Genomic DNA, 72,089 nt, shown 5'->3' on the forward strand with positions numbered 1-72,089 from the left:
AAAATATTCTCAAGGTTAAGGAGATCTATATGGCTAGTAGAAAAGTGATTTTGAATAGTGGGCATCTGACTAGATTTTGGCATGACCCCTGGTACAATGATATGTCCCTTGCTCTCCAGTTCCCTCCATTGTTTGATCTATGTCAGAATCAAAAATGTACTATTGTTGAGTTCTTTCGGAATGATTGTGTTATCCCCTTTCGTAGAAGATTGGTAACCGAGCTACTTACTCAATGGAATGGTGTTGTGAGTGAGGCGAAAAAACTTCAGTTAAAAGATACTCCGAATAGTGTTGCTTGGTCTCTTAATAAGAAAGGTTTCTTTACTACTAAATCTGATTACAATTGGCTAGAAAGGAATATTGTTGGAGCCGATAAAAGTGGATCTGGGAAGCTTATATTCCTTTGAAGATAAAAAAATTTATGTGGCGGAATTTCAGAAAAGCTCTCCTTACTAGAGATAATTTGAAAAAGCATAAATGGCTGGGAAATCCCAGATGCTCCTTTTGCTCTGCACAAGAGACCTCTAGACATTTATTCTTTGATTGTCACTTTGCTCAAACAGTGTGGGGGACTGTGGATAAAGTCATTGGCGCAGAGCGCATGCCTACTAACCTTTGGCAATCCTTGTCGTGGCTCTATGCTTTTCTTCCTGGTGGTCATACATTTTACATGATCGGGATTGCTGCGATATGCTGGGGGATTTGGACTGTTAGAAACAAAGTAACTTTTGGTGCTCATGTGGTGCGATCCCCTATTGGTGCTATCTTTACGATCTGCTCTTTTTTGATGTATTGGTCAGGTTTGCTCAAACACGCCGACAAGGAGACTCTAATCAGTGGGGTGCAGGTGCTGATGAAAGAAACATCTCGACTGGCGCCGCTTGTGGTACCGGCTGGTGAAGGAGGTTACAACACCTAGAAGCGTGAGGAGAAACTGAGAAGACATTGCTTTGTGTGATCGCTGGGTATTTGGGTGTGCTGCGTGATGGAGCGACCTCCTAGGCTTCAGTCTTTTGTTTCATTTATCTACCAGTAGTTTGCTTGTTTTTCTTTTTGTTGTTATGAGGACTTGTCCCCTGTGAAGTGAGTTTGGTGTACTATTTGGTAGTATTGGTGTTAGCTAGTTTTTTCCCTGTAACTGGAGTATCGATTCTGAGCTCCGGGTAGCAGGTTTCCAGCTAGTGCCCCACCTCGCTTTCTCCCCTTTCTCAGTTATTCTCAGTTCATGGTATCGTAGCTACTTTGGTCTCTGGTTATCAGACTATGTATTTCCATTAAGAAATTAATGGAAAGGGGGTGATGAAGGAAATATGCCCTAGAGGCACTAATAAAGTTATTATTTATTTCCTCATATCATGATAAATGTTTATTATTCATGCTAGAATTGTATTAACCGGAAACATGATACATGTGCGAATACATAGACAAACATTACGTCACTAGTATGCCTCTACTTGACTAGCTCATTAATCAAAGATGGTTATGTTTCCTAACCATAGACATGTGTTGTCATTTGATTAACAAGATCACATCATTAGGAGAATGATGTGATTGACTTGACCCATTCCGTTAGCTTAGCACTTGATCATTTAGTATGTTGCTATTGCTTTCTTCATGACTTATACATGTTCCTATGACTATGAGATTATGCAACTCCCGTTTACCGGAGGAACACTTTGTGTGCTACCAAACGTCACAACGTAACTGGGTGATTATAAAGGAGCTCTACAGGTGTCTCCAAAGGTACATGTTGGGTTGGCGTATTTTGAGATTAGGATTTGTCACTCCGATTGTCGGAGAGGTATCTCTGGGCCCTCTCGGTAATGCACATCACTATAAGCCTTGCAAGCAATGTGACTAATGAGTTAGTTGCGAGATGATGTATTACGTAACGAGTAAAGAGACTTGCCAATAACGGGATTGAACTAGGTATTAGATACCAACGATCGAATCTCGGGCAAGTAACATGCCGATGACAAAGGGAACAACGTATGTTGTTATGCTGTTTGACCGATAAAGATCTTCGTAGATTATGTGGGAGCCAATATGAGCATCCGGGTTCCTCTATTGGTTATTGACCGAGAATAGTTCTAGGTCATGTCTACATAGTTCTCGAACCCGTAGGGTCCGCACGCTTAACGTTACGATGACAGTTTTATTATGAGTTTATATGTTTTGATGTACCGAAGGTTGTTCGGAGTCCCGGATGTGATCCCGGACATGACGAGGAGTTTCAGAATTGTCGAGACATAAAGATTGATATATTGGAAGCCTATATTTGGATATCGGAATCATTCCGGCAGAAACCGGGATTTTTCTGGAGTACCGGGGGGTTACCAAAACCCTCACGGGGGTCATTGGGCCTACATGGGCCATGAGAGAGAAGAGGAGGGCCGGCCAGGTCAGGCCACCCGCCCCCTCCCCCCTAGTCCGAATAGGACAAGGAAGGGGGGGGCGGCGCCCCCCTTTCCTCTTTCCCCTCCCCCCTTTCCTTCTCCACCAAGGCAAGAGGGGAGAGTCCTACTCCTGGTGGGAGTGGGACTCCTCCAGGCCACCCCTAGGGGGCCGGCCGCACCTCCCCCCTCCCTCCTTTATATACGGGGGCAGGGGGCACCTCTAGACACACAAGTTGATCTTCGTGATCGTTCCTTAGCCGTGTGCGGTGCCCCCCTCCACCATATTCCACCTCGATCATATCGTTGCGGTGCTTAGGCGAAGCCCTGCATCGGTAGAACATCATCATCATCACCACGCCGTCGTGCTGACGGAACTCATCCCTGACACCCTGCTGGATCGGAGTCCGGGGATCGTCATCGAGCTGAACGTGTGCTGAACTCGGAGGTGTCGTACGTTTGGTGCTTGGATCGGTCGGATCGTGAAGACGTACGACTACATCAACCGCGTTGTCATAACGCTTCCGCTTACGGTCTACGAGGGTACGTGGACAACACTCTCCCCTCTCGTTACTATACATCACCATGATCTTGCGTGTGCGTAGGAAATTTTTTGAAATTACTACGTTCCCCAACAGTGGTATCAGAGCCTAGGTTTTATGCGTAGATGTTATATGCACGAGTAGAACACAAGTGAGTTGTGGGTGATACAAGTCATACTGCTTACCAGCATGTCATACTTTGGTTCGGCGGTATTGTTGGATGAAGCGGCCCGGACCGACATTACGCGTACGCTTACGCGAGACTGGTTTTACCGCCGTGCTTTGCACACAGGTGACTAGCGGGTGTATGTTTCTCCAACTTTAGTTGAACTGAGTGTGGCTACGCCCGGTCCTTGCAAAGGTTAAAACAGCACTAACTTGACGAACTATCGTTGTGGTTTTGATGCGTAGGTAAGAACGGTTCTTACTCAGCCCGTAGCAGCCACGTAAAATTTGCAACAACCAAGTAGAGGACGTCTAACTTGTTTTTGCAGGGCATGTTGTGATGTGATATGGTCAAGACGTGATGCTATATTTTATTGTATGAGATGATCATGTTTTGTAGCCGAAGTTATCGGCAACTGGCAGGAGCCACATGGTTGTCGCGTTATTATATGAAATGCAAACGCCCTGTAATTGCTTTACTTTATCACTAAGCGGTAGCGATAGTCGTAGAAGCAATAGATGGCGTAACGACAACGATGCTACGATGGAGATCAAGGTGTCGCGCCAGTGACGATGGTGATCATGACGGTGCTTCGGAGATGGAGATCACAAGCACAAGATGATGATGGCCATATCATATCACTTATATTGATTGCATGTGATGTTTATCCTTTATGCATCTTATCTTGCTTTGATTGACGGTAGCATTTTAAGATGATCTCTCACTAAAAATTATCAAGAAGTGTTCTCCCTGAGTATGCACCGTTGCGAAAGTTCTTCGTGCTGAGACACCACGTGATGATCGGGTGTGATAGGCTCTACGTTCAAATACAATGGGTGCAAAACAGTTGCACACGCGGAATACTCAGGTTAAACTTGACGAGCCTAGCATATAACAGATATGGCCTCGGAACACGGAGACCGAAAGGTCGAACGTGAATCATATAGTAGATATGATCAACATAGTGATGTTCACCATTGAAACTACTCCATCTCACGTGATGATCGGACATGGTTTAGTTGATTTGGATCATGTGATCACTTAGATGACTAGAGAGATGTCTGTCTAAGTGGGAGTTCTTAAGTAATATGATTAATTGAACTTAAATTTATCATGAACTTTGTACCTGGTAGTATTTTGTAAATTATGGTGTAGATCAATTGCTTGCGTTGTTGCTTTCATATGTTTATTTTGATATGTTCCTAGAGAAAATTGTGTTGAAAGATGTTAGTAGCAATGATGCGGATTGGATCCGTGATCTGAGGTTTATCCTCATTGCTGCACAGAAGAATTATGTCCTTAATGCACCGCTAGGTGACAGACCTATTGCAGGAGCAGATGCAGACGTTATGAACGTTTGGCTAGCTCAATATGATGACTACTTGATAGTTTAGTGCACCATGCTTAACGGCTTAGAATCGGGACTTCAAAGATGTTTTGAACGTCACGGACCATATGATATGTTCCAGGAGTTGAAGTTAATATTTCAAGCAAATACCCGACTTGAGAGATATGAAGTATCCAACAAGTTCTATGGCTAAAAGATGGAGGAGAATCGCTCAACTAGTGAGCATGTGCTCAGATTGTCTGGGTACTACAATCGCTTGAATCAAGTGGGAGTTAATCTTCCAGATAAGATAGTGATTGACAGAGTTCTCTAGTCACCATCACCAAGTTAGTAGAACTTTGTGATGAACTATAGTATGCAAGAGATGACGAAAACGATTCCTGAGCTCTTCGTGATGTTGAAATCGACGAAGGTAGAAATCAAGAAAGAGCATCAAGTGTTGATGGTTGACAAGATCACTAGTTTCAAGTAAAGGGCAAAGGGAAAGAAAGGGAACTTCAACTAGAATGACAAGCAAGTTGTCACTCCCACGGAGAAGCCCAAAGTTGAACCAAAGCCTGAAACTGAGTGCTAACACTGCAAAGGAAATGGTCATTGGAAACAGAAATACCCTGAATATTTGGTGGATAAGAAGGATGGCAAACTGAACAAGGGTATATTTGATATACAGGTTATTGATGTGTACCTTACTACTGTTTATAGTAACCCCTAAGTATTTGATACTTGTTCGGTTGCTAAGATTAGTAACTCGAAACAAGAGTTACAGAATAAACAGAAACTAGTTGAGGGTGAAGTGACGATGTGTGTTGAAAGTGGTTCCAAGATTGATATGATCATCATCGCACACTCCCTATACTTTCGGTATTAGTGTTAAACCTAAATAAATGTTATTTGGCATTTGCAATGAACATGAATATGATTTGATCATGTTTATTGTGATACGGTTATTCATTTAAAGTCAAAGAATAATTGTTGTTCTGTTTACATGAATAAAACCTTCGATGGTCATACACCCAATGAAAATAGTTTGTTGGATCTCGATCGTTGTGATACACATATTCATAATATTGATGCCAAAAGATGCAAAGTTAATAATGATGGTGCAACTTATTTGTGGCACTGCCGTTTGGGTCATATCGGTGTAAAGCACATGAAGAAACTCCATAAAGATGGATTTTCGGAATCACTTGGTTATGAATCATTTGATGCTTGCGAACCGTGCCTTTTGGGCAAGATGACTAAAACTCCGTTCTCCGGAACAATGGAACGAGCTACTAACTTATTGGAAATAATACATACCGATGTATGCGATCCGATGAGTGTTAAGGCTCGTGGCAAGTATCGTTATTTTCTAACCATCACAGATGATTTGAGCAGATATGGGTATATCTACTTAATGAAACATAAGTCTGAAATAGTTGAAAAGTTCAAAGAATTTTAGAGTGAAGTGGAAAAATCATCGTAACAAGAAAAATAAAATTCCTACGATCTGATCGTGGAGACGAATATTTGAGTTATGAGTTTGGTCTTCATTTGAAACAATGTGATATAGTTTCGCAACTCACACCATCTGGAACACCACAATGTAATGGTGTGTCCAAACGTCGTAATCGTACTTTACTAGATATTGTGCGACCTATGATGTCTGTTATCGGTTTACCACTATCGTTTTGGGGTTATGCATTAGAGACAGTTGCATTCACTTTAAAAAAGGGCACCATCAAAATCCGTTGAGACGACGCCTTATGAACTGTGGTTTGGCAAGAAACCAAAGTTGTCGTTTCTTAAAGTTTGGGTTGCGATGCTTATGTGAAAAAGTATCAACCTAATAAGCTCGAACCCAAATCGGAGAAGTGCGTCTTCATAGAATACCCAAAGGAAAATGTTGGGTACACCTTCTATCACAGATCCGAAGGCAAAATCATTGTTGCTAAAAGTGGATTCTTTCTAGAGAAGGAATTTCTCTCGAAAGAAGTGAGTGGGAGGAAAGTAGAACTTGATGAGGTAATTGTACCTTCTCCCTTATTGGAAAGTAGTTCATCACAGAAATCAGTTCAAGTGATTCCTACACCAATTAGTGAGGAAGTTAATGATGATGATCATGAAACATCAGATCAAGTTGCTACCAAACCTCGTAGGTCTTCCAGAGTAAGATCCGCACCAGAGTGGTACGGTAATCATGTTCTGGAAGTCATGTTACTAGACCATGATGAACCTACGAACTATGAGGAAGCGATGATGAGCCCAGATTCCACGAAATGGCTTGAGGCCATAAAATCTGAGATATGATCCATGTATGAGAACAAAGTATGGACTTTGATTGACTTGCTCGATGATCAGCAAGCCATGTTAAATAAATGGATCTTCAAGAGGAAGACGGACACTGATAGTAGTGTTACTATCTACTAAGCTCGACTTGTTGCGAAATGTTTTCAACAAGTTCAAGGTGTTGAATACGATGAGATTTTCTCACTCATATCGAAGCTTAAGTCTGTTTGAATCATGTTAGCAATTGCCACATTTTATGAAATCTGGCAAATGGATGTCAAAATTGCATTCCTTAATGGATTTATTAAAGAAGAGTTGTATATGATGCAACCAGAAAGTTTTTGTCAATCCTAAAGATGCTAACAAAGTGTGCAAGCTCCAGCAATCCATCAATGGACTGGTGCAAGCATCTCGGAGTTGGAATATACGCTTTGATGAGTTGATCAAAGCATATGGTTTTATACAGACTTTTGGAAAGACCTATATTTACAAGAAAGTGAGTGGGAGCTCTGTAGCATTTCTGATATTATATGTAGATGACATATTATTAATTGGAAATGATATAGAATTTCTGGATAGCATAAAGGGATACTTGAATAAAAGTTTTTCTATGAAAGACCTCGGTGAAGCTGCTTACATATTGGGCATCAAGATTTATAGAGATAGATCAAGACGCTTAATTGGACTTCCACAAAGCACATACCTTGATAAAGTTTTTAAGTAGTTCAAAATGGAACAGTCAAAGAAAGAGTTCTTGCCTGTGTTGCAAGGTGTGAATTTGAGTAAGACTCAAAACCTGACTATAGCAGAAAATAGAAAGAGAATGAAAAGTCATTCCCTATGCTTCAGCCATAGGCTCTATCATGTATGCAATGCTGTGTACCAGACCTGACATATGCTTAGCAATAAGCTTGGCAGGAAGGTACCAAAGTAATCCAGGAGTGGATCACTGGACAGCAGTCAAGAACATCCTGAAATACCTGAAAAGGACTAAGGAAATACTTCTCGATTATGGAGGTGATAAAAGAGCCCGTCATAAAAAGTTACATTGGTGCAAGCTTTTACACCGATCCAGATGATTCTAAGTCTCAATCTGGATACATATTGAAAGTGGGAGCAATTAGCTAGAGTAGCTCCATGCAGAGCATTGTAGACATAGAATATTTGCAAAATACATACGGCTCTGAAAGTGACAGACCCGTTGACTAAACTTCTCTCAGGAGCAAAACATGATCATACCTTAGTACTCTTTGGGTGTTAATCACATAGCGATGTGAACTAGATTATTGACTCTAGTAAACCCTTTGGGTGTTGATCACATGACGATGTGAACTATGGGTATTAATCACATACAGATGTGAATATTGGTGTTAAATCACATGGTGATGTGAACTAGATTATTGACTCTAGTGCAAGTGGGAGACTGAAGGAAATATGCCCTAGAGGCAATAATAAAGTTATTATTTATTTCCTCATATCATGATAAATTTTTATTATTCATGCTAGAATTGTATTAACCGGAAACATGATACATGTGTGAATACATAGACAAACATTACGTCACTAGTATGCCTCTACTTGACTAGCTCATTAATCAAAGATGGTTATGTTTCCTAACCATAGACATGTGTTGTCATTTGATTAACGAGATCACATCATTAGGAGAATGATGTGATTGACTTGACCCATTCCGTTAGCTTAGCACTTGATCATTTAGTATGTTGATATTGCTTTCTTCATGACTTATACATGTTCCTATGACTATGAGATTATGCAACTCCCGTTTACCGAGGAACACTTTGTGTGCTACCAAACGTCACAATGTAACTGGGTGATTATAAAGGATCTCTACAGGTGTCTCCGAAGGTACATGTTGGGTTGGCGTATTTTGAGATTAGGATTTGTCACTCCGATTATCGGAGAGGTATCTCTAGGCCCTCTCGGTAATGCACATCACTATAAGCCTTGCAAGCAATGTGACTAATGAGTTAGTTGCGAGATGATGTATTACGTAACGAGTAAAGAGACTTGCCGATAACGAGATTGAACTAGGTATTAGATACCGACGATCGAATCTCGGGCAAGTAACATGCCGATGACAAAGGGAACAACGTATGTTGTTATGCGGTTTGACCGATAAAGATCTTCGTAGAATATGTGGGAGCCAATATGAGCATCCAGGTTCCGCTATTGGTTATTGACCGAGAATAGTTCTAGGTCATGTCTACATAGTTCTCGAACCCGTAGGGTCCGCACGCTTAACGTTACGATGACAGTTTTATTATGAGTTTATTTGTTTTGATGTACTAAAGGTTGTTTGGAGTCCCGGATGTGATCTCGGACATGACTAGGAGTCTCGAAATGGTCGAGACATAAAGATTGATATATTGAAAGCCTATATTTGGATATCGGAATCGTTCCAGGAGAAACCGGGATTTTTCCGGAGTACTGGGGGGTTACCGGAACCCCCCCCCCCCCCGGGGGGGGGGTATTGGGCCTACATGGGCCATGAGGGAGAAGAGGAGGGCCGGCCAGGGCAGGCCGCGTGCCCCCTCCCCCCCTAGTTCGAATAGGACAAGGAAGGGGGGCGCCCCCCTTTCCTCTTTCCCCTCCCCCCTTTCCTTCTCCACCAAGGCAAGAGGGGGGAGTCCTACTCCCGGTGGGAGTAAGACTCCTCCAGGCGCATTCCTAGGGGGCCGGCCGCACCTCCCCCCTCCCTCCTTTATATACGGGGTAGGGGGGCACCTCTAGACACACAAGTTGATCTTCGTGATCGTTCCTTAGCCGTGTGCGGTGCCCCCCTCCACCATATTCCACCTCGGTCATATCGTTGCGGTGCTTAGGCGAAGCCCTGCGTCGGTAGAACATCATCATCGTCACCACGCCGTCGTGCTAACGGAACTCATCCCCGACACCCTGCTAGATCGGAGTCCGGGGATCGTCATCGAGCTGAACGTGTGCTAAACTCGGAGGTGCCGTACGTTCGATGCTTGGATCGGTCGGATCGTGAAGACGTACGACTACATCAACCGCGTTGTCATAACGCTTCCGCTTACGGTCTACGAGGATACGTGGACAACACTCTCCCCTCTCGTTGCTATACATCACCATGATCTTGCGTGTGCGTAGGAAATTTTTTGAAATTACTACGTTCCCCAACAGGTGAGGCCCGGTTGGAAAAAGGTTGTCGTGCAGCTAGCCGTTGTGATTGAGGTGTGATCAACATGGGTCTCATTCCGGCCTGGTGCAGCTAGCCATTTGCACTGACGTGCAATCAATTCTCATCAACGCGCCTAATGTTTCAATCCGTGAGGCTGCCATGTTGGCCATTTACTGGGGGCACAGAGGTGATACGAGCAATATACCAGCGTAAATGTTATACGGGGCGAGTGGTGCTGATAACAACCTCGCGTGGCTGCATGTACACACACGATTTATCAAGCATAAAATGAAGCTTCCTTTTGCTTTTTAAGAATTGACGGCAAAGGCCTCCCGGCTATATAACGTGTCCTCGAGTAAGAGGACATACACAGTATCACAAAATAGACTTTCTTCACGCTTAATATATAAAGCACAAATGGTCGAATTGTACAAACTGATGAGGAAATTCTCGTACAAATAGGTCAAATGAAAAATAAAATAGTATCCGAGCAAGAGGCACAAGTACAACTAACCCAACACCAAACATGAGAACAAAAGAAGCCACAACTACCTCTTATACATTTTGGCAGTTCAGTTTGAACTGCCAAAACATCTTATATTCAGGAATGGAAGGGGTATTACCCTGTGTCAGAACAGTTCGCTCGACAAATTACACCAACAACTTGAATGGCACGCCCAAAAATATACCAGGATTCAATTAGCCAAGAAACCTGTAATGCACAGATATGCTTAGAACAGACATGATGTTGACAACCATTCAAATGACTCTTGTACGAGTTCAACAAGGAATTCAAGATACAATATATTAAAGGTTCCAGAACCCAAACATTATCTAGGGCAAAACATCATTACAGGTTTGATGGCCAGGATTAAGTCCACACGAGCCGCCGTCCACCATAAGAATCTTAAAAAAAAAAAGATTCTTATGGTGGACGGCGGCTCGTGTGGACTTAATCCTGGCCATCAAACAATTCCTCGGGATGCTCAGACGTCAGTTCATTGTCCCTCATGCTGGTTTTTCTAGGAATAGGGACTAGGTGTGCTAGGCGTATGAGTTTGGAACGACTGTTTTCATCGCTTGGAGATGGACACGCCAACTGCAAGCTGGTACAGACCCCGCGTGCTCCCGAGCAGCTGTTTGTTGACCTAGCCGGCCCACATGTCAGGTTGTTGAGGGTGGTTCTGCTCCAGATCCAGACGGGCGTCTTCCTCCTCCAGATCCAGGGTTGGGGTCCTACCCCATGGACTTTCATGGAAGCCCAGTCCGATGCAGAAGACAGGTACTCCTTCTGTTCCAAAATAGATGACTCAACTTTGTACTACTTTAGTATAAAGTTAAGTCATCTATTTTTGAACGAAGGGAGTAATTAAAATCCCACCTGAGTAAGCTCCCACTAATCTCCTCCGCAAGCTAAAAGCGAGGATTAGATCTTCATGTGTCCCAGCCCAGTTCAAGTCAACGGTGGTTCCTAAACCCCCTCGGTGGCAATTTTTTGCAGGATTAGCCGTGAGAAGTTGGGGCTTACTGCGGCGGCGCGACCTATTGAGTCCTAGGCTTCTATTAGCAACGCCGAGGGGGATATTCGCCGTGTCGGAGACTGCAGCGCCGGCAGCAATGTGGGATTTGTTGTTGAATATTCCCTCCGTCCGGAAATACTTATCATCAAAATGAATAAAAAGAAATGTATTTAGATGTATTTTAGTTCTGGATACATCTTTTTTTATTTATTTTGATGACAAGTATTTTCAGACGGAGGGAGTATGTACCAACGGATTTTTTTTATAGGTTGAGAAAATCATGGTGTCACTGCAACTGTGGCTTTCGACATGGTCCCATTTGATTTGTGTTTTATTTTGGACTTTGATTCAAAATGTATTGTCGTTATGCAAACTGATATTGTTTCCCTGCTTGTCCCCGAATTTTGTGCCACTTTTGAAACATTTGCTAATTATTTAAGCTATTTTCCCTTCCTGCTAAAACACTTTTGATTATATTGTGATTTTACAAAACACATGCAAGTCCGACGTAAGGAAAAAATTAGGTAGGCTAAGATGATTTGTGGCCGTAAAAATACTTATGATAATGCGATTTACAAAAGAAACGGGCCGAATAATAAACTAATTAAAATCCATCTGCATGTGATTACTATTGGTTTAGTGACCGTAAAAGACTGTTGCTAGTATCATAATCTGTACAGCACACTGGACTAACGCCCTGTTCTTAAATGACAGGTAAAGCTAGCGCTGGCAGCCGGGATACAAGCGTGGGTGAGCATCTACAGGGGACAGCGCCCGTAAATACCGGGAGGGATCTGATCAATATAGAAAACGGACGGCGCTGACATGGTCCACAGAGTGCTCGTCCGCCGTTCGGCGTTTTCGCAAAGCTATATGCAGCATCTTTGTGAAGCAGCTTATCGCTTCTTGGAGACACCAACAGTCTTTCCTCTCCTACCGGTAGTCTTGGTGTGCTGACCACGGACACGCACGCCCCAGTAGTGACGCAGACCACGATGGTTCCTGGAAAAGAGCAGGGTTTCAAGCATAAGTGATCTCCCCTACATATATGCACTAGGACAATGCTACTGCAACAGTGAAGTTTTCAGGAATCAGGCAAAAGCATACATCTCTTGGAAACAAAGCATTGATTACAGAACAGCTGGGTCACATACAAGGTACTCCCTCCCTCCTTGTCGGTTTACAGGGCATGCACGTCATTCTAGGTTGAGAATTTAACTAACTATATATGTATTATATGTGATGAAAAATATATGTATAGAAACTACATCCGTTCAAGAATCCAATGATATACGTTTGGTGACATATAACTCATATTCAGTTAGTCAAATGGATGACCTAGAAGTACGCACACGCCCTCTAAACCGAGACGGAGGGAGTACACTAGAAGGGTACACATGAATACATTGACAGTCATCAATACCAGATTGCAAGACATAACAATTATGAATCTAAGCAAGTCAACAAGGGCATAGGGCAGAATATAAAATCTAGATACAAGTAATAGACAAACTAGCTCCAACAGATTGACTGAATTGAACTCTTATAACCTAGAGCTGGCAGAAGTTCCAGGTAATAACCATTCATACAAGCTAACATGCTGTATTTCTGTAGAAAGAAGCAACAACTGGCTATATAAAAAAAGCTAGTCCAAATTCGTATGCAGACTAGCACAGGCACCGGAACGGCACGTCAGACACCAATTGTCCTCCTCATAGTGCCAGCAACACAATCACAAACTAAAATAAATCAAAAAAAATAGCACAGAAGCACATGTTCTCTCAGACAAATGCCTCGATTGTCCACATGGTTTAATAGAATGGATTACATCAGACTCGTCATCTGTTTTCATCATCACAGAGAACTAAGAACTACAAATTAGAAAGGCAGGTGAGAAAAAAAAAGTGTTTTCAACAGAGCAAAAGTCCTAACATGTTCTCTCAGACAAATGCCTCATTTTGTCCCCATGGTTTAATGGAATGGATTGGATCGGACATCTAATCAGTGTTGATCATCACTGAGAACAAAAGAACCAAATGATTGATGTAAACGGGGGTATAGTAACAGGAAGCTCCTGGTATGAGAGCAGCCAGTGTCGCAAAGACCCGTTTCCTTCTCACTGTTAGCCAATCTAACGAGAAACAAGGCCATGAAAGAAGACCAAGAATCAGATACCTCATGGCATCCCTAATAACCACATCCAAACAAAATTCAGTTCAGTGCTAAGATATGTATGGACAAGTTGAATGCAAAAGCCATCTCAAAGAATGGCTTGTGCCAGAATCTTAGCCCAAAGATATCTCGGCAACGTACAGCGCTGATTTACACTATTAAGAAGCGCACCAGAGACTCTAATTTATTGCCTCGAGAAGTTTGAGATTGAATCAAATGAAAAACAAGAAACAGAAACTAGTGAGCATTACTTGCTACCCAGACATTTCAGACATTCTAGTGTTTAGGAGATTCGACTTCCAGCAGAAAACTAAGTCAATCAACAACCCTAGCTAATAATAGCAAATTAAACTGTATACTACTACCAGGCAAGAAACAAACTGCTGCTAGTCCTGATATGTGAAGTGCAAGCATCATCAGTAGTTGAATCTTCTAACACAAAGTCATACAACAACAACAAATAGCAAGGGGCATCATCAGTACCTGATCTTCTTGAGCCTCTCAAGGTCATCCCTGAGCTTCATGTCAACGGCGTTGGAGACGACCTGGGAGAACCTGCCGTCCTTGTAGTCCTTCTTCCTGTTGAGGAACCAGTCGGGCACCTTGAACTGGCGCGGGTTGTGCACCACCGCCATCAGACGGTCCATCTCCTCCGCGGAAAGCTCTCCGGCCCTGCACACCCACCCACCACAGAACGGCTCAGGCCCCCACCCACCCACCACGGCGAGATCTGGCGAGAAAGGGGGTTCCTCACCTCTTGTTCATGTCGACGTCGGCCTTCTTGCAGACGATGTTGGAGAAGCGGCGGCCCACACCCTTGATGGAGGTGAGCGCGAACATGATCTTCTGCTTACCGTCGACGTTGGTGTTGAGCACACGCAGGATGTGCTGGAACTCCTCACCCGCGATCAGCGACTGCGGGCGGCCCAAGAAGAATCAGCACACGAGGCGAGAGGAGGAGGAGGAGGGCGGAGATGGCGGGGGGAGAGGCTTACCATGGCTGCAGTCGGCGGCGGCGACGGCGGCGGCGGCTGGGGCGCGAGGGGGGCCGGAGGGGGAGGAGGTTGGCGTTTGCGCGTCTCAGGTTTTGGAGGCGGGGACGGGGACGAATTATAATATACCCGAGTGAAACCCTAGTGCGGACGGCTGTGATCTGCGGGCGGCTTTGTTGGGCTCTCCCTCTTTGAACGGGCCTTTTTCTGGACTTTCTCGGCCTCTTTTTGAACGGGCCGTAGAGGAGGGGGAGCTCGGCCTTCGAATTCTCTCAAAGCAACCCGCACGCAGGCTCAGGTCGGGGAAGATCCTACCGCCGGCCGGGCTCCAGGCCGGTGGAGCTCCTGCCGCTGCTGCCCGTGCAGCTCCTGCCGCTGTTGCAGCAGATTCTCCCCTGCTGCCGGCCGCACAGGAGCTGCCCCCACTCCAAAAACGAGCCCGTCTCCTCCCCCTCCGGCAGCGGCGTCCGCACCTCCTCAGTCCTTCCCGAGCATACCAGGAGCTCCGCCTCGCCGATACCTACGCCCTCCTTGAGCCACGCTTGCTGGGAAGCCGCTGATCGACGGAATCTTGCCTGCTAAATGTGGTACCATTACGACAGGACCTGCCACATCAAGTGAAGTATCATTGTCAGACAGTTTTGAGCCACTAACTGCAAATGTTTAGGCTGTAAAAATGTTCAGTTTCTGAATATGTTTAGGTTTGGACTTGTGGCTCTACTTTGCAATTTAAATATGTTGAGGTTGTAAAAATGGGACAACAGTATAACATCAAGCAAAACTCTTGCAAATTTTCAGTTTCGACGGTGTCAAAGCATACACTAGTAGTGACAGTAATTTTGATAATTCAGGCAAATTAATTGAATTGAACCTATCTATGCTTGACATGGCAAGATCTGCCTGGGGGAGACCCATGTTCATGATGTTGCTTGCTGCTGCTTGATTTACAATTTAAATGACGGTGATCTTGATTTACAATTTAAATGACAGTGATCCTTATTTTGTTTACTTACTTCAGTGATCATGCATATGTAAATGGCAGGACTGCACTTTTACCTAATTTATGATGGCTCATGCAACTGGAATGGGTATGCACCCAAAGAATGCCTGCCAGGGGATGCTAGTTTGAAAAGAAATGAATATTCTAAATAGGCCTTCGTAAAAGATACGAAACTGAATTGAAACAGTCTTGGCAAATTTGCTTGGCAACCCTCAGATGTCAATCTAGAAACTACTCCCATCTCTTTGAATAAGCTGGAGCAGTACAAAAGCAAGTCTAAAGTTTTCAGTACAAAAGAAATCTACCGAATTCTTGTAAAAATGTCTACTGAATTTGCTCCATGTTCTAAACAGAGTACTCCTATATTAATACAGCAATCTGCCATAACTACTCCATGCCATGGTCTTGAACTCTTAAGTCCAAGAAATCTACCAGAACTACTCCATGATGAGTACTCCAGGCCATTTACATAGATGCAGCAATGATGGCAGGATAATTTCCCAACACGATTTCTTCAGTCTAGTGAACAATTTTTTTCTACTGGATCTACAGTGAACAAATTTATTTGGATTAATTTGAATTGATCAGAATAATTTGAAATTTTTGGTCACTACAGGGCAACTACACTACTATACATGGCCACTACACCACTCCATGTCAGTACTGTTCAGAAACAAACTTGGCTGAAAATTCAGTCATTCTAAAATTTGCTTCAGACAGTGTACTCCTAAAATTCAGTAAACAACTACTCTGCATACATGCTGGAGATCAACATCAACAGCTACTCTGCATATTTTCCAAGATGTTTCAAAGATATGCACACTACTGTACTTGACGGAGTATGTCTAACATTTGTAGCTACACTCATTTATAAGAAGAATGCATTTTTTTTCAGAATAAACCTAAAACTTCACTGATAAGAATAAACCTAAAGGACAGGAAACTTCACTGGAACTAAAACTGAATTTGTGATACACACAACAAACAAAACTTTTTTGCACCTAAGAAAACCTCATGGATTGTCCAAAATACTCCGTGTCAATAATTATGGTACTAACTGACTGGCAACAGTTTCTTTTGGTGCACAATTCAAACAGAAAAATGACAGTACAAGCAGATCTTCGGTACTCCAATTTCTTTCAGTTTTGACAGCTTATTTTCAGTTTCAAAATGGAAAATACACTTCTTCAGCACTCTAATTTTACAAAATGAAAATAGCAGCACCAAGAATTGAGTATAACATGATTGTTGTGAATTGCCAAATACTCCTACAGGTCAACATGTGTATCAACTTTATTGGCAATAATTTTGTTGATCAACATGAACTACAGGTCACTGTTATCCTTTGTACTAGAGCATCTCTGTATAATACAGACTTGCGTATAACTAGAGCATCAACTACCGAAGCATGAACTTGAGTACATCTTCAACAAATAATTACTGAAGCACATGAACTTGAGTTTACTCAGAAAAGTGGTACCTTTTCACTCAGAGTTGATTTGTTAGCAATCGATTTACTAGCTAGCTCGTCTTGTTTGGCAGCAATAATCTGGATCTGGAGCGCAGGGAAGAAGAAAATAAGCTACAGATCTAACCGAGGAGGAGGTGGGGAACAGCAAGGAAATCTGGTCTTGCGTGGAGCGTGCGGGCGGCGAACTCGACGCCGATGGTGGACTTGGAGTCGAGGCAGAACTCCTTGCGGGTGAAGTGGGACTGTGGGAGAGCAGATTGGACTTTCCCACCACAGAGTCGCCAGTCAGCACCACTCCGGCGAGCTCGACGGTGAGCTCCTCCACCTTGAGCGCGTAGCCGTCCGAGGAGTGGAAAAGGGGCACCTGTGCTTTCTAATGCTCTGATCGACGGCGTCATGGAGGGGGCGAGCTTCGTGGTCGAAGGCGAGGAGGTGGTTGACGATGGACAGAGGCGGAAGGAGAGCGAGGACTCCGGACAGTGGTCTCGAAAAAATCGAACCTTCACGGCCGGCGAGCAGAGGGGAACGAGGCGGCGGGCGGAGAGGACGGAAACCACCGCATGGGGCGGCGGGGGGGGGAGCGAGGCGGCCGGGGCGAGGGCAAGGGAGGCGCGACCAAATCGGCCGGCGTCGGAGAAGAGTGAGGAAGGAGACAGAGGACCGCGGGTTTGGTCGGGAAAACCACGAGGGCTAAATTGCAAAAATGCCGCCGCGACAAGAATTAAGGGACGGAGGGGGTATAAATCACTAAACTGGAGGCTGCTTATACCATAGCAAGAGGCTCTGAGCAAAACAGGGGCGAGCTGGGATATCTTGAATCATGGCTGACAAATGTGAAAATACTGACAAATCTGACAGAACACGAAAAAGTAAAGGGGATGATCCAATAATACAAAATGGTGAACTAGCTAAACCAAACCATTTATTGAAACACAGAATTTCTTTTAAAGGTACCGGGTCACCTAAATTGTACCCTTCTTAAACAATTTTTTCTAAGCATGGTAGGCAGAGGGGCATGATTGGAACTTCCTGGGATAGGAAATTCCTACTAGGAACTGGACATGGCTTTATAGCCCATATAGCTTATTTACTACTCCCTCTATCTCAAAATATAAGAACGGTTTTAACGTTACACTAATGTCAAAAACGTGTAATGTCAAAAACGTTCTTATATTAAGAGACGGAGGGAGTATATTTTGACTGTTCAGCATGTGTACAGTAGCACTCCATTGGAAAATAAATGCTAACTATAAATCAAAGAAACGAAAAGCAATTCACTACATTTTGAGGCTCAGAACCTTATCGAAGTCTCTGAATTTGCCGGTCTCCCGATCGAAGCAGGCGAACATGGCCTTCCACTCGGTGATGAGCCCCTGCGCCTCCCATCCGCCCACGACCCCGGCGACCTCGTCGTTGCTGACGGTGAAGTAGGGCGCGCCCTGGTCGAACCGTAGCTCCGTGCCGTCGTCCATCACCTCCCTGCACGCACCCCGTCCCTCCAAAAAGGAGTATCAGTCAGAGCCGAAAAGCGACACCTCGGGGCACAGCGCGGCTGTAGATCGGGCGAGCACCTCCGCTGCGCCATGCGGCCGCCGGGGCCGCGTCCGGAGTCGAAGAGCGTCACCGCCACCCCGCGCGTGGCCAGGAGCGAGGCGCACACGGCGCCCGTTACTGCGATCCGGGAAAAAGGATAGGTGAGTGGGGGATGATCGGATCAGGAATGCAGGAGTATTGAGGGTAGAGTTTTGTGTTGAGGAGTGGCCGATCTGGGTCGCTTACTTCCGGCTCCGATGACGGCGACGTTGGCCGCGGCGGCGCTCATGGTCGGATTCTTCCCGGCGGTGTCCTTGTCGATCGGGGTTGGGGAATCGACGGAGTGCGGCGCGGCGGTGGGCGTTTCGCGGTGAACGAAGGTTAGCCGTTGCATAGTGGACGTGGCGCCTCGCGGACCATTCATATTTCTGGGCTCTTGTCAGGCCGGGCCGAGCGTATGACGGGTTTGGCCCAATACACTTGCTTACTCACTCATACGTTTCTTATTTCTACCCCTAAAAAACCAATACGTTTCTTATTTCTAGTTTCTCAACAACAACAAAAAAGTTTCTTATTTCTCAAAAAATCGAAATTATGCATAACGGGATTGGCCGACAACACTTACTTATCCATGCATTGCAACTTGTCATTGCTAGCTTACCAAGGGCGCGTTCATGGGGTGCTCGTCCATCGCCATCATGAGTTGCTCCGATCCGGCAATGCTTGAGGCTATGGCGTGCGGGGAGGCACTCGCTCTCGCTATGGATTTGTCTGCATTGCTTAAGATCGCCCTCGGGTGATTTAGGACCTCGCGCAACCGTTCTTGGGATCATACAAAACCATATTGTTCGGGAGATCAAGTAGGCCTTGCGACAGTTCATGGCGTCATCCTTCCGTCATGAAAATAGAAACAACAACCGGTAAGCTCACAACCTTGCACGCTCTTCGATATTGCTTCTTGCAAGATGCCGATTTTGTTTTGATCAACCACCATCAGCTTGATGCATTCCTATAAACATCTTTGCATGTTTGATATAAACAAACTTGCTGCCACTAGAAGGGTTTGGAGGTAAACTTTGCCAAATATACCCCTTAACTAATAATTGTCTTGTATTTTAATAGTAGTGTTTCTTTAAAAATCACCATAGGTTTCACGGTTCAAAATCTCAGCCGCCATAGAGAATATCTAGTGCACGTGACATGTTATGCACCCAGTCCAATTGATACAAAGTTTCAAAATAAAATAAAATAAACAAAATGGATTATGACACAGATAGTACCTGTAATCATGTCATAAAGTTTCAAATTAAAATCGATAGCAATGGTCAAGGAAAAGGGACATATTTGACATTCAACAATACCTAATGTGAGTTGTGCTTTCAATTTAGCCCGTTATCACTATTGCTAATAAATTTGTCACTGTTATTGAGTTGTATTTCAAATTTGAATTCAATTGTGATAACGTATATTCAGTTGTGTATATGCCCCAATTTTGCTAGGTTTTTTCGAACTTCAATAGGTATAAACACGTCTGGTCTACCACAAGCCCTCATGCATGCTACATCTTGAGCTTGCGTTGGTTTTCCTTGAAGAGGAAAGGGTGATGCAGCAATAGTAGCGTAAGTATTTTCCTCAGTTTTTGAGAACCAAGATATCAATCCAGTAGGAGGCTCCTCAAAAGTCCCACGCACCTACACAAACAAACAAAGAACTTGCAACCAACGCAATAAAGGGGTTGTCAATCCTTTCACGGCCACTTGCGAAAGTGAGATCTGATAGAGATAATATGATAAGATAAATATATTTTTTGTATTTTATAATATAGATGCAAAAGTAAAGATGCAAATAAAAGTAGATTGAAATCTTATATGATAAAAGATAGACCCGGGGCCATAGGTTTCACTAGAGGCTTCTCTCAAGATAGCATAAGTATTACGGTGGGTGAACAAATTACTGTCAAGCAATTGATAGAAAAACGAATAATTATGAGATTATCTAGGCATGATCATGTATATAGGCATCACGTCCGCGACAAATAGATCGAAATGATTCTGCATTTACTACTATTACTCCACACATCGCCCGCTATCCAGCATGCATCTAGAGTATTAAGTTCATAAGAACAGGGAAACGCATTAAGAAAGATGACATGATGTAGAGGGATAAACTCAAGCAATATGATATAAACCCCATCTTTTTATCCTCGATGGCAACAATACAATACGTGCCTTGCAACCCTTTCTGTCACTGGGTAAGGACACCGCAAGATTGAACCCAAAGCTAAGCACTTCTCCCATGACAAGAAAGATCAATCTAGTAGGCCAAACCAAACTGATAATTCGAAGAGACTTGCAAAGATAACCCAATCATACATAAAAGAATTCAGAGGAGATTCAAATATTTCTCATAGATAAACTTGATCATAAACCCACAATTCATCGGATCTCGACAAACACACCGCAAAAAGAGTTTACATCGAATAGATCTCCATAAGAGAGGGGAAGAACATTGTATTGAGATCCAAAAAGAGAGAAGAAGCCATCTAGCTAATAACTATGGACCCGAAGGTTTGTGGTAAACTACCTACAACTCATCGGAGGGGCTATGGTGTTGATGTAGAAGCCCTTCGTGGTCGATTCACCCTCCGGCGGAGCGCCGGCGAAGGCTCCAAGATGGATCTCGCGGATACAAAAGGTTACGGCAGTGGAAATTGTTTTTGGTTGGCTCCTTGGATGTGTTCGGGGTACGTAGGTATATATAGGAGGAAGAAGTACGTCGGTGGCCGCTCGAGGGGCCCAGGAGACAGGGGGCGCGCCCATGAGGGGTGGGCGCGCCCTCCTATCTCCTGGCCGCCTCGTTTGCTTCTTGACTTGCACTCCAAGTTCTCCGGATCACGTTCGTTCCAAAAATCACGCTCCCGAAGGTTTCATTTCATTTGGACTCTGTTCGATATTCCTTTTCTTCGAAATACTGAAATAGGCAAAAAAATAGCAATACGGGCTGGGCCTCCGGTAAGTAGGTTAGTCCCAAAAATGATATAAATGTGTAAAATAAAGCCCATAAACATCCAAAAGGGGTAATATAATAGCATGGACCAATAAAAAATTATAGATACGTTGGAGACGTATCAAGCATCCCCAAGCTTAATTCTTGCTCGTCCTCGAGTAGGTAAATGATAAAAACAGAATTTTTGATGTGGAATGCTACCTAGCATAATTCTCAATGTAATTTTCTTTATTGTGGCATGAATGTTCAGATCCAAATGATTCAAGATAAAGCTTATAAAGCATAAAAATAATAATGCTTCGAAGCATACTAACAAGTAATCATGTCCTATCAAAATAGCATAGCCAAAGAAAGCTTATCCCTACAAAATCATATAGTTAGGCCATGCTTCATTTCCATTACACAAAATACTCTCATCATGCACAACCCTGGTTTCAGCCAAGCAATTGGTTCATACTTTTTAACGCGCTTCAGCTTTTTCAACTCTTACCCAATACATGAGCGCAAGCCATGGACATAACACTATGATGATATATGGTGGTGGTTGTGAGGAAAAAAAGGGAGAAGATAGTCTCACATCAACTAGGCGTATTAACGGGCTATGGAGATGCCCATCAATAGATATCAATGTGAGTGAGTATGGATTGCCATGCAACGGATGCATTAGAGCTATAAATATATGAAAGCTCAACAAAAAAATTAAGTGTGTGTGCATCCAACTTGCTTGCTCACGAAGACCTAGGGCATTTTGAGGAAGCCCATCATTGGAATATACAAGTCAAGTTCTATAATGAAAAATTCCCACTCAGTATATGAAAGTGACAACATAGGAGACTCTCTATCATGAAGATCATGGTGCTACTTTGAAGCACAAGTGTGGAAAAAGAGATAGTAGCATTGTCCCTTCTCTCTTTTTCTCTCATTTTTTCTTTTCCTTTTTTTATTTTTCTTTCTTTCTTTCTTTCTTTTTTCTTTAGCCTTTCTCTTTTCTTTTTCTTTTTCTTTTTAAAGTCCGAGTCTCATTCCGACTTGTGGAGGAACCATAGTCTTCATCATCCTTTCCTCACTGGGACAATGCTCTAATAATGAAGATCATCACACTTTTATTGGTTTACAACTCAAGAAATACAACTCAAAACTAGAACAAGATATGACTCTATATGAATGCCTCCGGCGGGGTACCGGGATATGCAATGAATCAAGAGCGACATGTATGAAAATTATGAAAGTGGCTTTGCCACAAATACGATGTCAACTACATGATCATGCAAAGAGCAATATGACAATGATGAAGTGTGTCATAATAAACGGACCGGTGGAAAGTTGCATGGCAATATATTTCGGAATGGCTATGGAAATGCCATAATAGGTAGGTATGGTGGCTGTTTTGATGAAGGTAAATAATGGGTGCATTATACCGACGAAAGTTGCGCGGTATAATAGCGGCTAGCAAAGTGAAAGGATGAGTGTGCGTATATCCATGGACTCATATTAGTCATAAAGAACTCATATACTTATTGCAAAAGTCTACTTGCCCTCGAATCAAAGTACTACTACGCATGCTCCTAGGGGAAGGGTTGGTAGGAGTTAACCATCGCGTGATCCCGACCTTCACTCATAAGGAAGGCAATTAAAAGAGCACCTCATGCAACAAATTTGTCACACAACTTTTACCATACGTGCATGCTACGGGACTTGCCAACTTCAAGACAAGTATTTCTCAATTTCATAATTACCCACTAGCATGACTCTAACATTACTACCTCTATATCTCAAAACAATTATCAAGCATCAAATTGATCATAGCATCCAATTCACTTTCTATGATAGTTTTTATTATACCCAACTTGGATGCCTACCATTCTAGGACCAATTTTATAACCATAGCAAATACCATGCTGTTCTAAAAGACTCTCAAAATAATATAAGTGAAGCATGAGAGACTAGCAATTTCTTCAAAATTAAGCCACCGCCATGCTCTAAAATATATAAGTGAAGCACTAGAGCAAAAACTATCAAGCTCAAAAGATATAAGTGAAGCACATAGAGTATTCTAGCAAATTCTAATCAAGTGGGCTTCTCCCAAAAGGTGTGTACAGAAAGGATGATTGTGGTAAAATAAAAAGCAAAGACTAATATAATACACGATGCTTTAAGCAAAACACATATCATGTGGCGAATAAAAATATAGCTCCAAGTAAAGTTACCAATGAACGAAGACGAAAGAGTGGATGCCTTCCCGGGGCATCCCCAAGCTTAGGATTTTGGCTATTCTTTAATATCTTGGGGTGCCTTGGGCATCCCCAAGCTTAGGCTCTTGCCACTTCTTATTCCATAGTACATCAAAGCTTTACCCAAAACTTGAAAACTTCACAACACAAAACTCAACAGGAAATCTTATAAGCTCCGTTAGTGAAAGAAAAGAAAACCACCACATAAGGTACTGTAATGAACTCACTCTTTATTTATTTTGGTGTTAAACCTACTGTATTCCAACTTCTCTATGGTTTATAAACTATTTTACTAGCCATATATGCATCAAAATAAGCAAACAACACAAGAAAAATGGAATCTGTAAAAAACAGAACAGTTTGTAGAAATCTGTAACTAACGCAAACTTATGGAACTCTAAAAATCATACCAAAATAGGAAGTCCTGGACAATTTGTCTACTGATCAGCAGCAAAAAGAATCAACGCAAATTCACGTTTCTGTGATTTAACAAAACTAATTTAGTGCGCGCAAAGTTTCTGTTTTTCAGCAGAATCAAATCAACTATCATCATAGGTTATCCTATAGGTTCTACTTGGCACAAACACTAATTAAAAGATAAAAACACATCTAAACATAAGGTAGATGCAAAATTTATTACTAAATAGAAACAAAAACAAAAAACACAAATAAAATTGGGTTGCCTCCCAACTAGCGCTATCGTTTAACGCCCCTAGCTAGGCATAAAAGCGAAGATAGATCTAAGTGGTGCCGTCTTTGGCACTCAATTCATAAGTAGCTCGCATGATAGATTCATAAGGTAATTTGACTTCCTTTTTTGGAAAGTGCTCCATGCCTTTCCTTAATGGAAATTGGAATCTAATATTCCCTTCCTTCATATCAATAGTCGCACCAATCGTTCTAAGGAAAGATCTATCAAGAATAATAGGGCGAGAAAGATTGCAATCTATATCAATAACAATAAAATCTATGGGCACCAAATTTCTATTTGCAACAATGAGAACATCATTGATCCTTCCCATTGGCTTTTTAATGGTGGAATCCGCAAGGTGCAAATTTAAAGAGCAATCATCAAGATCATGGAAACCTAAAATATCACATAAAGTTTCTGGAATCGTGGAAACACTAGCACCCAAATCACATAAAGCATAACACTCATGATCTTTAATTCTAATCTTTATAGTAGGTTCCCACTCATCATTAAGTTTTCTAGGTATAGAAACTTCCAAATTAAGTTTTTCATCATAAGATTGCATCAAGGCATCAACAATATGTTTGGTAAAAGCTTTATTTTGACTATAAGCATGAGGAGAATTAACAATGGATTGCAATAAGGAAATACAACCTTCTAAAGAACAATTATCAAATTCCTTGAAATCCGAGATAGTGGGTTCAATGCTATTTAAAGTCATGACCTCTTCAATCCCACTTTTACCAAATTTAGCATCAAGATCTAAAAACTCCGAATTCTTGGGACGCATTCTAACTAAAGTTGACTCATCTTAAGTCCCATTATTATCAAGATTCATATTGCAAAACAAAGATCTAATAGGAGACACATCAAAAACTTTAAGATCTTCATCATTATTTTCATTAAAACTAGAAGAACATGCCTTTACAAAGCAATCTTTTTTAGCACGCAATATAGCGGTTCTTTCCTTGCACTCATCAATGGAAATTCTCATTGCTTTGAGATACTCATTGATATCATGCTTAGGAGGAGAAGATCTAAGTTTAAGAGAATCAACATCAAGCGAAAGTCTATCAACGTTCCTAGCCAAATCATCAACTTTGAGCAATTTTTCTTCAAGCAACGCATTAAAATTCTTTTGTGAAATCATAAATTCTTTCACACTATTCTCAAAATCAGAGGGCATCTTATGAAAATTACCATAAGAATTATTGTAGGAATTTCCATAATTATTAGAGGAATTACTAGGGAACGGTCTAGAATTAAAGTTTCCTCTATAAGCATTGTTTCCAAAACTATTCCTACCAACAAAATTCACATCCATAGATTCATTATTACTCTCAATCAAAGTAGACAAAGGCATATCATTGGGATCAAGAGGAGTATTTTTCGTAGCGAACAACTTTATAAGTTCATCCATCTTTCCACTCAAAACATTGATTTCTTCTATAGCATGCACTTTTTTACTAGAGGATCTTTCCGTGTGCCATTGAGAATAATTAGCCATAATATTATCAAGAAGTTTTGTAGCATCTCCTAACATGATTTCCATAAACGTGCCTCCCGCGGCCGAATCTAAAAGATTTCTAGAAGCAAAGTTCAAACCGGCATCAAATTTTTGTATGATCATCCATAAATTCAAACCATGAGTAGGGCAATTGCGAATCATCAATTTCATTCTTTCCCAAGATTGGGCAACATGCTCATGATCAAGTTGTTTAAAATTCATAATATCGTTCCTAAGAGTGATAATCTTAGCGGGAGGAAAATACTTAGAGATAAAAGCATCTTTGCACTTATTCCAAGAATCAATACTATTTTTAGGCAAAGACGAAAACCAAACTTTAGCACGATCTCTAAGTGAAAACGAAAATAACTTCAATTTAACAATATCATTATCCGTATCTTTCTTCTCTTGCATATCACACAAATCAACAAAGTTGTTTAGATGAGTAGCGGCATCTTCACTAGGAAGGCCGGCGAATTGATCTTTCATAACAAGATTTAGCAAAGCAGTATTGATTTCACAAGACTCAACATCATTAAGAGGAGCAATCGGAGTACTAAGGAAATCATTATTATTGGTATTGGAGAAATCACACAATTTGGTATTATCTTGCGCCATGGCAACAAGTAATCCAACACACAAGCAAACAAAAAAAAAGCAAGCGAAAAAGAGAGGAGAAGAGATTGCGAAAGAGAGGATGAATAAAACGGCAAGGGTGAAGTGGGGGAGAGGAAAACGAGAGGCAAATGGCAAATAATTTACATGCGAGGGAGATGAGTTTGTGATGGGTACTTGGTATGTCTTGACTTGAGCGAAGACCTCCCCGACAACGGCGCCAGAAATCCTTCTTGGTACGTCTTGAGCTTGCGTTGGTTTTCCTTGAAGAGGAAAGGGTGATGCAGCAATAGTAGCGTAAGTATTTTCCTCAGTTTTTGAGAACCAAGGTATCAATCCAGTAGGAGGCTCCTCAAAAGTCCCACGCACCTACACAAACAAACAAAGAACTCGCAATCAACGCAATAAAGGGGTTGTCAATCCCTTCATGGCCACTTGCAAAAGTGAGATCTGATAGAGATAATATGATAAGATAAATATATTTTTGGTATTTTATAATAGATGCAAAAAGTAAAGATGCAAATAAAAGTAGATTGAAAGCTTATATGATAAAAGATAGACCCGGGGGCCATAGGTTTCACTAGAGGCCTCTCTCAAGATAACATAAGTATTACGGTGGGTGAACAAATTACTGTCGAGCAATTGATAGAAAAGCGAATAATTATGAGATTATCTAGGCATGATCATGTATATAGGTATCACGTCCGTGACAAGTAGACCGACTCCTGCCTGCATCTACTACTATTACTCCACACATCGACCGCTATCCAGCATGCATCTACAGTATTAAGTTCATAAGAACAAAGTAACGCATTAAGAAAGATGACATGATGTAGAGGGATAAACTCAAGCAATATGATATAAACCCCATCTTTTTATCCTCGATGGCAACAATACAATACGTGCCTTGCAACCCTTTCTGTCACTGGGTAAGGACACCGCAAGGTTGAACCCAAAGCTAAGCACTTCTCCCATGGCAAGAAAGATCAATCTAGTAGGCCAAACCAAACTGATAATTCGAAGAGACTTGCAAAGATAACTCAATCATACATAAAAGAATTCAGAGGAGATTCAGATATTTCTCATAGATAAACTTGATCATAAACCCACAATTCATCGGATCTCGATAAACACACCACAAAAAGAGTTTACATCGAATAGATCTCCACAAGAGAGGGGGAGAACATTGTATTGAGATCCAAAAAGAGAGAAGAAGCCATCTAGCTAATAACTATGGACCCGAAGGTCTGTGGTAAACTACTCACAACTCATCAGAGGGGCTATGGTGTTGATGTAGAAGCCCTCCGTGGTCGATTTCCCCTCCGACGGAGCGCCGGCGAAGGCTCCAAGATGGGATCTCGCTGATACAGAAGGTTACGACGGTGGAAATTGTTTTTCGTTGGCTCCCTGGATGTTTTCGGGGTACGTAGGTATATATAAGAGGAAGAAGTATGTCGGTGGCCGCTCGAGGGGCCCAGGAGACAGAGGACGCGCCCTCCTATCTCCTGGCCACTTCGTTTGCTTCTTGACTTGCACTCCAAGTTCTCCGGATCACGTTCGTTCCAAAAATCACGCTCCCGAAGGTTTCATTCCGTTTGATATTCCTTTTCTTCGAAATACTGAAATAGGCAAAAAAAACAGCAATACGGGATGGGCCTCCAGTTAGTAGGTTAGTCCCAAAAATGATATAAATGTGTAAAGTAAAGCCCATAAACATCCAAAAGGGGTAATATAGTAGCATGGAACAATCAAAAATTATAGATACGTTGGAGACGTATTAATGCACTAGACAATTCCCCCATCCGCTGGAGGAATAGTTGCTTCCATCGTGTTGTGGTTGGTTCTCTCTTCTCCAACGAGTAATTTGGCACCAGGAGGAGAGAACCCAAAATCTACATCTGTGGTGACGGGAGTAGCTAGTTTTCTAGCCCTAATTTATGGGGAGGTGCAAGCGATGGAAATGAACAATGACATACAGACTTTCTTTAATAGTAGAGATTTTTTGTTGGTGAGGATGTTTGAACGGCAAAGGCGCTGACGCTCGAAACAAGAATCATCTCATTACTTCATCCTTATCATGGTGTGGTCTTCGTAGGCGTTCATTTGTTGGGATGAGCGACTCGTACGTGGGTAGAATAATACGACACTATAGGATAAGAACATCTTCTTATTTTTTTATTACCCTGGTCACATGATCTCAAATTCCCTTATACATATGGATAACACCTAAAAAGATAAGTTGGTCCTAAGTAGACCTGGAATGTTGTCTTTAGGGAGACTACAAGTGGAAGGTTGGTTATCCATCTTTTTTTATCTTTGTATGGTCGGGGCATTAAGAAGTCATTGTAAAATTTTACTATATAATTTCCTTCATTTGACATATACGAGTATACAATGTCGTATGAACACATGGCTTTGAGAAAGTTGTGGCTACACCCTTGTGCACTGCACCTGATGATGAATAGTAAAATCCAAAAATAGCAAAAAAGAAAAACATAAGTTTGAAACTTTGTGGCTTCAATGATGACCAAATGTTTTATGTGCTTGCAAATTTGGTGTCCAAATAACATACGATGATCTCCAACAAACAAAACAAGATTATGCTCAACGGTGCACAAAAGTTTCAGGATTAATTTTGTTATTTATTTTTATGGACCTCAATGGATGTCCTTTGACAACCAAATTTTGCGAACTCCTAAAACAATTGGTCATAATCAATCCCACAAAGTTTTAGATTTTTTTACTATTTTTCCAATTTTATTGTTCTCGTGAGTGCAATGCACCCAAGTGTAGAAAAACCCATGAAAATACTTTGTAGTACATGTATCTTCTTCTCACAGTATTATATTACTTTTCTTGCGCATGCTCTCTATCTCAGAGGTATTGTTGGGAAGCTCAATCACACCCACCCACCTCCTGAACCCATAGTACTAACTCAGCCAACCCAAGCTATATAACTCTGGCCCGCCTTCATAAGCAGCTTATGTTCTTGTCTAGTCAAAAGCCTTGTTGATTGCACAATGCTGAATAGAGAGAAATGGTGAGGTATAAGAGTAGTGGCAATTACGTATGAGCTTTTGTATAAGAAATGGTGATGATTTTTGAGATTGGAGGGCATCAGAAGAAATTGTCTTAGACAACCCATCAGACTCGTAAGTAGGATATGCTTTTCTTGTGTAGGCCGAGACTTGATGTCTGTGGAACATCGTCCAGCTTCATACGACACTTCTTCAACCTGTAGGAGCATACATTATATGCAGATCATGTTGTGTATGTCTGGGTGGTGTCTAACTGACAACATTATAGGAGACTAATATATTTGAGTTTCTCTTATCGGTCCTCGCTAGTGCATAACCTTTGATACTTCCTCTCCCTTGTATGTATTGTTCTACGAGTGTTTTGACATATCATCCTCATTAGGAAGAATAGATCTGCAACCTATTACTTCATTATTGATAAATTTAAAGCCAAGCACTAGTTACAAAGCTAATAGGCTTCCTCATGTTGGGACATTAACTTTAGTTAAATATGTCTTTGATTCCATTCCTATTCATTACATGTCATCTATCACTTTAAACAACAAAACTATATCTAAGCTTACTTCCATTATACCCAAATTTTGGTGGACTGGGATTCAAAGGGATAATCTCTCAAAGCCCCTATGCCTTAGAGCCTGGAAGAAATTTGGTAAACCTATGCATGAGGGTGGGTTAGGTATTAGAGACTTGCACATTGTGAATTTATCTATACTCGCTATGGTGGCCTCGCGTATTATCAAAAACTCCTCCTCTTTTGTGGCTTTGGTTCTCAAAGCTAAATACTTTCATAACACGTCTATTCGGAAAGTCCCTCTTAGTTATCCTAAATTTGCATTTTGGACTTTGGTTTTAAATTTTCTTCCGCATGTGTCTCAATCTTGTACCTTACAAATTGCTAATGGTAACTCTAGTATCTGGTCTAGTCCTTGGTGTCATGATTGGCATAACATCTATGATCATTTGAAACAAGATGCTATTGTTCCTTATCCTAAAATGGTCAGTGATCTTTGGCATAATAATTTGAAGTCTTGGGATGAGGAGAATTTTTTTTGTGCTTTGATGACATTTTAAAAGATCAGATATTGCAGATTCCTATTATTAATGCAAATTTTGATGACGAGCTCTGCTGGTCCATACTACTAATTCTTTATGCTCTTCAAAAAGTGCGTACACGACCTTGATGCATGCAAATACTTCTACATCACAGGGAGGGGGGCAAACTATTACTATGTAGGAAATATCTATTTTGAATCAGGTTTGGCGACACAAAATTATTGCTCCAAGAGTGAAAACATTTGCTTGGAGGCTGCTTCAAAGCTCTCTTTCTTCAGGTCTTCGTGCTTGAAGATATTCTACTCGTATTAGAAAAGAATGCAGCTATTGTTGTTCCATTGAATCTGATTCTCATATCTTCTTTCACTGCAACTTTAGTAGAGCTGTTTGGTTTAAGTTTGGTATTAGAACTAATTATTTTTGACAATGCTCTCTATCCTTCTTCTATAATCAATCTCTTAATTGATTTAGGACATTAATTTTATTTTCTCTCTTTTGTGGGACATCTGGAAAACTCTAAATGATTTCCTCTTCAAAAAGAAAGAATGGTACCCTTTGCAGGTGCTCTATGCTACGAAGTCCTTGCTTAATGCAGGACTAGATGGCCCTCTGGACGGAGCATCGAATGAGTTGACTTTACAATCATCTAATAAATTGGATCACCCCTCTAATTAATTTCAGATTACAAGTCCTAAAGCTTTTGTTGATTCGTCCTTTAATCCTTCCATGGCAGGGAATATGGCAAATAATTGGAGTGTTCTTAAAATACCCTACCTATCATCATTCTATCCTTATCCAGGCAATCTCTTTGGATACAAATTCTGTTTTGTAGGCCAAAGCTTCAGGAATTCTATTGGCGTCCTTAATAGCTAAAGAACTTGGAAGAAGAGATATCAAATTCCTTCTAGATTCCAAAACACTGGCAATTGCAGCTGAGGCCAAGAACATTATTTCTGATCCTGAGCATTGGAGCATCAGACCCACTCTTGCAAATCTCTTTCTTGCTTCTTCGGCCTTCTTATGCTCTAAAGTTATCCATATCCCTAGAACTCTTAATCTAATTGGCCATTCTCTTGCTAAAAGGGCTTTAAAAAATAGAGCGGATACTAGAAGATGTAACTCTAAAAAGGCTTTTGAAGCCGCCAACCTTCCTAAGGGGAGGCTGTTATCTGTACACTATTTGAGATGTTAATAAAATGTTCAAAGTCCTCCATGGAGGACTATTTGGCAAAAAAAATACGGGTGTTTCAAAAAAATTCTCTAGAAAACCTCATGCATTTCTATTGTTTATAATTTATTATTAATCTTTAACAATTTATGGGGAGAATATCCAATGCATCGAGACTTGTTATGCACCTGATGCACCTAATCTTGTTGATAGTTTTAAATTTTTAGAAAATACTGAACCAAACATGTCATACAATTATAAATAAAAGTTTGTACCAAAGGCAGGGGAAAAATAAACAAACTTCATACCAAATAGTACCTAACTTAGGTTTGACTTTGAATTTAGCACATTATCACCATTTTATAATAAAAAAATATCATTTTATTGAGTTATTTCAAATTTGGACTTGCACTTTCATGATAACATACATTCACGTTCTGTCTATGTCCTAAATGTTTTCTAATTTCTTTCAAAATATTAGAAGGTATAAATTGGAGGCAGGTGCACCACATACTTTCCCCAGCCGTCCGGAGGAGTAACTACTTCTACTGTCGTTGCATTTGTGTTATGTTTGTGTTCTGTTTGAGTTCTATTCTCCGGCGTCTAATTCGTGTTCTGTTTTTTCTTTTCTACATGTTAGAATTGTTTTTTAAGCATAGACTTTACTTCTCAGATGATCGATAGGTCATTTACAAGAGTTTGAGAAATAAAATCAGGGATCATAGAGTTCCAGAACATAGAACATTTTCCACTAATAGAATTCTTCGCTAACACATCAGAAACTTCACTTGCTTCTCTGAGACAGTCATCGTATGATATCTTTGCAAAGTCCCGGGCTAGCTCCTTGTATTCGAGCACTATAGCCACGGAAGAACCCACATGGCCGCCTTTCTGTTGAACTGCCTCAACTGCAAAATTGTTGCCAGACTATCATCAACTTATTACACCCGGTTTGTCCTGCTAAGTATAATCCGTTCCCGATTGTTGTTATCTCTTCCACGTCGACATAGCTGATATGTGGAAGGAACCAATTAGGTGCAGCTATAAATTTACATTTTCTGTCGCGAGCAATCGTGCCTATTGCACCCGAAAGTGTTTCATATTGGAATGCTGCATCTACATTAATTTTAATAACATCACTGCTCGGCTTCTTCCACATTTGATCTTGCGTCCTCGTAGGCTGCTTTGTTCCATGTGCTCTGGTATAATTCATCGTCAATACTTTGATACAAACTATTGTTCTGTCATCTAATGCTTCACTCAATCTTGCGGTGGTGATCTCAATGTAGTGCAAGTTTGACTTGCTCACTAGATTTCTTGTTTCATTATTTTTTTCCTCACTAACTTCTTCTCAGACTGTATGCTGATAAATCATCAGTTTGACGACATGTCCTAAAGGGGTGTCTCAGCCACAACATATTCAACAATCTTAGGTTGAGAGATTTGAGCGGCTCTTCAGAAATTTCAAGGTTAACCCAACTTATGTATGTTTGGTATTTTGCAAAAGTAATTACCAAAGTCTTAGAGAGAGATAAACAGAGGGCATGTGAACTGCTTTGGTTTGTTCCTGGATGACAAAGGCGAAAGTTCTTGCTCTCCCATTGAACGCCAATGAGGCGTTGATCTCCACCCCTCTTTGTTCGTTGCTCTGGCGGCTAGAGGAGGGGATGGGCTCCCATTTCTATTCCGACATTTCCACGGATTTAGGGCTCCGTCTTCGTCTAGTAGTGCCAGTTTGGTGAGGTTGGTGCTGCGTCAAATAAGCTGGCGCCATTGAGCCAAAGGTATCATCTTCTTTCCGTTCGTTCAATCAGTAACCCTTATGTTTCTGCGTCCGGCGGTTGTCGTCTCTCATGGTGACGCCGAAAAGTGGGACAAATTGATACCAGTACAAGGTCGGTGGCCTGATGGTGACATAGTTGGCATTCTTCCCTCACAACAACGTCTTACTGCATGAGATCTGGACCTAGGTTGGCATGGGGAACATCCTCGGGCGACATGCCACATCATCAAGTGCCTGTTTAGCTCTAGTCATCGGCTCACAACATATACAAGGTTATGGTGCCGGCCTTGATTTTGGTTTGCTGGTGCTCCGCCTCTTCCCTCAGTGTGCGTCTTGACGACACTGACGGTCGACGGGGAGTTCAAATTTTGTTGTTTGCAGGGACTCCAATAGACTTGTTTGTAATATTCTTTTATGTGGGGTCCTTTCTACAAAAATCTCTAGACATTCGGTATATCCCGGTCTTTTTGGTAGTTTTCAGCATTTATGCGTACAATTGCACTCGACATCCCCCTACTAAACGTATAAAGGAAAATATAGACCTTTCACAAATCGTATCCACTTCCGCATGCCCGCCGGAACGTATATGTTATACACACCCCATATGAAATAGGCTCAGCCAATTTTATTTTTATTTTTATTTTTTGCAACCTTCTAGAAATAAGCGCATTGTGTCAACCTCAAACTCGGAACCTCAGGGTTCAGAGCCGGGCATATTAACCACCTGGAATACCTCATCAGCTATGTGTAAGTTCTTTTTTTTTTCAACTTTTGTAGTGCTTCAAATATAATGCTAAAAAGAAAGACTCTAGTTTTCCTTTTCTATTTGGCTTTTTAGGCCGGTTATTTCTTCGGTTTTACTCGCGTTTTTCTTTTCTTTTTATTTTCCTTTTCTTTTTCTCGTTTCTTTTTCCTTTTTTTTATTTTTTCTAATTTATTAAAACGCATTTTTTTTCAAATTTTGAAACTTTTCCCAAATTCAAGTTCACATTTATTTTCATTTTTCCAAATCCGTGAACTGGTTTTAGTTTTTCTGCTAACAATCTAGTGATTTTTTTCAAATAGATGAACTTTATCAATTTATTTGGGACTATTTTTCCTGTAACCGTGAACTTTTTTCAAATACAGGGACTTTTTTCAAGTATGTGAATATTTTGTCAGATTATCGATTTTTTCAACAAAACCTGTGACTTTTTCATTTTTCTATTAATATTTTGTTTCTTTTCTAAAAAATTATTGCTCTTTTAAATTTTTCTTCAAAATTTTAAAGAATAGCCTTTTCAAATCTTTTCATAAAGAAAATAGTCGCATTTGAATAAATTTTACATAAATTCAAAAGAGAAAGTTCGTGTCTTTAAAAATTGTTCGGAGTGACAAAAAAGAACATTTTTAAAAAAGTGCGAAGAAAAGTTTGGTGAAGACCATTTTTTGAAAAACACTAACAAATTTGGAATTAAAAAAACCCCAGGAAAATACAAACAAAAATGGCACAAATTTCCGGCTTTTTTTTTGCACTTTCTCGAGTTTTCTATGTCAAAAAAGGTTGATCAATTACTGGGCGTGTCGCAACTTGCATACAGTGTAAAAAATCATTCAAACTTGACATGGATGCCGATAATGGGCATGCCTCCCTGCTTGCCAAAGTTTAGGTCGTTTGAAGGATATCCAAACATTGACCATGCTCTATGGAGGGTGTTTGTGAGCACCGTCTGAGAGCATGTTGTTTTCTGACATGCTTCAGATGGCCCCAATTTTTTACATGGCCTTGTATGACCAATTCAAGGGACCATAACAAGTCATTTTGGTTTTCAATAAATTTTATATTTTCTAGATTTTCTCAGTAAAAAAGGCTGATAAATAGTCGGACGCGTTGCAACTTGCATACAGTGTGGAAAATCGTTCAAACCTGGCATGAATGGCTATCATGAGCATGCCCACCTACTTGAAAAATGTTGGGGTCACTTCAAGAATGCACAAAACCAGACCATCTTCAATTGAGGGTGTTTGGGCGGCCAGAAGGCTCCCTGTGAGAGCACGTTGTTTCTCGAAATTCTTCAAATGACCCATTTTTTCCCACCAGCTTATATTACCAATTAAATACACCATGCCATGTTGTTTTAGTTTTTGATAATTCATGTATTTTCTGGAGTTTTCTCGGTGAAAAATGGTCAATAAATGGTCGGACGTGACGCAACTTGCGTACGATGTCAGAATTCGTTCAAACATGACATGGTTGCCAACCATGGGCATGCCCACCTACTGGAAAAGGTTGGGGTTTCTTTCATGCATGTCCAAAAATAGACCATGTTCAACGGAGTATTTTCGGGTAGGCCAAACATGCCCGTTTGAGAGCATGTTTTTCGGCATCCGTTAAAGGACCCCCATTTTTTCCATGAGCTTAAATGACCAATTAGAGGCACCATGCCAAGGTTGTTATACTTTTCGATAAATTTTGCATTTCTGAAGTTTTCCCGGTCAAAAAGGTCGATAAATCACTGGACGTGTCGAAACTTGCATAGGTATGGAAAATCTTTCAAAATTGGCATGCGTGCCTACGATAGGCATGCCAAACTTCTTGCAAAAGTTGGGTCATTTCAAGAATGTCCAAAACTAGATCATGTTCAATGGATGATGTTCGGGGTAGGCCAGAGGGTTCGTTTGAAAGCACGTTGTTTTTCGACATCCATCACATGGCCCCAATTTTTTCCACCAGTTTCTATGACCAATTGAAGGCATCATGGCAAGTTGTTTCATTTTTTCATATTTTTAGCATTTTCTAGAGTTTTCTTGGTGAAAAATGATCGATAAATGGCCGGACGTGATGCAACTTTCATACAGTGTCGAAATTCGTTCAAACCTGGCATGAATGCCGCATATTTTCATGCCAAGTTGTTGCAAGAAGTCGAGATCATTTATCCATAGTCCAAAAACACCACTAGTTCATTGTTAGACTAGGCGAGACGGGTGCATCCCTGAGCATGTAATTTTCTTAAGTTGAGTGCTTTTGTTATTTGCAATTTCTGTCATTATCAATCAACATGACCATTTTCTTATATCCAAACCATTTCTCGAAATTTATCAACAATTTTGTAATTTCAAATTGTGTTTGAAAATTATACAAACTTGAGCACTTTTCAAAAAATTCTTGACAAATTCCCAACAATTGATGTTGAACACAAATTGCAAACCATGTACTTTTCTTTAAATTTACCATCTTGTTTGAAATGCAAAGATTACCTAAATTTGTTAGCATTTTGTTTTGATAATGTGCATATTTTTTAAAATTCTAGAACATTTTTTCAATTAAAAGCAAGATTTTTTTATATTCCAAATATCGTTTCAAATTATTTAACAGGTTTCAGAAAGAATAATAAAGTCCAAAAATGAGAAAACTTAATTAACAAAAAAGAAAATAAAAACGAAAAATGAAAAAAAATGATTAGGCCTTGGCCCAACTGGGTGATCTCATCACTCACGTCGGGCGCCTGTTGGGCTGGGCCAAGCATTCTCAGATTTGGAAAAGATTCATCAATTTTGAAAAACAATGTTCACGAATTTGCAATGAATACCGGGCTTGAAAAATGTCCGTAAAGTTTAAAAGAGTTTTTGGATTTAAAAAAGTTCAAAAATTTGGAATAATGTTCACAAACTTGAAAACAAAGTTGACGAATTTAAGAAAATGTTCACGAACTTGAAAAGTTCATAGATTTAAGAAAAAGTTCAGGATATAAAAACAGTTCGCGAATCTTTGTTCACGGATTTTAGAAAAAAAAGAAAAGGAAAATGGAAAAAGTGAGAAAAGAAGAAGAAAAGCTTATAAAGAAAAGCCGAACAAAAGGAAACCAAACATACTCGTGTTGATAGTGTTATATTTGAAGAAGAAAAAAGACCCAACAAGAAATTAGACAAGTTGGTGACCACGGTTGTACTAAGCGTTCATGTGCTCGGTTCGAATCTCGTCAAGCACCCATTTATTTGAAGGTCTTACGGAAGAGGAAAAAACAGTGTAAAATGGGCCAGCCTAGGGCGGTACGTATGGGTATGGCGCTCGGCGCGGGCGACATACTTTAAAAAAGGACAATCAAATTTTTTATTATAAAGGGGTATGGAGAGATTCACTCCGTTGATGTGTTTAGAGGGTATACCGAAGCAGAAATGTTAATATAATGTGTGTAGTTTATTTGTTTCACCAAAATCCTGAAAGAATATCAAGATGGAAAAAGAGGATCTAATGACGATGACTCACAATTTTCTGATATACTCTCTCGGCCCATCCATTCATATTTATAAGGCACACATGCTTTTTGTGATTAAAGTTTAATCATGAATCAACAAATAAAATGTGGATTTTGTGTCACATATTACATCCGTCCCAAAATTATTGTCTTAGATTTGTTTATATACGGATGTACCTAGTCATGGTTTAGTGTTAGACACATCCGTATCTAAACAAATCTGGATACGGATGTACCTAGTCATGGTTTAGTGTTAGACACATCCGTATCTAAACAAATTTACAAAAAATTTGAGACGGAGGGAGTACATTATATCATTTAAAAAAATACACACACGTAAATCAATCTGTGGTTAGATGGTTAGGAGGACAATGGTGGCCCCATCCCACCAGGGTTCAACTCCTGCTGCTCGCACTTACCCTGGATTTATTTCAGGGTTTTTGGCGATGCGCATTCAGTGGAGGAGATGTTTGCTTCGACTACATGACACATACGGTGACTTTGTAAAATCTCAAGATAATATGTCGGCTCAGTCTCTCGAAGATGCTCATAGGAGTACAGTATGCGTGTATGCGTTTATACATGTGAGTGTATGCGCGTATATATGAGCTTTACTTTTGTACTGTGTTTTATAAAAATGCACGCGTTATAAGATTGTGAGGGGAGAGTAACTTTTAGGGCCGTCCTCTAAGATTTATTTTAGTTTCCGCCAAAATATATTGTTAATTTTTTTCATGAAAAAACAGTGTAATAATTATACCGTCTCTTAAAATAAACACTACGCGTAAGTTTCTAAGGTAACTTCGTTTAAGTCATGTCGTCAGAAAACTCCATTTAACTCCTGCTAGATTAATTAGTTTCGTGGCATAACATGTCTCACTTTAATTACTATCAGTTGCTTACCCCATTAAAATTACTGAAACCGAATTCATGAATTGACATCTCCTCCGACCTATAAAAAGCACCCAACACCACCACCCTCAACACCACAAAGACTGTCCTGCTCTCGGCCACAGCAGCCAACAATTTCCCCTCGATCGTTCTGTAAGCAATGGCTCGGCTCGTAGCAGTGTCCGCTGCTCTCCTCGTCGTCCTTGTTGTCGCCGCCGTCATCACGCCCTCACAGGGCGGCCGCCCTCTGGTGTCCGACGGGAGCGTGGAACGCGCCAACGTGCCTTTCTCCACGGTGGCCGAGCCTCCTTCCTTGTCCAAGCCGGCGGGAGTTGCGGATGGGTCTCACAGACACTTCGACATCTCCATGGTCGAACAACCAGCGGACGGCCCCGCGGCGGCGTACTACTACGGGATCGACAGCGACTACAAAGTGCCCATCACCGGGATGTAGGCCGGGCATGCAGTAGCTACGGCTCAATTAGCATGCATGCGCGTGGTTATCCGCGGAGTGTGGTGATTAAGCATGCATGTAAACGACCTTCCAAATGTTATGCATGAATAAATGGATGGCCTATGGTAATACCATCCTATGATTCTATGCACACTGCCATATTGTGATGCCTGTAATTTTGAATTTATGGAAAAGAATATAATGAGCCCAGTTTCCTTGTTTGTGCACTCCGTTATTTGCAAGATATGCGACGGTGTGGCACAGTGGAAAATTAGATTACATTGTTTTGAATCAAAAAAAGATTACATTGTTTGCTCAAACACTCTGTACAAGAAAGGGCACTGAGAAAAAAAAGTACAACTATACTTCAATTTGCTGCAATTGATCACTGTATTACACGAGTTACTCGTGGTCTCAAGACGATTTGTGAAACTGAAGCGATGTGTACTACGTAAGCTTTTGATAATAGAAAACTAGTTCACAGGTATGAGCAACAAATGTACGTAGAACTAATGGCTCCAAACCATATACTATAGTACTACCTCCGTCCCGATTGATTGGCCCCCTTTGTATTTTGTACCAAATTTTGATTAAAAATTTAACTAATAAAATTTTAGTGCATGTCATAAAAAATTATACCATTGAATTTGTATTTGAACATAATTTTTAGTGATATCATTTTTTATGACATGCATTAACATTTTGTTAGTTAAATATATGGTCAAACTTGACACGAAATACGAGGAAGACCAATAAACCTGGACAAAGATAGTACTTGATAATTTCTGGCACAAGAATGTTTCTTGGATGCAATGGAGGAATTGCCAATTACAAGAATGTTTCTTGGATGCAATCGAGGAATTGCCAAAACTGCATGTTACACCCGCTTCGGTGCACCCCTCACTAAGTGTATAAAGGGTAATATGGATTTTTGATATGAGTGCGGCGTTTCTGCTCCTGGGCTCAGCTGCACCCGCGCTGACGAAAAAAATCAAAACAAATATTAGAATTTTTTTTAAAAAATCCATTTTTTTGGGTGATAGATAATTTGATGCGTGAGGTTCGCTGCAAATTTTAACTCATTTGGACATTTGAGTAGCTCTCTGCAAAAAAGATAAAATCGGGGTCTAAAAAAGTTTACTGTTCACGCACTGATTTGACCCGATTTCTCTTTTTTGCCGAGAGCTGATCAGATATCCAAATGAGTTGAAATTTGGAGCGGACCTCACGCATCAAATTATCTACCACACAAAAAAATTGGATTTTTTTTGATTTTTTCTAGTATTTGTTTTGAATTCTTTTCTGGCCGGGAGCAGATGAGCCAGGGCACCAATTTGGATTTTCGTTTTTGATATATCATACCCACTTTCATATATATTATGGGTCGCCCGCCAGGACGTATATGGCGTACGTTCGCGCCCACAGCCGCCTCTTCATGGGCTCGGCCCAGTTACTTTTGTCCGTTGTTTTAAATTTCAAAAAACTAGTGCAGGCAGTGGGCCTCGAACTCTAGCCCTATAGGATTAGCTCGTGAACTTTTTTCAAATTTGTTAATTTATTAGCCATGATTTTTTAAATGCATGAAGTTTTAGCTTGTGAACTTTTTTCAAGTTCACGGGATTTTATCAAATTTCACGAACTTTTATTTAAAAAATTGCTATTTTTTTTTCTATTTTCATGATTTTCCCCAAATTCGTAGACTTTTTCAAATCTGTGAACTTTTTTCCAAAGTCATGAGTCTTTTAGCTGTGAATTATTTTTGAAATGAATGAACTTTTAGCTCATGAACTCTTTTTCAATTTTCATGATTTTTTCCAAATTAGTGAACTTTTTTCAAACAAAGATTTTTTTTAACTTTGTGAAATTTTTAGTCGTAAACTTTTTTTCGACATCCTTGAAATAATCCCAATTGTTTTCCGACATCCGCCAAATGGCCTCAATTTTGTCATGTCCTTGTATAACCAATTCAAGACACCATGTAAGTTGTTTGGATTTTCGACAATTTTAGCATTTTCTGGAGTTTTCTAGGTGAAAGGTGGTCGAGAAATGACCGGATGTGACACAGCGTGTATACGATGTCGAAATTCATTCAAAACCAGGCATGGGTTCCTACCATGGGCATGCCCACCTGGTGCAAAACTGCGGTCATTTTATACATGTCACAAAATGGACCATGTTCAATGGAGAGTGTTTGGGTAGGACAGAAGGGTCCGTTTGAGAGCATGCTGTTTCTCTACATCCTTGAAATGGCCCTAATTGTTTTCTATGGCCATTTATGACCAATTCAAGGCACATTGCCAAGTTGTTTTGGTTTTCGATAAATTTTACATTTTCTGGAGTTTTCTCAGTCAAAAAGACCGATAAATGGTCGACCGCGATGCATCGTGCATATGGTGTAGGAAGTCGTTTAAACCTGGCAAGGAGGCCTACCATGGGCATGCCCACCTGGTGCCAAAAATTGGTGTCCTTTGACGCATGCCCATAAATGAAGCATGTCTGAGAGTGTTTTTTTCGACATTCGTCAAATAGATCCAATTTTTTACATTGACTTGCATAACCAACTTAGGGCACCTTGCCAAGTAGTTTTGGTTTATGATAAACTTTGCATTTTCTGGAGTTTTTTTGATAAAAAAGATGATAAATGGCCGGACGTTGTCGCAAGAGGCATACGTTATTGGAAATTGTTCAAACGTGACATGTATGCCTACCATGGGCATGCCGACCTGCTTGCAAAAGTTAGGATAATTTCAAGGATGTCCTAAAATAGACCATGTTAAACGAAGGGTGTCGTGATAAGCTAGTAGGCGACGTGTGAGTCCACGTTTTTTCTCTACATCCTTGAAATTGCCCCAATTTTCCATGGCCTTTTATGAGCAATTTAAGGCATCATTTGTTCATATAAGTTCATGCTTTCAATTTTGTTCTTATTTTGCCAAAATTGTTTTGAGATTCCCCAAAAGTGTTCGCGTATTAACAATTTTTCAGAAGTGTTCGGAATTTCAAATACAATTTAAAAATTATTTAAGAAATCGGACCTGTCACTAGTTCATATAAGTTCGCGTAGCACATAAGTCGGTGGGACTTGCTGGCTACACCAGTTGGGAACCCCCTTTACAAGCGTGAGGACTTGGGGTTCGATATCGAGCCAGACATTTTGTCAACATTTTACTTCATACCAACGAGGCTTTGCGCAGCGCAGCCAATGGGCCGGCCCGGGCCGTGTACAGGAAGTACATACATGCTGTGTATCGGCATGGGCAATGTATTTTTTGAAAAGACCATTCTACCATTTATTATGAAGGGGTATGGAGAGATGCCCTTCATTGATGTGTTTAGGAGGGTTTTAACGAAGCAGAAGTGAACTTTTGGACATGGGAACGGTTCTAGCAAGATGGCACTTTTTCTTCATATTTCAGATCGAACCAAAGACCTCCGGGGCAAATTACTGATGTTTTGGAAACTCATGAGTCTATAGAATAGAAGGCACAAATGATATTCTTTTCTAACAACTAAGTGTAGCACAAACTTTTCATTATTATTGAGTTATATTTCAGATTATAGCTTGGATTGTTGTAACTGTTTTCTAGATTATTTTAAACTGGAGCCCTTGAGCTCAATCCATTAATTAAGAAGAAGAGAGCTTTCGATAAAGTATCAAAAAACCGGGCTTAAACCATCACAAACCCGCTGATCAGCCATACACGAGATGCATCACACACCCCACCGCGAGGAGAACCTCATCGAAGAAGCACATTGGCATCATTCTCACCACCTCTCCCCGAGCAAGCGACTCTACTCCACCGCAGGCAACCACCGACCAACCAACACCGCTAAGGATGCGAGAGGTCACATGAAGATCCATTGCAAGCAACCAGCCACCCTAGAAAAGATAAGTCAATCCTAAATAGAATGTTTGTAGGGAGACTACAAGCGGAAGGCTGGTTATCCTTCATTTTTTTGATTATTTTCTTATAGTAGAGGCAGTTAGAAGTCGTCGTAGAGTTTTTCTATATAATTTCCCTCCTTTTGACATATACTAATATACCATTATACAGAGGCATATTATAACATGGCTTTGCATGCTTTGCACATGTATATTTTCTTCTCATTCTACTATATTACGTTTCTTGCAGCCGCTCTTTGTCTCAGAGTACTACAAGATTTGATCAGAAGCTCAATGACCCCCACCCACCTCCTGAACCCATAGTACCAACTCAGCCCTACCAAGCTATATAGTACATTTCTTTCTATCCTGCCTTCACAAGTTGTTTGTTCTCCTTATCTTGTTAAAAGCCCATGCTTTAACCTACTGTCTCGATCTCAGCGTAGATGTTGTTGACTGAAAAATACTGAATAGAGAAAGATGGCAAGTTACAGGAGCAGTGGCAATTACGTACGAGCTCAACTATAAAAATAGGATGAGTTCTGAGATTGGAGGGTATCGGTAGAAGTTTTCTTAGCTAACCAATCAGACTAGTAAGCAGGAAATCCTTTGCTAGGCTCAGCATTTTTTTTTGAGCCGAAACCGTAGAACAATCGTTCTACAGTAATTTTCATTAATTAAGCAAAGTACAAGAAACAAATACAAGCCCAAACTAGTGGGTCACCCAATACCAGCTTTATGAAACATAATAACAGTTATAGGTACTGGACTATCCAATCACGGATCATTGTGGCCTTTTCTTGCTTAGCTCTGATGCTGTCAGTCTGTAGACTTTCTTTGAAGTAGAATTTCTAGGTGTCGAGATGGATTGGTGCTCTTCTCAAGATCTTACCATTCCTGGTTAACCAAATGCTCTAGCTTTCCATCATAACAATTTCCATAGCAATATCTGATGGTAGTTTGCATAATGAAAGAAGAATCTCATCATAGGATGATATGCCCCTGTCTTTGTGTTGGATAACTGAATTCCAACACGTCCATGCAAACTGGCAATCCCAGAACAGATGAAGGATAGATTCTTCCGTGGCTTCACCACATAGAGCACAACTGTAATCTTCTAGATACATGTTCCTGCGGTGAAGCATGTTCCTCGTGCTGAGTTGTAGGATCGAAAGTGTGTCTAGAGGGGGGGTGATTAGACTACTTGACCAAATACAAACTTAACCTTTTCCCAATTTTAGTTCTTGGCAGATTTTAGCAACTTAGCACAAGTCAAGCAATCTTAATACAATTCAAGCAAGCATGCAAAGAGTATATGAGCAGCGGAAAGTAAAGCATGCAACTTGCAAGAAAGTAAAAGGATGGGATTGGAGTATGCAAACGCAATTGGAGACACAGATGTTTTTGGCGTGGTTCCGATAGGTGGTGCTATCGTACATCCACGTTGATGGAGACTTCAACCCACGAAGGGTAACAGTTGCGCGAGTCCACGGAGGGCTCCACCCACGAAGGGTCCACGAAGAAGCAACCTTGTCTATCCCACCATGGCCATCGCCCACGAAGGACTTGCCTCACTAGGGTAGATCTTCACAAAGTAGGCGATCTCCTTGCCCTTACAAACTCCTTGGTTCAACTCCACAATCTTGTCGGAGGCTCCCAAGTGACACCTAACCAATCTAGGAGACTCCACTCTCCGAAAGGTAATAGATGGTGTGTTGTTGATGAACTCCTTGCTCTTGTGCTTCAAATGACAGTCTCCCCAACACTCAGCTCTCTCTCATAGGATTGGATTTGGTGGAAAGATGATTTGAGTGGAAAGCAACTTGGGGAAGGCTCGAGATCAAGATTCATATAGTTGGATTGGAATATCTTGGCCTCAACACATGAGTAGGTGGTTCTCTCTCAAAAAATGAATGCTGGAAATGTAGGCACGTTCTGATGGCTTTCCTCACGAATGAGGAGAGGGTGGAGGGGTATATATAGCCTCCACACAAAATCTAACCATTACACACAATTCACCAAACTCGGTGGGACCGAATTAGAAAACTCGGTCGGACCGATTTAGTTCATAATGTGACGTTAGGCATTTTTGGTGGGACCGACACGTCAACTCGGTGGGACCGATATCATTAGGGTTAGGGCATAACGTAATCTCGGTTCGACCGATTACACAAACTCGGTGGGACCGATTTGGTAATAAGTAAAACAGGGAGTTAGTCAGGCAAACTCGATGGGACCGATTCACTCGTCTCGGTGGGACCGAAGCGTTACGAAAAGGAAACATGGGGTTTGCATTGCAGACTCAGTGGGACCGATCGCTCATCTCGGTTAGACCGAAACGTTACGAAGGGAAACAGAGAGTTTGCAATCCCATCTTGGTGAGACCGAGATCCCTATCGGTAAGACCGAAGTGACTAGGGTTTCTGGCAGTGGCTATGTCAAATGAACTCGGTGGCGCCGAATGGATCAAATCGGTAGGCCGAGTTTGACTTTTGGTTTGGGACATATGTGGATATGAGAAAGTGGTTGAGGGCTTTTGGAGCATATCACTAAGAATTTTGAGCAAGTAAGCCATTAAGTAACACCTCATCCCCTTATAATAGTATTGGCTTTCCTATAGACTCAATGTGATCTTGGATCAGTGAAATAGAAAATGTAGAGTCTTGAACTTTAGAGCTTGAGGCAATCTTTTGTCCTTAGCATTTTGAGGGGTCCACATTACTAATCCATGCCATGCCAATCATTGAACTTTCCTGAAATATTTATCTTGAAATGGCATTAGTTAATGAGCTATATGTTGTTAATCATTACCAAAACCACCCAGGGATAGTTGCACTTTCAATCTCCCCATTTTTTGTAATTGATGACAACATATGGATCAAAGCTTCGACAAATGATAATAAGACTGAATTACATCGTCGTTTTGAGAAGTATGTGATAAGTAAGAGCTCCCCCTAAATTTGTGCATTATTTAAAATTTGCTTTGGACTGCAAATGCACAATCTGTTAGGATCATGGGTCACTCTTCCATGTCACATACATCTTGGTGGAGCGCTCAAAATGATAACAATTGAAAACATGCACTCATTACCAAGCAAAGTGAATGATCATAAATGGATATAAGGGATAATATCATTCAAGCACACATTAAAGTAGCATATGATCAACCACATGATCATCCAAGTATCTCGCAAAAGGACATAAGGTATCAAGCACACACATTAAAGTTCAACCAAATAAAGTGCAAAGACAGACAAAATAGCAACACTGTCTCTTTCGAAGACTATGATCTATACATATTTCTCCCCCTTTGGCAACAAGTTACCAAAAAGTTCAAATATGCATAGTGCTATGCGTCTCTGAAGCTTGGTCTCCATGAGGTGGTGTAGTGATGACTCCCAAGATGAAGGCTTCTGTTGATGCAGATGGAGCTGGTGGAGTGGCTGCTGGAGGTGGCACTAATGCTATGGCTGCTGGTGCAGAAGTGGTTGCTCTAGTATCAGGAACATGCACTGCATCAGACCTCTGACCTCTTGGCACACACACTCGCTGAAAAACATCTGTTGCTGTCTTTCCCTTCTTCTCCTCTACTTCCTCCTGGAGCTGCTCTACTGCTGACTGAATCTCAGTTATGTTGACATCAAGATCATAGAATTTCTGCTCAATGATTCTCTCCAAACTCTCCTGATTTTGAGTCAGGGTGGCCAAGCCCTTCTCAATCCTCAAGGTGGATTGGATCAGATATCCAAGTTGATCTTGTTTGCTCTTTAAGAACACCTAAGATGCCTCTTCAGCACTTGGCATTTTGCAGCTTTCTCTGCCCTTGCCTTCTCTCTTTTCTCATGTGCTTGCACTGAAGGATCTTTCTCATCCATGACCATAGTGTTGTCCTCAAAATCTGTCTTGAGGGGTAAGTGCTCCTTGTCCAACAAATAAGTGCCTGTGCCCATCTTTGAGTTGATGAGCACCTGAATATGTGGAGCATACCCAAAAGACCTCTTCTGATCTGCTGCTGTCGTCTTGATTGTTTCCACAAGCAGACTCATCACCTTAAACTTCTGAGGAACATAAAAAATGTGTAGCAGGTTGATGGAATGTCCTCTTATCATTCTGTGATCTCCAGACTTGGGCAAAAGAGTATGCCTCAGGATGGTGTTAATAGTAGGCAAACCGGACAAAAGAAACTTCACTGAGCCCAACTTGTGAGTTTCCAGGGCATCATCAGGAATTTCCTTGTACATACTTGCCATTGAGTTGTGGTCTTTCTTCTTCTTGGCATACACATCCAAGTCATCTTCATGAGCTGCTGGGGCATTTATCAATCTGGCCCATTCATCAACAGTGGATTGGTACCTAGTACCTTCTGACATCCAGACAATCCTACCATCAGGATAGAAGTGAGCAGTGGAGTAGAATTGCATGATCAGCTCATCATTCCACTTAGTGAGCTTCTGGCCAACAAACTTGTCCACTCCACAAGCCTTGAAGCTATCATAGACACCTGGGAAGTGATCTTCATTCTCTCTGATGTATGTCCAGTCAACCCATCTCATATCACAGACTATTGGCTTCTTGTCAAGCAGAATGGTCTCATAAAAGTCTTGATGTTCCTTAGTGTGGAACCTGTAATCCACAGCAGTTCTCCTCCTCACAACATATGGGTCACTTTTCCTCCAAAGTCTTAGACCTGCATCCTTCCTGATGCTCATGTCCTCTGCCACTGGATGTGTGTCATTGTGGTCTCGGATCTTTGGTTTGAGGTTCCTTAGCACTTGGGTTTCCGCTTCTTCTTCAGCTTCAGGCACTGGGCCTTGTTTTTCTCCCCAGCAAGGATGTTTCTTGTGCTCCTCTTAGGTGCATACTTGATGGCTGGAGCAGCAGCTTTGGGAGCAGGTTTGGGCTTAGGAGCAGCCCCTGACTTGATTGCATCTCCCATTAGCTTTTGTGCCTTAGGTGCTGGAGCAACATCCTCTTCCTCTTCCTCTTCATCATCAGATGGATCTCTCACCATAGTAGACTTTCCAAGAACTTTAGTAGTAGTGGTTCTTGCCCTCTTCTTCTTCTTGTCCTCACCAGCTGCCTCTCCTTCAGCAGATTCAATTCTGAACTTCATAGTTTGTCCTGTGGCAACCTTTCTTGGCTTGGAGGTTGGGATCCTCCTAGCAGGTGCCTTCTTGTTCATGCCAGGCTTAGTGGATGCAGCAGTGCCAAACTCCTTCTTCACCACTCTCTTCTTTGAGATGGCCTCATCCTCAGCTGCAACATAATCCTCATCTTCAGAATATGAAGTTCTCTTCTTCCTTGCTCTAGTGGCTGCCTTGTGTAAGTTACTAGGTGTGCTTCTGCTGCCCTCATCATAGCTGTTTGAGGGACTAGTGCCCTCACTCAACTGCTCTTGCTGTTCAGATCTGTTCTGGCTGTCACTCTGGTCAGACATCTTGGCAGCAACTGAAAACAAACCCTGTGAATAGATTATAGATGAGGTAGAGTAGATGAGCGTCACAAAGTACAGAGGTTTTGTAAAACAAATGTGTCAAAAACTTAGTTCTAGTTCTCTACAGAAATGATCTCGGAGCTACCGAATTGACAAACTCAGTGTACCGAAGCAACACTTGGAACCTAAACTAGTGAACTCGGTCAGACTGAGTCACAGTTCGGTGGCACCAAGATTGCTAGGGTTTCACAGAATATTGACCTCGGTCACACCGATCTGCAGTTTTCGGTCAGACCGAAAAGCGCATGTGCAATGGCCTAAGACAAATTGGTGCGACCGATTTCTATGATTCGGTCGGTCCGAGATGAGTTCTGCGGAGAGCTAACCCTAATTTTTTGAATCAAACTAGGCCTAAGGAAGATTTAGCTGGATAGACCGATCTCATTCATGGCAAGAATCATGGCATTGTCCTCGTGCTAGGAATCGGAGTTAAAAAGACAACACAAGGGGTTGAACACATACCCTAGTTCGGCGGGTGTTTGCTACGGCAGCGACCGCGGAGCAGATTCCATCCACGGCGGCAGAAACTAGCGGCAGGAGGTCGCTGGCGGTGAGGGGGCGAGCCGAAGACCCGAGGAGGCAGAGCAGGACACGCGCAGGCTGAGGGGTTTTGAAGTATTTTCCAAAATCTCACCCGTGGGTATTTATATCCCGACCATGTCGGTGTAACCGTGTGGAACAACTCGGGGGCACCGAGATTGCAGAATCGCAAGCGGTTGCTGCAACACAGTGTGACCGAAGTGTTCAAATCGGTTGCACCGAGATGAAAACCTAGATCAACTTAGTGAACTCGGTGTGACCGAAATGGATGTCTCGGTCAGGCCGAAATGCACAAAGAGGTTTTGGAAGTTTAAGTCTATGATGAATCGGGGGCTCCGAGTGCTCCTCACACAGAGTGGTTCGAATCTGACTTGGTCAAATTTTGTGATGTAGCATGAATAGAGTTTGAGACAAGAAAGCATAGGTAGCTAGAGAAGGTTCTTAGGCATTCTTGTCCATCCACTTGGCAAAATAAAAAGCCAAACAATCAAAACAACAAGTGGATGTCCTCGAATGAATAAAATATGCAACCAACATGCTCACACAATAAAATGGCAAATGAAATATGTGTCAAAGCATGCACAATCATTCTAGCATCTATCAAGCAATTTGCGATGACTAGGTCATCTATATATGAGTATATTGACTTAGGAGTCAAATGAGAACATTTGATCATAGGTCATACTCATCGTTTAAGCGCAAGTGGGGTTACCACTTTTACATAAAGCATTGTTGTGTTCACAACATTAGAGTTGCTTTAGCTCAACTCTTAGAGTAAAGCTCCCCCTAGATGTGATATCCCCCCTAAGAGGGATTAACTAACCTTGGGTTTTGTCGATGATGACTTCATGTAGGCGTTGAAGATGTGGATGCTCAATGTTGATGTAGATCTTTCAGAGCCATCCATTGGATTGAGTTGCACTTTCAATACCTACATGGGTTAGTCCCACAAGGAACAAACAAGGATATCCATAGACATAGAGTGATGCACACACGAGATGATGTCCATGCAAGAATTAGGTTACCTTGCTCCTTGTCTTAGCAACAAGAGGGTTTGTGACTCCTTGAACTAGTGCAAGATGTGGAAGTTGATTGCACTTGTCCTTGCCAAAATAATATGAGTGAAGTGTGTTGGCGGAGTCACCCTCAAGAACTCTCTAGTTCTTCTTCTTTGGGATCCACATCATCTTGATGGGAATCCTTGGGGTTGTAGTAGAATCTGATGAATTAGAACTTGATGTAGTCTTGGGAACCCACTTGACCAAGTCCTTGGAAGCTTCTTAAAATGCATCAATCTCCTCTTGAATCTTGTCCTTGCCTTTTTGCTTGTGGTCTTGTGTTGGAAGATCATCTTGAGCTTGTGTCCCTTGGAAATAAGTAGGATCATACTTCTCTTGTTGAGGAACAAACTTTTTCTTGGGGTATTAATCTTTCCCACTCAACTCCATTGGCATTGAAATTTTGTTCAAAACCAACACCTTGATTCTTCCGGTGCCTTCCTTGCTTGCGTACAATTTCCTCAAATTGCTTACTTCCAGCAAGGCTCTTGTAAACACCTTTCTCTATAATTCCCTTCAATAAGCTATTTTCTTGCTCAAGTGTAACTTGGCTAAGAGAGTCATTAGTAGAATCAAGAGAACTACTAGAAGCAACAACATTGGATTTAGCATGATTATTGTTACTACTAGAAGAAGAATCTTTCTTACTCTTGTTGCTAGATTTTACTTGAGGCATGTAAGTAGATAAGACTAAACGCTTGGCAATGTAAGAAGAACTTTTCTTGCGAAGATCATCATTGATGGCCTTTAAAAACTCATGCTCTTGCTCAAGGTTGAGCTTTTCAAAGCGTAACTTCTCATGAGTCTTTAAAAGTTCTCGATGATCTTCCAAGGTAGTTTCATGAGCTAACTTAAGAGTGTTTAGTTATTTAGTTAGACGCTCAATCTTCTCCTTATCATTGTCATTAGTTTTATCTTGATTAGCATGATTAATTGACCTTTCATCAAGTATTCTTCACTAGAGTTGTCAACAAGTAAATCATCATCACCTAACAAGTCATCTTCATCACTATTGAAATCAACATACTCGGGGTGTGATACCTTTGGGCGTTTAGCCATGAAGCATCTTCCAAGTCCTTCATTTGGTGAGTCAAATATGTCGTAGGAGTTGGTTGACACAAGTGCTAGACTGGCAACACCTTCGTCTTGAGTATATTCGGAGTCGGAGTGATAACTTCTCTCGGAGTGATGGTCGGAGTCGGAGCTGGATAATTCACTAAACATGAGCTTGATGTCTTCGGTTTGTATAGCTCTTTGATGATTTGTCCTTCCTTTCCAAATCCTTGCTTCTCCGGGAGGTTCTTCGTTCATAGCGATCATCTCTACTCCTTCTCTCTCTCGATGGTGATTATTCTCTTCTACTCCTTCTTTTAGGTGAATCTTCTCTCCTTTTGTAGGGAGCCGTACACTCATTGGAGTAGTGTCCGGGTCTTCCACAATTGTAGCAATTACGTTCACAACTCGAAGATCTTTTGTCATTGTAGGACCTTGACTTGGAACTTATTTCCTTGCTTCTACTCTTGTAGAACTTGTTGAAGTTTTTCACCATTAGGCTCAATTCCTCACTGAAGGTTTGTTTCTCAATTGATGATGTAGGAGCATCACATGAGGCTTTGTAAGCACCACTTGACTTGTTGTGAAGCTCTTCCTTATCCTTGAGTGACATCTCATGAGCAACAATTCTTCCAATGACTTTCGTTGGCTTGAGATCTTTGTAATTGGGCATCATTTGGATCAATGTGCACACTGTATCATATTTTCACCCAAGGCTCTTAGGATCTTCTTGATGATGAATTTATCGATCATCTCTTCACTTCCTAAGCCAACAATCTCATTTGTGATGATAGCAAGCCTAGAGACAACTTCACCATCCTTCATTTTGAACTTATCAAGTTGACTTTGAAGCACATCCATTTTGGATTCCTTGACGGAGTCGGTACCTTCGTGCATATCAATCAAAGTATCCCAAATTTCCTTTGCATTCTCAAGACGGCTGCTTTTTTTGAATTCTTCGGGGCACAATCCATTGAAGAGGATATCACAAGCTTGAGCATTGTATTGCAGCATCTTCAACTCTTCCGCGACAGCTTCACGGTTTGGTTCTCTCCCACCAAAGAATTCACCTTGCAAGCCAATACACACAATAGCCCAAACAGTGGGGTTATGTCCAAGAATATGCATTTTGATCTTATGCTTCCAACTAGCAAAATTAGTACCATCAAAGTAAGGTCCTCTATGGTGGTAATTTCCCTCGCTAGACGCCATACTCTCCTAGGTTGTGAAACCAAGGCTATGATCACCAAAAGCTATGGAAATCAAGGCAAATGGAGACCAAAGCTCTAATACCAATTGTAGGATCGAAAGTATGTCTAGAGGGGGGGGGGTGATTAGACTACTTGACCAAATAAAAACTTAACCTTTTCCCAATTTTAGTTCTTGGCACATTTTAGCAACTTAGCACAAGTCAAGCAATCTTAATACAATTCAAGCAAGCATGCAAAGAGTATATGAGCAGCGGAAAGTAAAGCATGCAACTTGCAAGAAAGTAAAAGGATGGGATTGGAGTATGCAAACGCAATTGGAGACACAGATGTTTTTGGCGTGGTTCCGATAGGTGGTACTATCGTACATTCACGTTGATGGAGACTTCAACCCACGAAGGGTAATAGTTGCACGAGACCACGGAGGGCTCAACCCACGAAGGGTCCACGAAGAATCAACCTTGTCTATCCCACCATGGCCATCGCCCACGAAGGACTTGCCTCACTAGGGTAGATCTTCACGAAGTAGGCGATCTCCTTGCCCTTACAAACTCCTTGGTTCAACTCCACAATCTTGTCGGAGGCTCCCAAGTGACACCTAACCAATCTAGGAGACACCACTCTCCAAAAGGTAATAGATGGTGTGTCGTTGATGCACTCCTTGCTCTTGTGCTTCAAATGACAGTCTCCTCAACACTCAACTCTCTCTCATAGGATTGGATTTGGTGGAAAGATTAGTTGAGTGGAAAGCAACTTGGGGAAGTCTAGTGATCAAGATTCATATGGCTGGATTGGAATATCTTGGCCTCAACACATGAGTAGGTGGTTCTCTCTCAGAAAATGAATGCTGGAAATGTAGGCACGTTCTAATGGCTTTCCTCACGAATGAGGAGAGGGTGGAGGGGTATATATAGCCTGCACACAAAATCTAACCGTTACACACAATTCACTAAACTCGGTGGGACCGAATCAGAAAACTCGGTCGGACCGATTTAGTTCATAATGTGACCGTTAGGCATTTTCGGTGGGACCGACACGTCAACTCGGTGGGACTGATATCATTAGGGTTAGGGCATAATGTAATCTCGGTTCGACCGATTACACAAACTCGGTGGGACCGATTTGGTAATAAGCAAAACAGGGAGTTAGTCAGGCAAACTCGATGGAACCGATTCGCTCATCTCGGTGGGACCGAAGCGTTACAAAAAGGAAACAGGGAGTTTGCATTGCAGACTCGGTGGGACCGATCACTCATCTCGGTTAGGCCAAAATGTTATGAAGGGAAATAGAGAGTTTACAATCCCATCTCGGTGAGACCGAGATCCCTATCGGTAAGACCGAAGTGACTAGGGTTTCTGGCAGTGGCTATGTCAAATGAACTCGGTGGCGCCGGATGGATCAAATTGGTGGGGCCGAGTTTGACTTTTGGTTTGGGACATATGTGGATATGAGAAAGTGGTTGAGGTCTTTTGGAGCATATCACTAAGCATTTTGAGCAAGCAAGCCATTAAGCAACACCTCATCCCCTTATAATAGTATTGGCTTTCCTATAGACTCAATGTGATCTTGGATCACTGTAATAGAAAATGTAGAGTCTTGAACTTTAGAGGTTGAGCCAATCTTTTGTCCTTAGCATTTTGAGGGGTCCACATACCTAATCCATGCCATGCCAATCATTGAACTTTCCTGAAATATTTATCTTGAAATGACATTAGTTCAATGAGCTATATGTTGTTAATCATTACCAAAACCACCGAGGGATAGTTGCACTTTCATGAGTCTATCATGAAGAAGGAGCCAAAAGAAGATTTTGTGTCTGAGTCTGCAGGCTATTTTCCAGAGCATCTTGAAGAGGCAGTGAGCAGCGCTTGGCCCCGTGAGTTCCTTGTAAATCTTCATTGAGGAGAAATTTTGGGAGTTGCCACCGGAAGACCAAACAACTCTATCAGTAGAACTATCTCTGTCCATAATGAGCAGTTGCATAACATTATACTGGTTGTAAGCTTCCAGAGATAAAGGCCTGTAGAAGAGCTAGCTAAGATCATTAAGTTGCTGCACATTAGCAAGAGCGACTTCTCTGTTGAGAGCAAATGAGAGCAGCTCAGGGTACTGCATTTGGAGAGGAATATCCCGCCAACTGTCTGTCCAAATCCTAACTGTATCATCTGGACCGGCCTTGCATACATGAAGTTGCCTGAAAGTAGGGACCAATTTGAGTATTGCTTTCCACCAGAAGGATCCCACCATTCTTTCTCCAGGAAAAGAGTTCTGATAATAAGATTCCCAGCTGATGCTAACCTAAGGAATATATCAGCCTTGTTGAGAAATTTATGAAGGAATTTCATCAACAAACTTTTATTATGGGTGTGTAGATCCAGCACACCAAGACCACCATGAGATTTAGGTTTGCATACTTGTTCCCAAGATATGAGAGCAGAACCTCTATCCTAAGTGCCATATTTCCTCCAGAAACAATTCATAAGATAGGTGTTGATCTACTTGAGTATTGTCTTAGGAATAGTCAGAGTGCACATGAAGAAGGTTGGCATACTGGTGAAAACATATCCGATTAAGGTAAGCTTGCCCCAGAGGAGAGAAGAGTTGAGCAACTTAGCAATCTACTTTCAATCCTTTGTAGCATTGACACATAATCTTCAAGTTTTGGTTTGATATTGGACAGTGGCAGACCCAGGTAAGTGTGGGGAAGGGTACCAATCTTGCAGCCCAAGAGGGATGATAATTCTTGCATCTTCTCAGGAGGAGTGTTGATAGAGACCAATTTTGAGTAGTTAATTTTGAGCCCAGTGAAGTATGCATAGTAGTTGAGCAAATTCTTAATTTGTAGAGCTTGTCTGTTGTCTACATGGGCCAGAAGGATTGTCATCAACACATTGAACATTGGGGTAGTCTGAGCTAGAGTTGTGCCTCAAAGGGGAGCTGATAAGAGAGTTATGCATGGCTTCATTAAGCATAGATTGAAGAACATCAACAACAATGGCAAATATCAAAGGAGACAGTGGGTCTCCTTGCCTCACACCTTTTTTATAGAGAAATTGTTTACCAGGGACCCCATTAAGTAGAATAGAGGAAAACCCAGAGCCATACATCATCCTTATCTATTGAATCCACCTAGGACCAAATCCTTTAGCCTGAAGAAATTTAATAATAGTGTCATGACTGAGCATATCAAATGCCTTCTCAAAATCCAGCTTCAGTAAGATGAGCTCTTTTGTGCTGTGAAAACACTGGTAACATTCTCATAAGCCCAAGCCAAGCAATCTTGAATGCATCTGTTGTTCAAAAATCCATATTGGTTTTTGTGTACCATCTTTAGAATGACTTTCTGAAGTCTATTGAGCTTAGTGATGATCTTTTGGGTACAGTTCAGCAATGAGATAGGCCTGAAATCTGAGGGACAAGATGCATTATCACTCTTGGGGATAAGAGTGATAAAAGAGCAGTTGATACTCTGCAAATTAACTCTTCCAGCATGAAAGTCGTCAATAAGCTTGTAAAAATCCCGAGCAATAATATCCCAGCAGTGTTTGAGAAAAGCAACATCGAAACCATCAGGGCCTGGAGATTTGTCAGCAGGCATATGCTGAATAACTTTGTCAATCTCCTCCTTAGTGAAAGGAACTTCCAAATCTGATAGATTATCCATAGGACGAAGAAGATGATCAAGGATCAGCGGGTTTTGTGTTGTTGCCTCAGTACCCATTCTATCCTTAAAGGCTCTATATAGGACAACAGCTTTGGCATAGTGATCATGATGTTCAAACCCTGTGTCATCCTTTAACATGGCAATGCAGTTATTCCTGTACTCGATGGTGGCTTTAGCTTGGAAATATTTAGTGTTTGCTTCACCATCTGGATCTTCCTAATAGTAGCTCCCTGTTTCCAGTATTTCCTCTGGTTTTCCAAAGTGACTGCCAAGTGCTCTTTGAGAATCAGTCTACCATTGGCTTCTTCAACTGATAGAGTTCTGAACTCCTCCATATGATCATAACACAAAATAAGGAAATTGGAGTTATCAATAATCTTCTTCAAGTCTGAAATTTCCTTGGACCAGTTCTTTAGTCCTTTTCTCAGTCTTTTAAACTTAGTAGCAATGACTTTGGCACTTGTAGATTCATCCCCTGGCTGAACCCAAATAGATTGAACAATGTCCCTGAATTGATGATGTTCAAGCCAAAAGTTCTCAAATCTGAAGACATTAGACTGTGGGATGTTAGATCCAATAGAAACTTTGATTGGGATATGATCTGAAGTGGTCTTAGCCAAGGGATAAGCAAAGGTGGTAGGATACTTGAGGGTCCATGATTCAGATGTGAAGCACCAATCCAATTTTTCAAGAAGAGGGGCATCCTACATATTACTCCATGTGAATTTTCTACCTTTGAGAGGGATTTTAATAAGTGCTTGTCGACTGGTGGCCTCATTAAAGGAGAGCATTTCATTGAAGTTGCCTCCATCTCTGTTTCTATTATGTGGATATCTGATGTAGTTAAAATCTCCCATAACAATCCAGTCAGCACCATCAGGCAGCTGAAAGTTCTGTAGCCAATCTAGAAAACCTGTTCTTTCATCATGCTGGCATGGTCCATACACATTAGAGAGAAACCATGAATCTCCATTATGTTTGGAAGTGAACTGAATGGAGATGGAAAAGTTGTTTGAGTGGATTAATTGCCCAGAAAAGACATTGTCATTCCATGCAACAAGAAGGCCACCAGATTCCCCAACGGATGGAAGGAATTCATACTTAGAAAATTTTCTTGGGCAGAAATTTTGGAGGAAGAAGGGATCAATGAGTTCTTTCTTAGTTTCTTGAAGACAAAGAATGGACCATTTGGACTCATCAATTTTGTTAAAAATAGCAGTCCATTTCTTTGGGTCATTAAAACCTCTGATATTCCAGTTGAGGATGTTCCAATTTCTGTTCAAATGAGACATGATAACAGCCACAATACTGTTCCCAGATAATCATACCATCAGTTCTCTGCTCAGCAATAGCCAAAGTGGGTAGCCCAAATAGTGATACAAGAGAGTGGTACTGGTCAAAGAGTAGATAAGCATAAAGTCTTAAGTACATATGGAGCATAACATTGAGTTCACCACTAAAACAGAGAGAAAAACTACTCTCTATGCTAGACCTAGTCACCCAGTCAATACTTTCACTTCTTCTTCTTGTCCTTAGCATTCTTAGCTCCCTCTAGAGCTGGGCCATCAGTCTCCCCCTTCTTTGCTATCTTGCTCAACAAATCTTCACTTGTGTCCTTTCCATCAACCTTGCAAAATGAGGTGTTCAAGCTTTTAATTATTTTTGCTGAAAGGACTGGTGGTGCAGCATGACAAGCCAAACATTCTTTGTCTTTACACACAGATTTCTTAAAACCTTTTGAAAGTTTCTGTAATCTACAACTTCTCCTTACCTCAGTTTCAACCATAGGGACATTCTCCTTCCTCTTTCTGTTGTTGTGGAGGGCTGAAGTAGAAGATGCTGAGCTGAGTTCAGTGCTGCATTGCTTAGTAGGAGAGAATTTCTCAACCCCTTGTGCCTCCTGGGAATGTAAGGTAAGAATGGAAGCAAGTGAGTTTTCTCTAGGACATTGGTCTGGGATAGCAAAAGGTAAATGGGATGGGCAAGTGGATGATTGTTGAATGATTTCCCAAACATTGGATGAAATGAATTTAGTGGCCCACTCAAATTTATCAGGTGACAGGAGTATGACTGATAAGAAATTGACCCATTCTGTAGGTACGTGAATAACTTTGGTGCTGTCTGGAATGGGTGCAAAATGCTTCTTCCATATTTGAGCACCTTCTTTACCTAACAGTGCTTCTTTATTAGGTTGATTGTGTTGGTTGACATCTTCCTCAAGGTTCTGTATCACTTCATTGTTCTGTAAACCTGGGCATGCAGAGTGTACCTAATTAGCATAGATGGGCATGGGAAAACCAGGAGGATCAGACATATCTGAGAGAGACAGATCACCATTAACATCTTGAACTATGTCTGTTTCCATGCCAAGAGGCACAGTCTGAACTGTCAAATCCTGTTGAGGGAAGAAAACTTTCTCGAGACAGATCCCACCAACATTAAGGGGAGTAGTCTCAGAAACTATTTTGTGAACTTTCTCCTTTTGAGCAATGATCATATCATGGCAGCCAGCAGAGAGGAATTCATTAAGCATTGGGTCTTCCATAGTGTCGCTGTGATAAGTGTCAAACTGAGGGATAATGGCCTCAAGAAGTGGATCAGGTGTTAAGTGAAGAGCAAGAGCAGCCTTTGGTTCTTGTAGATGGGCCTCAAAAGCAGGCAAATGGGCTGCCTCTAGAACAAGCTGGGCTGGTGCCTCCACAACTTGCTGCTGGGTCATAGGAGCTGGATCTGGCCCATTTGGAAAAGCAACCAGGTTTAAATCAGGAATCTGCTGCTCCATTGGCGCCAAAGGGCCATTGGCAGAAGCACCAGTGTTGTGACTATGATCAGAAGGGGCCATAGAAGCTGTAATGCTGCTGTGAGCCACAAGAGCCATATTTTCCTCCTCCAGGGGCTCCATGAGTTCTTGTAGTTCCATGAATTCACCAGCATGAAGCTTAATGTCAACTTCTTGGGGCATGGCCCAGTGGCCCCAGCCAGGTAAATCCTCCCGATCTTCCTCCTCATTGTCATCATTCTCATCTTCAGGTTGGGCATGAACAACAACATCAACAAGAACATCAAGGCCAAGCTGCAGATTCAGATGAGGAGGTTGATTGTTCCCATGCACATCATCATTCTCATGCTGTTGGAGAGGTCCCAAGAAATGGTTGTGCTGATTAGGATGAAAATTGGCCATAGGGGGAGCTGGGTGTGGATTACCATTAGGTTCAATAGGGTCCTCATCCGGGGCCTCAATACCCAGGATCTGCTGCTGTAGAATCACCACTTGCACTGTTAATGAGTTTGTACGAAAGTCAAAACCTTCACAAAAGACAATACTGGATGGAATATCCCTTAGTTCTTCCACTCTTATCTTGATCATGAGATTAGCCCGGGAACTCCTCACTCTGTCCCAGCTCAAAAATTTGCCAAACTTGCTAACAACATTGTTAACCTCCTGGATATTCCTCCTGTCAAATGGGTATCCACACAGTAGAATCCATACATCTCTGTTCATCACCAGCTTTCTCCAATTCAAACCCTTGTTGTGTGGTTGGAAAATGACATGCACATCCGTAAATTGGTGTGGGCCATTAGCCACCAGATCATAGCGGTCAAAAACACTATTAAGCTTGATATATGCTTGCCCAAAAGGACAAGGCTCAATCTCAGAGAAACCAATCTGTTTATCATTGAGAAAATCTGACAGTACCACTCTAATGGTGTCGAATGCAACCGGAATATTAGGCATGTGAACGATAGATGCAATCGCCCATTCTTCATGGGTGGCCGGCGCCACACCATTGATGATCTTAATCCTCGCAGGTCTGCACTCAACTTCAATGCTGTGGTGATTGGGTGGGAGGAACGACATGGGATCCAATGGAAAGGTAGCCATCGTCGCAGAGCAGAGATTGTGCATCGGCGACGGAGTGGATGAGGAAGGGAGGGATGCAAGGGGCAGACGGTCGCAACTTGGAGGCGATGAAAACCAGAGCAGAAATGTGTTGAATGCTACCAACCCAGAGTGAAAGCAGAGGTGAATTAACTTGATTGGACTGATTGGTCGGTTGAGCGACAGCACGATTAGTCCCAATCGTGGGAATAGTGGGAGGTTGCCTCAGAATTGCGATCGTCGGGGGATTTGGTGGGTTGGGCTCATTGACTGGGCTTTGACTCGCCCTGGCAAAGCAGTCCTTCTCAATGTGGCCCTGCCCCATTTTTTGCAACGACGACATTTGATGCGGTTAGTGCAAGCAAGCCTACTATGGCCCATTAGGAGGCAGTGAACACAAAATGCTGATGAGCCGGTTTGAATTTGCGGGGATCCCGCCTTGTGCACTACAAAAAAAACACTTCCGTGATGATACATGTTTGCCCCAGTAGGTCGCGTTTTTTGTCATGCATGTACATCCATGACGATTTTATGACAAAATCAAGATAGTCATACCTGTGCTCTCGTAGAAGTGTTCCATGACATTACCAAAATTATCATCACAGAAGTGTCCACTTCCATGACGATAAATCGCGCGTCACAGAAGTGCTTTCGTCAAGGGTGACCGACACGTGGCATCCACCGTAATGGAAAGCCGTTAAGCTATCGGGTCGGGTTTTGGATCCGATAACCCGTTAATAGCCCCGACGAATGGGAATTTTCCACGTGTAAAATCATCATTGGCTGGAGGAAACACGTGTCGGCTCATCGTTGGGACAGATGTCATCCACTCGTTGGACAGAAGGCGCCTATGATACGTCGACACGTGGCACGGGCCAATAGAGGCCCATTCCTGTGAAAAGGCCGGCCCATTTGACTTGGTCAAAAGGTGGCGGGCCGGCCCATGGGAAGCCTGTTAATGACCTGTTCGCATATAGCCCATTTACAGCCCGCTAACCCAAGTCCCGTTACGCCCTATCCGAATTAGGCCCAGTAGTGTCATCTGGGCCATCCAATATGATTCCAGCCCGTTTTCACTTCTGGCCCATGTATGGCCCATGACGTCTTTCGGCCCATATGAGGCCCTATGTAACTCTTGGCCTATTAACGGCCCGTGGTGAAACTGGCCCGCAATGAACAGTGTATCACTTTACACCCATTAATGGCCCGTGGTGAAACTGACCCGTTGTCGATGTCAAAACCGGCGGATCTCGGGTAGGGGGTCCCGAACTGTGCGTCTAGGCGGATGGTAACAGGAGACAAGGGACACGATGTTTTACCCAGGTTCGGGCCCTCTTGATGGAGGTAAAACCCTATGTCCTGCTTGATTGATATTGATGATGTGGGTATTACAAGAGTAGATCTACCACGAGATCAAGGAGGCTAAACCCTAGAAGCTATCCTATGGTATGATTGTTGTTATCATTGTTGTGTCCTTCGGACTAAAACCATCCGGTTTATATAGACACCGGAGAGGGCTAGGGTTACATAGAGTCAGTTACAATGGTAGGAGATCTACATATCCATATCGCCAAGCTTGCCTTCCACGCCAAGGAAAGTCCCATCCGGACACGGGACGACGTCTTCAATCTTGTATCTTCATAGTCTTGGAGTCCGGCCGATGATGATAGTTCGGCTATCCGGACACCCCCTAGTCCAGGACTCCCTCAGTAGCCCCTGAACCAGGCTTCAATGACGACGAGTCCGGCGCGCATATTGTCTTCGGCATTGCAAGGCGGGTTCCTTCTCCGAATAGTTTGTAGAAGATTGTGAACACCAGGATAGTGTCCGACTCTGCAAAATAAATTCCACATTCCACCGTAGAGAGAATAATATTTACACAAGTTCAATCTGCTGACGTATTTCGTGGCGTGATGTCACACCACAACCAAGCCTTTACTTGAATCGTTTTTATTATACCGCCTCAGCGCATTTAGCGAAGCCGTTTCCTTGGCATGTCTTGTCGAAGCAGAGATCGTGTTTCCCTTATTCCGGGATTCTCATCAATACAGACATGGGTAACCCAACCGCGCCATTGATTGCGGCGCTTGGGAGAAAAGCGAGTTTTACCAGGCCGGTGGGGACGCATAGTTTCGTCCGCCCATATATAAGGGGATAAGGATCCACCTTTTTACCTATGCCTTCTTCCTCCTTTGCTTATCCATCTCCACGCACTCGAGCTCCAGCGCCCAAGTTCGCACATCTCACCTCAACCTCCTCCAACTATGTCTGGAGCGGGAGGCAAGTGGATGGCCTCCTCCGTTACGGAGGGGCACATCAAGAAGCTGCGCGGCGCCGGATATCTGTCCAGCGACATCGCGCACCGGCTCCCCGACGAGGGGCAGCTCATCCCCACCCCAGGCCCCATGAGAGGGTAGTATTCCTTACCCATTTCCTCCGCGGACTGGGCTTCCCACTTCACCCCTTTGTCCGGGGGCTCATGTTCTACTACGGCCTGGATTTCCATGATCTGGCCCTGAATTTTATCCTCAACATCTCGGCGTTTATCGTCGTGTGCGAGGCCTTCTTCTGCATCCAGCCCCACTTCGGCTTGTGGCTCAAGACCTTCAATGTCAAGCCGAAGGTTGTGAAGGGGAGTCAAGCGGAGTACGGAGGCGCCATGGTGGGCAGGATACCCAACGTCACTTGGCTCGAGGGCGCCTTCGTGGAAACCATCAAGGGGTGGCAATCGGGGTGGTTCTACATCACCGAGCCGCACGACCCTAAATGGGCAGCGGCCCCCGAATTCAGATCTGGCATCCCCATACGGCTCACCTCTTGGAAAGAGAGTGGCCTGACTTGGGGCGATTCGGAGGAGCTGACCGGACTCCAAGCCTGCATCCAGAAGCTGGTGGACAAGAAGCTCAAGCTTGTCAACATAGTCCAGGTCATGCTCATCCGCCGGATCCTCCCGTGCCAACAACGGGCCTTTAAATTGTGGGAGTTCGATCCGGCTCAGCACCGAACCTTGAGCGGGCTCTTCGACACTAGGTACGAAGATGCCTGGAAGGTGCTGTTTAAGGGCGTCGAAGCTCCCGCATCCGCTACCGAAGATCGCGGATTCCGCTTGCAGCGCCAGGCTAGCGAGGTAAGATATTCTACCCTTTACGGGACACTTGTTTTTCATAGTTTGACTCCATGCGGGATCTAAACTCCCTCTCCTTTGACAGGACTGGCTGGAGAAGGCCGAGCAGACTAACTGTCCGGCCCCCTTGCCAGAAGACCCAGTGGATGCCCGTTTAGCGGGGCTGCTGGTTCTGGCACCCCATGTGGTGTCGGAGTAGAAGGCCAAGAAGGAGGCCACGGGCACTCGAAAGAGTTCCCGTTTTCAGGTGTCCGATGACTCCGAGGCGGACTCCTCCCCCGAGGACGAGGAGGAGAAGAAAAAGGCCTGTCCCCCAGCGGGGGAAGGGAAGAAAAGGAAGGCCTCCCCAGCGAGGGAGGCCGAAGGGCCCAAGAAGGGAAGGACTCTTCCCCCGGACTGTTCCGCCAATGCCGGTGACGGCGATGAGGATTGGCCTCCAAGGGCCAAGCCCCTGGCGAGATCGTAAGTATCTGGACTCCCGAATGACTTCATGATTTTTCTTTTTGCCACTTGGTGTCTTTCTAACGCCGCATACAACCCTGCAGTCCGCCCAAGGACGATCTTCCCGCTTCGTCGAGCGGGTCCTTGGGCTCGTCGGATGTGAACAGTACTTCACTTCCAACCGCCTCCTCTCCCCGTGACGCTGACGACGCCGAGGTGGGATCCCAGAGAGGGACCCACCCGGAGGAGGAGGACCCGGAGGTGCCACAGGGCGACCTCCCGGACTTCGTGCCAGACTCCGCACCGGAACCTGCAGTGGTTCTGGAGTCCGGCGGGCGGCCCCTTCGTAAGAAGGGCAAGACCATGGTGCCGGCGGCCTCCGTCCAACCGGAGGCGCCGGATAACTTGCTGGAGGCGCTCAACGGCGCTTCCATCAAGGAGGAGCACCGCACTGTCATGAGTGTGGTGATTCAAAAGGTCCAGCTCGCCAAAAGCGGGCTGACCGAAGCCTGCAGCAGCCTTCTATCAGGCTTTGAGGTAAGAATATTAATATATGTAAAATAGTACCGCATAGACATTAGCTCCTGATGCTCGGTTCGGTGTTCGGAAAGAAAAGCTGGACTGAGGATCTAAAAAGATATACGCAGAAGTCTTAATAAATATGTCAATATGGGATTGCAGGCTGCGCTGCTGACCTCTGCCGCACTGACTGCGGAGGTCAATGCTTTGAAGCAAAGCCTCGAGCGGTCTGAGAACGAGCTCGGCCGTGCCAAGAAGCAGCTCGAGGACAAGGAAGGTGAGTAACACCTTATTAAAGTTGTACCTTACAGAAAAGGATTTGGTTGCAATATAAATGACAAGGATAACGTGGGTACTTCAGGGGCCACGAACGAGGTGGCGACCTTGAAGGAGGCGGTGTCCGTGGCTGAACGTAATGCGGCCTTGGAGCATGCTGGGCGAGAGAAGCATGACGCGCGGGTGGCGGAGGTACAGCAAGAGCTCCAGGCTCTCATGGAAAAGCATGATGGTTTGGAGAGCGACTCGAAGACTCGAGAGTCCGAGCTTGCATCGGCTCTTGAGAATGCCAAAGCCGCTAAGGCCGAAGCCCACAAGGCTCTTCAGGAGATCGAGGCGTTGAAGAAAATAGCGGCGGGTAAGGCATTTTTCATGCAAAGCAAGCATGTGAATGTGAATTACCTGTTACTTACCCGAATTCAGAGCTCTCCAGGAGCATTCGCAGATCTGCCCCACAGCATGTCCGATGCTGCCGCTTTCTACAGGGCCGAGGAGGGGAGCTCGATGGAGAAGGTCTTCTGGTCTCAGTATGCTGAGGCTGGACATCCGGTGCCCCTTAGCGACCAGCTGAAGCAGCTGGTCGAGCTCCACAAGGTGGCCGAACAGGCCATGAAGGGCCTCATAGTTCGGCTTTGGCCCGATGAGGCCATGCCTGGGAGCTACTTCGGCCTGGTGCGGCGGCTGGTGGATGCTTGTCCATGGGTTGAGGTCATCAAGCGATCCACCTGTATTGAAGGTGCCCGTCGGGCCCTTGCCCGTGCTAAGGTGCAATGGGCAAGATGGATGCTGAGAAGCTTGTGACGGACGCGCCACCACCGGGCAAGGAGTATCGCACACCCGAGATGTCTTACAAGAGTGTCCTGAAGGGTGCCCGCACTATTGCGGGTGAGTGCTCCAATAATGTAATATTTGAGTAGACTCGCATTTTGTTATCATGTGCGCTGAAAACCTTGTTCATATGCGCTAAGCAACGCTTGTTGATTTAAAATATTACCTTCTGTGTGGCTGTTTATCAAATCTGAGAGATGGCAAGTCGTCAGCTTCAGCCCCCATGCCGCAAGTGCTGGGGTGTTCGGGATAAATTTGAGCACTCTTGTTCCCATATTTGGGTCCATCTAGGGAGGCACTCAACACAAAGAACTAGGAAACCGGACTTATAATGCTTGAACACTCTCACTTAGCCATAGAATTCTATAATTTTAAATTTCGGTGAAGCCCCTAGTGATCGGAAGGCCGAGTTCGGGGCGCTATCCACGCCTGGGCCGGACAAAGCCGGTTCCTCGCTCTAAGCGGCATAAGTCTTTAGGGACTCGAAAAAACCTCTCGAACAGCGACCGACTCTCGCCTCATCATGTCGGTCAGTTTTAGCTTTCTCCACTGAGGCGCTCGCCTAGCTCAACCGGGGCGCAATCGCAGTGGTTCTCCCAGTGCTACCTTAGCCGATAGAACGGAACGTAAGGTACCAAAAGATGGGAGCCGGGCAAACCCAACTATTGACCCAAGACATGATTCGGAGCCGATGCATATAATGCTATAAGTTCGGGGTGCCGCACTTGTGAAAGTGTTCGGACTTATCACACCATAACGTGGGGAACTTAAGCCCCTGGTGTATTTAGCCGTACCGAAGTGTACGGATGCGGCATGTCATAAATGAACATATGTATAAGAAAGAAATGCAATTAAAAGCAAAAAGGTGCTGCATTGTTTATTCAAGAAATACCGCCATGAATGCAGGACAATACAAATAGTGCGATAAGCAAGGGATGGGACTATTAAACGTGTCCCCCCTCCAGGGGTAGGCTGCGGGATGGTGTATAAAATAGATTTAGTACTCATAATGGAGACCACCTGGATATTCGTCGTAGCCTTTCTCCTTCCCTGGCTGTTGCATCATGAGTTCGGCCGATTTACCGCCGGACAGGGCCTCTAGTGAACGGAGTCCTGTGGGTGAGAAAGAAAAAGGAAAAAAAAGAAATGACACGCTTGGGAGCCCCTGATGTGGTTGAGCCGCATTATGGGCCTGTCGTGGTCGTGCCCCTTCCCCTATGCCCATGGTATCTCTAGAGCGTAATGATTTACGCGAAGGACCAGTCTTGCGATCCTGCGAGGGCTGGGGTTGGGGCCGCATTGCTACACGTGCTCGGAACGTGCCAGGTGGTCTTGTTGTAGGTTACTCCGGGCGCATTTAGCCGTGTCCGGTCGCTTAACGGCCGGACTCGAGAATTGCCTTAAGAGGCTGCATTGTACTTCTGCCGCGAGAGCCCCTGTATGTTCCTCCGTTCGGAGGGAGCGTTCGGTGTTTCTGTTGACCGTGATGACTCCTCGAGGGCCTGGCATCTTGAGCTTGATGTATGCATAGTGCGGCACCGCGTTGAACTTTGCAAACGCGGTTCGTCCGAGCAGAGCATGATAGCTGCTGCGGAACGGAACTATGTCGAAGATTAACTCCTCGCTTCGGAAGTTATCTGGGGATCCAAAGACCACTTCCAGTGTGACTGAGCCCGTACAATTGGCCTCTACACCTGGTATGATGCCTTTGAAGGTCGTCTTTGTGGGTTTAATTCTTGAGGGATCTATGCCCATCTTGCGCACTGTGTCCTGATAAAGCAGGTTCAGGCTGCTGCCGCCGTCCATCAGGACTCTGGTGAGGTGAAATCCATTGATGATTGGGTCTAAAACCAATGCGGCGAATCCGCCGTGGCGGATGCTGGTGGGGTGGTCCCTTCGATCAAAAGTGATCGAGCAGGAGGACCATGGGTTGAACTTCGGGGCGACTGGCTCCATCGCGTATACGTCCTTGAGTGCACGCTTCCGCTCCCTCTTGGGTATGTGGGTTGTGTATATCATATTCACCATCCGCACTTGTGGGGGAAAACCCTTCTGTCCTCTATTGTTCGGCGGTCGGGTCTCTTCTTCGTCATCGCTATGCAGCCCTTTGCCATTGTTTTCGGCAATTAGCTTGCCTGCCTGCTTGAATACCCAACAGTCCCTGTTGGTGTGGTTGGCTGACTTTTCGGGGGTGCTGTGTATCTGGCACGAGCGATTGAGTATTCGGTCCAAATTGGACGGACCCGTAGTAGTTCTTTTGAATGGCTTCTTCCGCTGACCGGGTTTGGAGCCTCTGAATCCGGCGTTGACTGCCGTATCCTCATTATTGTCGCCGTTAATGCTGCATTTGTTCTTGTTGCGACGCGACCTGCCATTGCGGTCCTTGGTATCCGGACTGCCAGAATTTTTGCTGAGGTTGTTGCTGCGGGCTAGCCAGCTGTCCTCTCCCGCGCAGAAGCGGGTCATGAGTGATGTGAGGGCTGCCATGGATTTCGGCTTTTCCTGTCCCAGGTGCCGGGCAAGCCACTCGTCGCGGATGTTATGTTTGAAGGCCGCGAGGGCCTCCGCATCCGGATAGTCGATGATTTGATTTTTCTTGGTTAGGACCGTGTCCAGAATTGTCTGGCCGATTCGTCTGGCTGCTGAATTATGTGGCTTAGGTCGTCAGCGTCTGGTGGTCGCACATACGCGCCCTGGAAGTTATCAAGGAATGCGGCTTCCAGGTCCTCCCAACATCCAATTGATTCTGCTGGCAAGCTGTTAAGCCAATGTCGAGCTAGTCCTTTAAGCTTGAGTGGGATGTATTTGATGGCGTGAAGATCGTCACCGCGGGCCATGTGGATATGAAGGAGATAGTCTTCGATCCAAACCGCGGGGTCTATTGTGCCATCATAGGATTCAATATTCACGGGTTTAAACCCTTCGGGGATTTGATGATCCATTACTTCATCTGTGAAGCATAGTGGGTGTGCGGCGCCTCTGTATTGGGCTATATCGCGACGAAGCTCCAACGAGCTTCGTCTATTGTGCTTGGCCCGGCCGGACTTACTGTGTCCGGCGCGACGGCTGTCGTCACGTATCATGGGGCGCCCACGCGATCCGTAGATCGATCTTGATTGTCTTGCCTTATCCTCCAATATATCTCGCAAGTCCGGGGCATTCCCCTGTGGCCTTGTGCTTTTCGAGCGATGCCGGGGTACGGTTCTAGTGGAGGGCCTAGAGGCCTCTCTGTCGCGGCCACGAGGTGGCCGGTCAGCCGTATTGTGCTCTGGTGATGCAGGTTTATATGCCTCCTCCTCTAATCGGGGGAGCAACTTGCGTTTGGGGTAGCTTTTGGAGGGGCGTTCGAGCTCATGCTCTTCGGTCGCAAGGACTTCAGTCCATTTGTCGGCTAGCAGATCCTGATCAGCTCTAAGCTGTTGCTGCTGTTTCTTGAGGCTGTTTGTCGTGGCCATAAGCCTGCGTTTAAAATGCTCTTGTTCGACGGGATCCTCAGGCACGACAAATTCGTCGTCGTCGAGGCTTGCCTCGTCTCCAGAGGGAGGCATGTAATTATCGTCCTCTACCTCTTCGTCTGCCGCTCTCTCGTGAGGGCTGGCATCTCCGTCCTCCTGTGCTGAATCTTGCTGGAGGGGGTTGTCTTCGGCACTATCTGGGGTATTATTGTCTCCGGTGCCAGAATCGCCATTCTTGCTGTGGCGGGATTTAGAGCGGCGTCGCTGACGCCGGCGCTTGGGCTGTTTCTTGGAGGGGTCGTCCTCCGCTGTTCCTTCACCATTCCCATCTTTTGGGATATCCACCATGTATATGTCGTATGACGAGGTGGCTTTCCAGTGACCAGTAGGCGATGGTTCTTGGTCGTCTCTGGCATCGTCGTCCATACCGTCGATGTCTTCGGAGTCGAAGTCTAGCATGTCGGTTAGATCATCGACAGCGGCTACTAAGTGGGTGGTGGGTGGGTCTTGAATTTCTTTGTCGTCCGCATCCCAACCGTCCTGACCGCAGTCCGGCTAGGGCTCTCCTGATAACGAGAGATACTTTAGCAAACTCAGGATGTCGCCGAAAGGTGAGTGCTGAAAGATGTCCGCAACGGTGAACTCCATAATCGGCGCCCAATCGGATTCGATTGGAGGGGGCGCGGGAGGTTCGGAGTCCGGCAAGGAGTTCGGCACCTTGGAGTCATGTGCTTCAGAAGGGACAAAGTCAGTATTCGGCTCTATCACCGTAGAGGTTGCAGCCCCCGAGGCGGTGTCTAACCACCCGTCCTCGATCTGCGCAGCCGGCTCCGAATCGACGGTCGGAGCGGACTCGTGTGCGGCCTCCAGGGCATTGTCCGGCAGCAGAGCTAAATCATTCCCATCATGAGAGTGCGGCACGCTCGGCTGTGCGTCGAACCCATTGAAGATCAAGTCTCCGCGGATGTCAGCCGTGAAGTTAAGACTTCCAAATCTGACCTGACGGCCAGGGGCGTAGCTTTCGATCTGCTCCAGATGGACAAACGAATTGGCCCACAGTGCAAAGCCGCCGAATACGAAGATCTGTCCGGGGAGAAAAGTCTTACCCTGGACCGCATCGTTGTTGATGATCGAAGGAGCCATCAAGCCTATAGGTGACGACACAGAGGAACTCTCAATGAAAGCACCAATGTCGGTGTCAAAACCGGCGGATCTTGGGTAGGGGGTCCCGAACTGTGCGTCTAGGCGGATGGTAACAGGAGACAAGGGACACGATATTTTACCCAGGTTCGGGCCCTCTTGATGGAGGTAAAACCCTACGTCCTGCTTGATTGATATTGATGATGTGGGTATTACAAGAGTAGATCTACCATGAGATCAAGGAGGCTAAACCCTAGAAGCTAGCCTATGGTATGATTGTTGTTATCGTTGTTGTGTCCTACGGACTAAAACCATCCGGTTTATATAGACACCGAAGAGGGCTAGGGTTACACAGAGTCGGTTACAATGGTAGGTGATCTACATATCCGTATCACCAAGCTTGCCTTCCACGCCAAGGAAAGTCCCATCCGGACACGGGACGAAGTCTTCAATCTTGTATCTTCATAGTCTTGGAGTCCGACCGATGATGATAGTTCGGCTATCCGGACACCCCGTAGTCCAGGACTCCCTCACCCGTAATGAACAGTATATCACTTAATACCCATTAAGGGCCTGTTATTCAGTTGGGCCGTTTCCAGAAAATGTTATCTTTCGGCCTTCTCAGAGCCCATTTATTCTTGGGCTCATTTCTAGCATTCGTTTACTTACGGCTCGTTACTGTCATTTTCTGCTTGTGGGCCAAATTCAGCCCGTGGTTACATCGGCCCGTTTGTGGTCCGTTAATACGTTGGGCCATTTTCATAGCGTCCTCAAATACGGCCTATTAACGATGACCCGTTATGGTCATACGGCCCGTATAAGGCCCATTGATGATACGGCCCGTAGAAGGCCCATTGTTTCTATGGCCCGTAGAAGGCCTACTGTTTCTACGGCCCGTAGAAGGCCCACTATTTCTACGGCCCGTAGGAGGCCCAGTGACACTACAATAAATATTAGCCCATGGTTATTGTGGGCTAATTTTAAAAAATAGGTTATTGCAGCCACTAGTAAACCGCAGAAAAAGAACTGCACTGACTACAAGCAAACAAATAAACAAGACAACAAGGAAATAAATAAGCAAGCAACTTATGCTAGGCTATCACGGCTATTAGACATATTATATCCACTAGGCATCAAAGTTCACCACTAGTGTAAATATAGGGAACAAAGCAGCATATCATATACACTGGTTGTCAAAGTTGGCGACCAGCGCAAATAAACGCCACAGCAAAACCAATCCAGAACTAAAACCACTTCAGAAGATCTCAAGAAACAATATCCTGGGTACCCATAATGCTGACAAGATGCTTAGCAAGCTTATTAACTTTCTCTTGTTTGGCGCTTAAATCCTCCAGCGCTTGCTGTTGCACCAGAAAATATGCATCTGAATTCTGTAGGGACTTCCTTAGTCCTTCAGCTTCCTGTCGCAGCACATCTGATTGATGTCTTTCAACTTGAAGTTGAGACTCAAGAAGACAAACTGATTAAGGCAGCGAGTTCGAAGAGCTTGTGCCAGCAGTAGTGGCCAGTAACTCGAACACTACATCAAGACAGGACTTTTGGATTCCCTCACTATCGTCAAGATAGTTTTTATCAGCTTTCTTGGAGACCAATAGGGATGTCTCACTATCTTGAACCTTATCTGCATTACTTTCTTTACCATTGGATAACGCGGTACTGTTCTCCAATATTTTGTCCGCATTCTAAAAGAGAAACAAGTAGACAGATCACATGTTTACCATGTTGTCATTTTGGTAAATGAGTTCAGTAGTAAAGTGGACAGGATAACAACATGAAACAAACATATATCTATGTACCATGGTCACTTTATGGTCTATATCATTCTAGTTTTTGTTGCCAAATCAAGATAGAGACACAACTCAAATAATATTTGTTCAAGACAAAGTAGAATAGACAGAATATAAGTGTGGGTAAATATAGAGCAATACCAACACTTGTAATGTGCATGACATGAGAACATAACTGTTTATTCAATTGAAACTGAAATCAACATAGAGCAGGTTACAATAGCAAACCAGTTAAAGAAACAGGTTTAAAACATACCTATTGCGCCATTGGAGTTTCAATTCCATCCTTCAAATTTGAAAATAGTTGGTATGAGTAAATACAGTAATGCAAGAGCAAAGGAGTATGAACCATAACTACAAAACCTGACCTGAGAACAAATCTTCTTCTCCTTTAAGCGTTGAGTTGGGATTCGGAGTGGTGGTCCTCGTGCTTTGGGCACTGCGGTTCCCTTACTAACTGCTCGTGTTTGGGTGCTCTATG

The 72,089-nt window shown here is 43.2% G+C and overlaps 2 protein-coding genes and 3 non-coding genes across 5 annotated transcripts; all 5 read right to left on the bottom strand.

The window, feature by feature from the left end:
• Positions 1–11,993: 11,993 nt before the first annotated feature.
• LOC123157009 (40S ribosomal protein S18) lies at positions 11,994–14,811 on the bottom strand. Its single transcript, XM_044575232.1, has 4 exons — positions 14,565–14,811; positions 14,324–14,484; positions 14,053–14,241; positions 11,994–12,399 (listed from the first exon to the last, which is right to left on the bottom strand). Exons 1-4 carry the CDS (start codon positions 14,565–14,567, stop codon positions 12,294–12,296), a joined length of 459 nt encoding a protein of 152 aa, XP_044431167.1. The 5' UTR covers positions 14,568–14,811; the 3' UTR covers positions 11,994–12,293.
• Positions 13,174–13,260, bottom strand: LOC123163482 (small nucleolar RNA SNOR75). The gene has a single exon (XR_006481930.1). It is a non-coding gene; the product is annotated as a small nucleolar RNA SNOR75 (small nucleolar RNA).
• On the bottom strand, positions 13,333–13,420 carry LOC123163483 (small nucleolar RNA SNOR75). Its single transcript, XR_006481931.1, has one exon. It is a non-coding gene; the product is annotated as a small nucleolar RNA SNOR75 (small nucleolar RNA).
• Positions 13,439–13,584, bottom strand: LOC123163442 (small nucleolar RNA F1/F2/snoR5a). Its single transcript, XR_006481896.1, has one exon. It is a non-coding gene; the product is annotated as a small nucleolar RNA F1/F2/snoR5a (small nucleolar RNA).
• A 72-nt stretch (positions 14,812–14,883) lies between the features above and the next one.
• On the bottom strand, positions 14,884–18,944 carry LOC123157010 (renalase). The gene is made up of 4 exons (XM_044575233.1): positions 18,812–18,944; positions 18,604–18,703; positions 18,331–18,511; positions 14,884–15,166 (listed from the first exon to the last, which is right to left on the bottom strand). The coding sequence occupies exons 1-4, from the start codon at positions 18,852–18,854 to the stop codon at positions 15,155–15,157; spliced, it is 336 nt and encodes a 111-aa protein (XP_044431168.1). The 5' UTR covers positions 18,855–18,944; the 3' UTR covers positions 14,884–15,154.
• Between the last annotated feature and the right edge of the window lie 53,145 nt (positions 18,945–72,089).

The sequence above is a fragment of the Triticum aestivum genome, chromosome 7B (assembly GCF_018294505.1).
Source record: "Triticum aestivum cultivar Chinese Spring chromosome 7B, IWGSC CS RefSeq v2.1, whole genome shotgun sequence".
Lineage (NCBI taxonomy): Eukaryota > Viridiplantae > Streptophyta > Magnoliopsida > Poales > Poaceae > Triticum > Triticum aestivum.

Excerpts from the sequence above, each read along its gene's own strand:
- LOC123157009 (XM_044575232.1), bottom strand. Across the intron at positions 14,242-14,323 it reads GACGTCGACATGAACAAGAG|GGCCGGAGAGCTTTCCGCGG; the intron begins GTGAGGAACCCC and ends GTGGGTGTGCAG. Across the intron at positions 12,400-14,052 it reads GAGAGGCTCAAGAAGATCAG|GAACCATCGTGGTCTGCGTC; the intron begins GTACTGATGATG and ends GCTCTTTTCCAG.
- LOC123157010 (XM_044575233.1), bottom strand. The coding sequence starts at position 18,854 with ATGAGCGCCGCCGCGGCCAACGTCGCCGTCATCGGAGCCGGAA. Across the intron at positions 18,704-18,811 it reads CGCCGTCATCGGAGCCGGAA|TAACGGGCGCCGTGTGCGCC; the intron begins GTAAGCGACCCA and ends CCCGGATCGCAG. Across the intron at positions 18,512-18,603 it reads GGCCGCATGGCGCAGCGGAG|GGAGGTGATGGACGACGGCA; the intron begins GTGCTCGCCCGA and ends GGGTGCGTGCAG.